Below are 72,089 nucleotides of genomic sequence, written 5' to 3'. Positions count from 1 at the left end.
CACCCCCCAACTACAGCCCCTCCAACAGACCCTCATCCACCAACTTCTGATCCCCAACTACTATCCCTCACATGCCCCTCAACTGCTGACCCCTGCCCCCCCACTAAGAGACCTCAACTCCCCCCCAAACTGACATCCCCTATCCCCAACTACCATCCTCGCTGCCCCCTTACCCACCCCCCACTGCGATACCCCAACTCCCTCCAGATTGGCATTCCCTATCCCCAACTACTGCCCTCTGCCTCCCCACTGACAGATCCCCAACTACTGACCCCACCCACCACTTACACCCCCCCAACTACTATCCCTCACTTCCCCCAACTTCTGATCCCCACCCCCACTGAGAGACCCCAACTCCCCCCAGACTGATATCCCCCTATCCCCAACTACTATCCCCTGCTGCCCTCTGACCTACACCCACTATCCCCCCACTGCCCTCTGACCTACCCCCACTATCCCCCCACTGCCCTCTGACCTACCCCCACTATCCCCCCGCTGCCCTCTGACCTACCCCCACTATCCCCTGCTGCCCTCTGACCTACCCCCACTATCCCCTGCTGCCCTCTGACCTACCCCCACTATCCTCTGACCTACCCCCACTATCCCCCGCTGCCCTCTGACCTACCCCCACTATCCCCCCACTGCCCTCTGACCTACCCCCACTATCCCCCCGCTGCCCTCTGACCTACCCCCACTATCCCCCACTGCCCTCTGACCTACCCCCACTATCCCCCCGCTGCCCTCTGACCTACCCCCACTATCCCCCCGCTGCCCTCTGACCTACCCCCACTATCCCCTGCTGCCCTCTGGCCTACCCCCACTATCCCCTGCTGCCCTCTGACCTACACCCACTATCCCCCCACTGCCCTCTGACCTACCCCCACTATCCCCCCGCTGCCCTCTGACCTACCCCCACTATCCCCCCGATGCCCTCTGGCCTACCCCCACTATCCCCCCGATGCCCTCTGGCCTACCCCCACTATCCCCTGCTGCCCTCTGGCCTACCCCCACTATCCCCCCGCTGCCCTCTGATGTATACCCACTATCTCCTGCTGACCTCTGACCTACACCCACTATCCCCCCACTGCCCTCTGACCTACCCCCACTATCCCCCCGCTGCCCTCTGACCTACCCCCACTATCCCCCCGATGCCCTCTGGCCTACCCCCACTATCCCCCCGATGCCCTCTGGCCTACCCCCACTATCCCCTGCTGCCCTCTGGCCTACCCCCACTATCCCCCCGCTGCCCTCTGATGTATACCCACTATCTCCTGCTGACCTCTGACCTACACCCACTATCCCCCCACTGCCCTCTGACCTACCCCCACTATCCCCCCGCTGCCCTCTGACCTACCCCCACTATCCCCCCGATGCCCTCTGGCCTACCCCCACTATCCCCTGCTGCCCTCTGGCCTACCCCCACTATCCCCCCGCTGCCCTCTGATGTATACCCACTATCACCTGCTGCCCTCTGACCTACCCCACTATCACCTGCTGCTCACCTCCCCCACTGGCAGCTACGGGGTTACGTCTGTGCACTGTGCAGCCTCTGGGCTCCTCCCCCTCCTATGGAGTTCAATGCCTTCACGTCACCTTTCACCTCGAGCTCGGCGCTCGGTTTGTTTTCCTGATCGCTGGTTGCTCTGAGATCAGGACGCGGCGCATGCGCTCATGCAGCGGGGGGAGGTGCCGATTTTCAAAGAGCTGCGCATTTCACCTAATTGCCGGTGTACTTCCGTTACATTATGTGACGGGTAACGGTAATCTGGTATTGTGTGAATTCTCCTCAAAAAGCTTCAGTGTCGCGCAGAGAGGGCGGAAAAGAGCTCCGGGGGACTTCTCCTGAGTCATGTGACCCGGAAGAAGACTTTATAAACAAAACTGTAAGCAGCAATGGACAGCTACTCATCCCCCGACTCCTCACAGCCGCCGCTGCCTTCTCCCGGTGGTATGGCCTCAGTCAGCTCTTCCAGTCAGGATGACACTCCGTCCATGAGTCCTCAGGAGTCCAGCATCCAGCGCTGCATCCAGTCCCTGAGACACGCCTGCCAGTGCTGCCAGGACAACTGCCCTGTGCCCCAATGCCACAAGATGAAAAGGGTTGTGCAACATACAAGAGGATGCGAGAACAATGGAGGCTGTCCAGCGTGTAAGCAGATTATTGCATTATCTGATTACCATGCCAAGCACTGCCAGGAGGACACATGCCCAATCCCTTACTGTCTCCCCATCAAACAGCAGCAGCAGGCACAGCTAGGGCACCCTATGGCCGTTCCACAACAGTCTCTGCCGTCACCAACTTCTGCTACTCCTGGCTTACCAATCCATCAACCCAGCACCTCATATACTCCGCAGCCTGGTATATATCCACAGACTGTGCCATCACCTACTCCTGGTATACCGATGTACCCACCCAGCACCTCACAGACTCCGCAGCCTGGTATATATCCACAGACTGTGCCATCACCTACTCCTGGTATACCGATGTACCCACCCAGCACCTCACAGACTCCGCAGCCTGGTATATATCCACAGACTGTGCCATCACCTACTCCTGGTATACCGATGTACCAACCCAGCACCTCACAGACTCCGCAGCCTGCTCCACAACCTTCTCCAGGGGGCCTGACCTCACCAGACATCTCCATTGTGACTGGGATTCAGTCACAGGGCACGTCCACAAGTTGGCTTCCTGTGGTTCCTCCTGCACAATCCCCACCAGCTCCCTTCGCAGCTGCCCATCAGATAGAGCTGGAGGAAGAGCAAATATATTGGGTTAGGATTGAGGATGAGATCAGCATGCACTCAGGCATGGTGAATTCAATAGAGGGACCTGTGAATCCATTGCTGCAAATAAATATGCATGTGCCACATCCAAGTTCAATCGCTCCTTCTCCTATCATGCAAGGCATGCAACCAGGTTGGTGTTCCACAGCCCATATGCCTAAGCAGAATATCCAACGTCAAGTGATTGAAATGACTGCAGGCCCACAGGCATTGATCAAACCCCAGTTGCAGGGAGTTCCACAGCAGCAGGCTTGTAACAGATCACCCAATGCTCTCCAAGACTTACTGCAAACTCTAAGGGCTCCCAGCTCCACCCAGCAGAAGCAACAGGTGCTAAATATCCTGAAGTCGAACCCTCAGCTAATGGCTGCTTTTATAAAGCAAAGAACTGCTAAATATGTGGCCAACTTTTCTGGTATGCAGCCTCAACAAGCACCACAACAGCCTGGTATGTATGCACAGCCTGTGCCTTCACCTGCCACTCCTGGCATATCTATGCAGCTCCCCAGCACCCCTCAGTTTCTGCAGCCTGCTCCACAACCTTCTCCAAGTGGTATGGCCTCACTAGGCTCCCCCAATGAAGATGAGTCCATAAATCCTCAGGAGTCCCGCCGACTAAGCATCCTGTACCACATCCAGTCACTGGTACATGCCTGCCAGTGCCGCAACTGCTCCCTCCCTTCATGCCAGAAGATGAAAAGGGTTATGCAGCATGTAAATGGATGCCCACGCAAAGCAGTCTGTTCAGTTTGCAGGAACCTTATTACTCTATGCTGTTACCATGCCAAGCGGTGCCAGGAGAACACGTGCCCTGTTCTGTTCTGTCTCAACATCAAACACAAGTTGCGGCAGCAGGAAATCCAGCACCGGCTACAGCAGGCCCAGCTGATGAGGCGACGTATGGCCACCAGGAACACACGTACACAGGGCCGGACCAAGGGATAGGCAGAAGAGGTCACCTTGGGTGCTAAAGGACTTTGTACCAGCCTTTTCACTGAACACATTTTCACTGGACACATGCTTGTCACGTATTTTGGTTTGTTTTTCACCATTTTTTGGGAAATATTTGTTGGTCAGTAATATTACGATTGAACATTTTTTCTTGAGCACTATAAGGTCCATATAGAGTGAACATTCATCTGTTGTTTCATGGTTTGTACTCTTGATATATTTTTTTGGGTATATTTGTGTGATACATTATTTTTACACATTATTATACATGTTTTTATTGAGCACCAAAAGATTCAAATAGAGTGAATATTTACATTTTATTTTTTCACTGTTTTGCACTCTGTGTTATTTTGTTTTTTTCCCCTTAGCTGCAGTACCACATACTAAAAGAGATTACCAAGTATGTACCACATCCAAGATATTGTATAACCCCAGTATCATGACGAATATGTACGGGCTTTACTGGTACAAATAAGACCAGTAAAATTAAAATATTTTATTACATAATTAAAATAATAAATGGACCACCTAGTCCTAGACACATTCATAAATCTCTACCATACCCAAAACCTCCTCCAAAGCTGATTTGCCAAATCACATATACACTCCAAAGAGTGCATAAAATATATAGATTTCACATATTTATATCATAGATGCTCCTAAAGTCAATGCATTTATCATAATGCTTCTTCAACCGAGGATCAGGTAAGGAGAATATGGTAGTAACTAGATATAGCAAACAACTTGTTAATGTACATGCTAAAAAATACTTTTATATTATTAGTAAAAAAAAAAACCACAATCATACCAATTTGAAAAGCAGAAAAAGCATCTCAGGTGGGCAACAATGACAATCCGTGGCAGGGCAGTTCCCTTGGGTGGACTAAGGGATATGGCTAAACCCCACCCGTCACAGACTAATGGCAATATTTTAGTAATAATTATTATCCTCAATGGTTTGGCACTAAACCCTCTTCTCTATGTGAACTCTTCCACAATTATCAAGTTAATTTCTGTATCTGGCTACTACCATCTTTTTACCTTATCCTCAGTTGGTCCCGAAGAAGCTCTATGAGAAACCTATTGACTAGGATCTATGACTATAGAGTTGTGATCTCTATATATTATATGATTTATGCACTGTGGAGTGTATAAGTGATTTGGAAAATCAGCTGATAGGAGGCTTTAGTTATGGTAGAGATTTATGAATGTGTAGGATGTATTTGGTCCATTTATATGTTAATTATGTAATTAAAGAAAAAAAAAATGTATGTCTTCTTATTTGTACCAGTAAAGTCTTCATATTCTGTTGATGCTGGAGTTGCAGTACTACAACAGCCTCTGCCTGCTCTAAACACCTGCCACCCCTTTGCAGAAAACTAGCATCCCATAGACTCCACAGCCTTCTCCAGATGATATGCACACAACTTTTCTCCCTAGTGTTATTGACTCACTTAACCACTTTACCACCGGAGGATTTTGCTGTCTTACGTCTGGGCCACTTTTTGCGATTCGGCACTGTGCGACTTTAACTGACAATTGTGCGGTCCTGCAATGCCGTACCCAAACGAAATTTACGTCCTTTTTTTCCCACAAACGGAGCTTTCTTTTGGTGGTATTTTATCACCTGTGCGATTTTTACTTTTTGCGCTATAAACAAAAAAAGAGCGTAAATTTTGAAAAAATAACAATATTTGTCACATTTTTTTTATATGAAATTCCCCCCCAAAAAAATGTAAAAAATTTTTTTTTAATTTTTGGCCAATTTGTTTTCTGCTACCTATGTTTGGTAAAAAAAATCCCAATAAGCGTATTTTGATTGGTTTGCGCAAAAGTTATTGCGTTTACTAACTAAGGGAAAGATTTCTGTTGTTTTTTGGTGTTGTTTTTTTTTTAACGATTAATGGCGGCGATCTGGGTTTTTTTTTTTTTTTTTTGCGGGACTGCGACATTGCAGCGGACAGATCGGACCCTTGAGTGACATTTTTGACACTTTTGGGGGTACCAGTGACATTACTACAGTAATCAGTGCTATACATATGCACTGTTACTGTAAAAATGACACTGGCAGGGAAGGGGTTAATTTTATTGGAGAGGGAGGGGTTAATGTATGCCTGGTGCTTACTGACGTGTGGGGGGAGGTGATTGAGGGACACAAGGACAGATCGCAGCTTCAGCTATGCTGAACCCTGCAATCTGACCCTGTCTGTCACGTAGGAGATCCGCCCGCTTTGTTTACACAAGCGGGCAGATCTCCAGACTCGATCGCCACTGCTCCTCCCCTGGCCCGACTCCCGCTGTGACTGAATACAGCGGGAGCGAGCCTCCGGCGGTGCCGAGAAAGGGGAGTGTCTGGCGACGTAGGTCTACGTCGCCAGATGATAACGAACCACTTTGCCGCAGTAGAGCTCTAGTGAGCAGTGGCAAAGAGGTTAAGCCCCGTACACACGATCAGATTATCGAACGATCTGTCGTCCGTTTTTTGCTGCATGCTAGTCTCATGTCGAAAGTGAAGAGGTTATTGTCATATGAATTTTCCCGTACGACAGAATTTAACTTCAGAAGTGAGGTCGTGTTGGATTGTTTCGTATGTGTTCCTTCGTCTCTGAGCATGCCTAGTCTTGCGCTTAAGATTTTTTTCAGACCAAAACTGTACTAATTAAGCGAAAATCGGACGTTGTGTTGACGTACGATAAAAATTTTATAGCCTTCATATCCAGTTTTTGACGTTCGATAATCCGTAATCGGTTGTCGAAAGCACTATATTAACAATACGAAAATCGGCAGATCGTTTGTCGGACGAAATTTCCTTTCCAATTTTCGTATCGTGTGTACGGGCCTTTAGAGTCCTCAGGAGTCTTACCATCTGAACATCCAGTGCTGTATCCAATTCATGGTACACTTCCAGTACTCAAGACCAAGGGAGACTGTTCATTCTGCAAGCAGTTTATTGAATTTTTGCTGTTACCATAACAAGCACTGCCAGAACAAGTGCTAGTACCGTTGTATGTTTGTATAAAACAGAAGATGTGGGAACAGATTTATCATTGGCCTTCCCCTTGCCCTACCAGTCCTGGCACACCTACGCAGTAAACCAGCACCCCTTAGATTCTGCAACATGCTCCATAACCTTTTCCAAGTGGCATGACCTCACCATGCTCAAAACATCCCCCCCCCCCCCCCCCACCACCCCCAATATGACTGTGACTCAGCCTCTGCACATGGCTTCACAAAATCAAGCCAACAAGTTTGCTTCCTGTGATTCCTACCCATGGACATTTTAAGCAACCCTTAGATACCCACGGTCAACTGCATCTCTTCATCCTGACTGGAATTAGGGGACAAATCCAGCAGGACTAGTCACAGACATAGCACAATCAAACAACCAGTGGGCATTATGAGTTCAGCATCTTGTCAAGCAGCAGATAGCTTCAGGAACACTCAACAATCCAGCTGCCTTCTATGCATATTGTCTCAGACCAACAAATTTCAGATTTAGCAATTAGGTGCACTCACTTGTACATGTTCATTCACCCTGCCCTTAGTTACAACCTCCACAATCCAGTTTTTCACCCCACAAATATGGCCTCAGTCTTCTTCTCACCAAGTCTCTCCACAGACATATTGGAGTGAGACCATCACCCATTTTGATTGCAATTGATCGCTTGTTCATTATAATACAGCTTCACTTGCACTTTGTCTTTTGTTCAGTTGATAGCCATTAAAAAAAATAAAGTATTTGTAAACTCAAACAATGAATTTCTCCTATTTTTTTTGTCTTTTGGCCTGTTAAATATACTATTGAAGGAGGTTTGCTTATATAAGATCAATAAGTACAGCAATTACCTGTTATCCTGCCAAAAATCCAGACTTGTCCTGTATAGTCTACAGATTTATCAGGAAGTTTGTTAGGACTACAGAACACCTCCCCCACTATGGTATAGTAATGGGGAGAGGAGGATGCTTTCTTTAAGCCGAGGATGCTTTCTTTAAGCCTAATACACTTTCTCTACTAGGGTGACAACACTGCTCTTCCATAGATACAGTTCAGTGAGTGTTGTCACCCTAGTACAGGAAGTGTCAGGATGACCAGTTAAAATTGAAAATGAATGCAGCTATCACATCCAAGCTGCAATATATATATATATATATATATATATATATAATATATATATATATAATTTGTTCAATGTGTACCCCAAGGTAAATCCTAAAATACTCTTTTTACTAAATTTTTATTTAGATAAGGTGGAAAATGCCTGGGTGGTAGTTAGAAAATAACTAGTGGTATAAGGCTAATGGAATGTCTCTGAAGAACAACAGAAGATAACCTGGCAGATTTTTTTTTTTTTTTTTTTCACAAGATGGATGCTAGGTCTCTCCTGCACTATAACAAACTCAACTGCCTATTCACATTCTTCTAATGAATGTAGACTGAGTTGCGCATGCACAGTTCAAAGTACATTTTCAGCACACCGTGGTGATGGGATGAACTGCCATGTGCATAAGTTACGTCAACCTGAGCCAGCCAATCAAGGCAGCCTAAGACCCGGGACCCAGAAAAAGGTGATGAAGATAACATCAGCACTGGTAAGGGAGCTCGCGGAAGTCGCATCACTGGAGTGGAGGGATTTGTGAACTTTTGTTCCGCTTTAAGACAATGCAATTACTCTGGGATAACATCTGGGCCAGTAACACAGGGTGTACAATGACATCTCTGGGCTGGTAACATAATGTATGATCTCATCTCTGGGCCAGTAGCACATGGCATTGGATGCCATCTCTGGGCCAGTAACACATAGTGCACAATATCATCTCTTGGCTGGTAACTCATGGTATAGGATGCCATCTCTGAGCTAGTAACACGGTGTGAATTGCAATCTCGGGGCCAGTAACAAATGGTGTGCAATGCCATCTCTGGACTGATGACAAATGCCATCTCTGGGATGGTAACACATAGTGTCTGATGTCTTTTCTGGGCTGGCATTTTTGTACGCCCGGGAGGTACAGGTGAAATGTCCATACTTACTGCCTGTCAAAGTCTGGGGCAGGCTTAAATACATTGTGGCCTGAGGAAGTGAGTGTTGTACCAAGCTGTGCTCGTGTTTAGGAATAAATGCCCGGAGTGGTGCCAACATTTAGGGCCTTATTTACCTAAGATGAATGCCCACAGCCCAGACTCCATGTACTCTGGGCAATTGTTCCTGGGTGCATATATATTGCCCTAAACGTTAGTACCACTTGGTACACTCCAGCTCCAGCAGCTTTCAGCCTTTCATAGATGTCTACAGGCTGATGGCAGCGCCGGGGATGGAGGGTGCACCTGTGTCTTCCACCTGCAGAAAAACACCTGATCCTCGGGCACAGAGGCTGAATGCCCAGAGTGCATGAGGCCTTAGGTGACATTGCACTGCATAGAATTCAGAATCCCGTAGAGCAAAGCTGGAAATCTTTACTAAACCAATAGACACCATCCTCATACCCTCAACATACCCCCAATTCATGTTTCAGAATGGGGAGTCTCACCGACACGGCACAACCTAAAGAACCATTTTTAATAAAATATAACAGAATATGGGTAGAGAATTAAAACGTTGCCTGAGCCAACCGTAAAGGAGACCTTCAATAAAATAGCCAGAAACTGCAGAGGCAATCAACACTTTATACAACAAAGAAAAAGTCTAATCCATGGAGGCCGCAACTTACAGGATTCAAAGGATCTAGCACTGACAGCTTGGTGCTTTTTTTTTTTTTTTTTTTTTTAGATCAGAGTCTTCTTATAGCAGCATATCTCTGATAAAAGGACCCCTAACTGACATTCTTTACACTTTTGGGGGGGACCAGTGTCATTACTACAGTAATCAGTGCTAACAATGTGCACTGTTACTGTAATAATGACACTGGCAGGGAAGGGGTTAACCCAGGGGGCGATCAACGGGATAAATTTGAGCATAGGGGGTGTGTGTGTGGGGGGCTTGTGAAATCAACACAGTTTCTATATAGGAGGAACACAGGAGCTCTGCATTGTTTTCTGAGAGAACAACAGTCTGCTGTGTTTACAACAGCAGACCGCTGTTCTTTCTTCATGGGGAGCGATCGCGGGTGCCCGGCGGCAATCGTGGCCGCAGGCCCCGTGGATCAGCTTCCCCGCTGGCGAGTGGGCGCGTGCGCCTCCAGGATCTCTCCCGTGAACCGTCGTACAACATGGTCGGCAAGTGGATTAAGGGGACCTGTCATCGAAACATAGAAAAATTATGGCAGAAAAAGAGTGAGTAGTCAATTGAGTCTACCTATTGTTTTTTTTTTTTGGGGGGGGAGAGGGGGGGTTTGTTAACTTTGTTGTCTGACTATAGATCTATGTTTATCCCAAGCATGTCTGAAGCCATTTACTGTTGACTGTCTCACTACCTCTTCTGGTAGTTTATCCCATGCATCAGCTTCCCTTTCTTGCTTATTTCTATTACAAGGGATGTTTACATTCATTGTAATAGGAAAAAAAAGTGATATAAAAATAAAGGGACAGTGTAAAAATATAAAGTAAAATAAAGAAAAAAAAAATGAAAGCGCCCTCATCCCTCCATGCTTGTGCGCAGAAGCGAACACATACTTAGGTCGCGTCCACATATGTAAACATTGTTTAAACCACACATGTGAGGTATCGCCACGATTATTAGAGTGAGAGCAATAATTCTAGTACTAGACCTCCTCTGTAACTCTAAACACGTAACCTGCAAACATTTTTCAAGTGTCACCTATGGAGATTTTTAAGTATTGTAGTTTTTCACCATTCCACAAGCGTGCGCAATTTTTAACCACTTTACCACCGGAGGATTTTGCTGTCTTACGTCCAGGCCACTTTTTGCGATTCGGCACTGAGCGAATTTAACTGACAATTGCACGGTCATGCAACGCCGTACCCAAACGAAATTTACGTCCTTTTTTTCCCACAAACAGAGCTTTCTTTTGGTGGTATTTGATCACCTGTGCGATTTTCATTTTTTGCGATATTAAGTAAAAAATGCGACAATTTTTAAAAAATAATATTTTTCTACTTTGACAGTTAAAAAATATCCAATATATTCAATTTTTGTCATATATTTAGGCCAAAATGTATTTAGCTACATGTCTTTGACAAAAAAAATTCTCAATGAGCGTATTTTTAACCGATTTATGACCGGAAGGTTTTACCCCATTCCTGACCAGGCCATATTTTGCGATTCGGCACTGTGTTACTTTAACTGACAATTGCGCGGTCATGCAACGCTGTACCCAAATTAAATGTATGTCTTTTTTTCCCCACAAATAGAGCTTTCTTTTGGTGGTATTTGATCACCTGTGCGATTTTATACTTTTTGCGCTATAAACAAAAAAATAGCAACAATTTTGAAAAAATAACAATATTTTTCACATTTTTTTTATATGAAATTCCCCCCAAAAAATGTAAAAATCAATTTTTTTTTATCATTTTAGGCCAATTTGTTTTCTGCTACATATTTTTGGTAAAAAAAATCGCAATAAGCATATTTTGATTGGTTTGCGCAAAAGTTATTGCGTTTACTAACTAAGGGAAAGATTTCTGTCATTTTTGGTGTTTTTTTTTTTAACGAGTAATGGCGGCGATCTGCGTTTTTTTTTTTTGCGGGACTGCGACATTGCGGCGGACAGATCGGACCCTTGACTGACATTTTTGACACTTTTGGGGGTACCAGTGAAATTACTACAGTAATCAGTGCTATACATATGCACTGTTACTGTAAAAATGACACTGGCAGGGAAGGGGTTAATTTTTAGTGGTGATCAAGGGGTTAATGTATGCCTGGTGCTTACTAACGTGTGTGTGGGGAGGTGACTGAGTGACACAGGGACAGATCACAGGTTCAGCTATGCTGAACCCTGCAATCTGACCCTGCCTGTCACTTAGGAGATCCGCCCACTTTATTTACACAAGCGGGCGGATTTCCACACAAGATCCCCGACGATCGGGGAAGAGCGACAGTGATCACCGCTGCTCCTCCCCTGGCCCGACTCCCGCTGTAATTGAATACAGCGGGAGCGCCGCAGAGAGAGGGGAATGTCAGGTGACGTAGGTCTACGTCGCCAGACGATAACGAGCCACTTTGCCGCAGTACAGTCAATGTGACTGGTCGGCAAGTGGTTAAAGCATGACATGTTAGGTATCTATTTACTCGGTGTGACATTATCTTTCACATTATACAAAAAAATTGGGCTAACTTTACTGGGGTTTTTTTTTTTAATTATTAAAGTGTATTTTTCCCCAACAAATTGCGTTTGCTGCGCTAATACAGTGTGACATGAAACATTTGCAACGATCTGCAAAAAAAAAAAAAAAAATAATAATCTTTGGGGGTTCTAAGTTATTTTCCAGCAAAAAACACCGATTTGTACTTGTAAACAACAAGGTAAACAACAGATGTAATACCAATGTCTGGTCTTATTGTAGATAATGTGGGGACAGAAGAGTTGGTGCCAATGACAAACATTTCCTGGGACATATCAGAGCTGAATCTGTCCCTGGACATGACTCTACACAGGGACGTCACTCTTTATTCCATGTATACACATTTACTGTCCACCCAAGCAGTCCCCCAGCACCCTGAATGACATTGCTACCCAGTGGGGTCAGACGCTCCCACCCCGCTGACGTCACGGAGGCGCCGAGTCGCTCGGCGCTGACGACAGTCACGTGACCGGCGCACAAGCAACATGGCGGCTGCGGCTTTACTGAGAGGAAACCTAAACCGGGTGCTGAGAGCCTGGGGCCGGCCCGGGGCCCTCGTGTCGGCGCGGAGCCCTAGCGGTGAGTCGGCTGACTTCACGCCCGGCGCTGTCATGACGTTAAATGTCCATTTAAACGACGAGGAGCCGGGCTGGGACACCCACGTGGTGCCCGTGTCCTGTCACCTGGGTGTCCTCTGTGTCAGTCCCAGCATAGCGGGCTGGGAGTTGTAGTTCTACAAGCTGCATGCTGTCATTGGTGGGGGTTTTCCATGGGTGATGACCTTGGGACTCTCCTTGCAATGACTTCTCCACCCTAAAGTGATAGTTCAGGCAGTGTCCATGAGTCTCACTCCTGCTGCTGCAGCTATTGCTGTTTCCAATCATCCGGAGACGTGAAATCTAGGATGATTCAGTGTATCTCAAGTCAGAAATTTGTATTAATTTTGAATAGAGGAGGGTAAAATAGAACTATAGGCTTTTTTTCCATTTTGGAGAGCTTTTTTTTTTGCCATCTGTGTCCCCTTGGGGAGATTTCCCAGCACTTTCTGTCCCAAAGACAAACAGGAAGTGAGAATTTCCCCTAAGGGCCCCTTTCACAGGGCTTTCCGATCATGTCCACCTGTCAGTTTTTCAGGAGGACCCTCCATTCACCGCTATGGAGTGGCAGATGTCAGCGGTGACACCCACCGCTATCCCATCCTGTCTGTGAAATCCAGACAGATGCTGACCCTATTTTCCATCCGTATGGAGGATCGGATTGGATGAAAACGGGCAGGTGGTCGGTTTTCATCAGATCTCCCCATAGAGGAGAGCAGGGATCTGTCATCCACCTGCTCAACGGATCGATCCTCTGCTGAGCAAAGCAGAGCCTGCCGGGCAGAACACCCCCGTGAAAGGACCCAAAGTGAGGGAATCCCTGGTTGTCACCAGAACTAGTGTCCCCATTGGAAGATTTCCCCTCTATTCCTATTCTGGTGACAACCCGAAATGTGGGATTTTTTTGTACTTTCAATGATAATTGGAAACAGGACAAATAGAGAGGGTGAATCTCCCTGATGGGGACACAGACAGCAATAAAAACTGACAGGGGTTCTAATCCAATTCCACTCTATCCAAAACAAAAAATAGTTTGACCTTTAACCACTTTACCACCGGAGGATTTTGCTGTCTTACGTCTGGGCCACTTTTTGCGATTCGGCGCTGTGCGACTTTAACTGACAATTGCGCGGTCGTGCAACGCCGTACCCAAACGAAATTTACGTCCTTTTTTTCCCACAAACAGAGCTTTCTTTTGGTGGTATTTGATCACCTGTGCGATTTTTACTTTTTGCGCTATAAACAAAAAAAGAGCGTTTATTTTGAAAAAACAACAATATTTTTAACATTTTTTTTATATGAAATTCCCCCCCAAAAAAATTTAAAAATCAAATTTTTTTTAAAATGTTTTGGCCAATTTTTCTGCTACCTATGTTTGGTAAAAAAAAATCACAATAAGTGTATTTTGATTGGTTTGCGCAAAAGTTATTGCGTTTACTAACTAAGGGAAAGATTTCTGTCATTTTTGGTGTTTTTTTTTTTTTTACGAGTAATGGCGGCGATCTGCAATTTTTTTTTTTTTTGTGGGACTGCGACATTGCGGCGGACAGATCGGACCCCTGACTGACATTTTCGACATATGCACTGTTACTGTAAAAATGACACTGGCAGGGAAGGGGTTAATTTTATTGGAGAGGGAGGGGTTAATGTATGCCTGGTGCTTACTGACCTGTGTGGGGGAGGTGACTGAGTGATACAGGGACAGATCACATGTTCAGCTATGCTGAACCCTGCAATCTGTCACTGTCTGTCACTTAGGAGATCCACCCGCTTTGTTTACACAAGCGGGCAGATCTCCAGACTCGATTCCCCGACGATCGGGGAAGAGCGGCAGCGATCGCCGCCGCTCCTCCCCTGGCCCGACTCCCGCTGTGACTGAAAACAGCGGGAGCGCACCTACAGGGGGAGGAGTCCAGCGACGTAGGGCTGCAGTCCAGCGACGTAGGGCTACGTCGCTGGACGGAATCGAGCCACTTTGCCGCAGCACAGTCCCAGTGACTGGTCGGCAAGTGGTTAATTACACTTTAACCACTTGACCACTGCTCACTGTGCTGCTACTGCGGCAAAGTGTCTCGTTAAGGTCTGGCGACGTAGGTCTACGTCACCAGACATTCCCCTCTCTCGGCGGCACAGGCGCGCCCTGGAGGTTCGCTGTATTCAGTCACAGCGGGAGTCGGGCCAGGGGAGGAGAGGCGGTGATACCGCCGCTCTTCCCCAACCGTCGGGGATCGAGTGAGGAAATCCGCCCGCTTGTGTAAACAAAGCGGGCGGATCTCCTATGTAACAGGCAGGGTAGATTACAGGATTCAGCATAGCTGAACATGCGATCTGTGTCACATAGTCCCCTCCCCCCACACATGTCAGTAAGCACCAGGCATACATTAACCCCTCCCTCTCCAATAAAATTAACACCTTCCCTGCCAGTGTCATTATTACTGTAAAAGTGCATATTTATAGCACTGATTACTGTAGTAATGTCACTGGTACCCCCAAAAGTGTCAAAAATGTCAGTCAAGGGTCCGATCTGTCCACCGCAATGTCGCAGTCCCGCAAAAAAAATCGCAGATCGCCAACATTACTAGTAAAAAAAAAATAAACAATAAAAATGACAAATCTTTCCCTTAGCTAGTAAACGCGATAACTTTTGCGCAAACCAATCAAAATACGCTTATTGTGATTTTTTTTTTTGCCAAAAATATGTAGCAAATATTTGCCTGTCGACTTGCCAATGCCTAAATAAATCTAAAGATCACTAAACTGATCAAATGGCGGGTCTGTGCTTTACAATTCTTATTTAGTTCAATCATTTTAGCTGCATATAATGATTGATTTTGGGCTCATTTACACAACTTTTATATTGACACTCGCAGAGCACAGTGTGAACCCGCCCTTAGTTATTGGTAACTGATTGATCTTTATGATATGTTTACAATGGTCTTCTGGTGTCAGTGATTTGTGCCAAACTGCCATTAGGCAATTTGTAATGTTTAAGAATTCCTCTCAGCTTATTATTAGGGAGCATCCTGGTGTTTGCTGTTGGACAATTGGACTGAGGGATTGAGCTGGAGGTTGTGTAATCCTGATTTGTTTGTTCTTAGCATTGTAAAAAAAAAAAAGTAAGGTATTTAATCTGTACATATTGCTTCACAGCTGCACGCTGACCCCTGCAGTCAGGACAAGGTCAAAGAGTTACAACATAGTAACTGGCATACTATCTTCCACAGACTGTTTATTGAGGATCTTTCATCATTTCTGCATACCTGCCCTTAACCTCTTCCCGCCCACCTTGGCGCCTTTTAAACAGCTCTGAATATTTGGGGGCAGGAAGGATCGGTGATCGTGGGACCAGTTTCTCAGTGGTCACATGATTAAAAGTCGGTCCAACCAGCTACTGATCTGTAGCCCAGACCGAGAGATGCCTGTAACAGCTCAATCTTTGTGCTAAACAATGGCTGCCCAGCGACGCATATGTTTGGCATGTGGGTTTTAAAGCCCACCCTTTTGCCTCTACACATACAGTGCCTTGGAAAAGTATTCAAACCTCTGTCCACCAGATTATGGTGGACAGAAAGACACCCTGAAGAAAGGCAAACTATGGCTCCCGCCGATTCAGGTATGAGTTACCACAGACATGAGTGCATCTGGATGGGGGACTCATATAGGACAACAGGTCAGACAAGGAAACTGGGAACCGGAAATGTCAGAAGTGTCCTCCAACTTAAGTGAACTGACAACGGTACTGAAAGCGCTTTATGCATTCCAGGAGGCAGTAGAAGGGAAGCATGTACAGATTCGATCAGACAATGTCACTACAGTGACCTACATCAAGGGACAAGGGGGTACCATATCGAGACCCCTTATGAGAACAGCAGATGTTCTTCTCTCATGGGCGGAGGTTCATTTAATATCACTGATGGCAGTACACATCAAGGGTACACACAATGCCCTAGCGGACTTCTTGAGCTGGACCCAGCAGAATGGAAACTAAACCAAAGAATCTTCTCTATACTTGTCTCGAAGTGGGGCCTTCGGGAAGTCGATCAGGAAGACTTGACAAACAACAAGAAGGTGACAAAGTATTTCTCCCTAGAAGAGAGACAGACTCACTGGGGGTAGACTCCCCTGGGTTCCCTTGGAGGTTCAATCTGGGGTACGCCTTTCCCCTGGTACAACTGCTCCCGAGGATGATCAGAAAGACCCGTACAGAGACGGCGAGGGTAATCCTACTAGTACCCTTTTGACCAAAAAGGTCCTGGTTTACGGCGCTAAAAAAGATGGCAGAAGTTGATCCTTGGATGTCACCGAACTAGGACAACCTCCTACTGCAGCCACCCACAACTTCAGACTTTGAAATTGACAGCATGGATCTTGAACAGCGCATCTTACTATATAAAGGGCCTCTCCGCTAAAGTAGTAGAGGGGCTCCTACAGAGCAGAAAACCAATAACAAGAAAGATATATGGGAAAATCTGAAACAAGTATTTAGCAAACATGCTGCCCAAAAACCAAGACTTGCAAGACGTGGGCACGGTACTCGACTTTCTTCTCAAAGGAGCAGAAGCTGGCCTAGCAGTAAGCACTCTCAAAGTACACGCCGCGGCACTTTCAGTTTTTTTAGATACACAGCTTAGAGAGAACGTTCTAGTCAAACGATTCTTCAAGTTCATCTTAGGGAAACGACTGAGCGAAAGCATTAAGGTGGCCCCTTGGTACCTTTCCATGGTTCTCAGGGCTCTAACTCAAGCACCTTTCAAGCCACTTTCGGAAACTTTATTGAAATACGTGACACTCAAATCAGCCTACCTAGTCGCTCTTACATTAGCTAGACGAGTTAGCAAACTTCAGGCCCTCCTCTATAAAATAACCTTTTTTCACAGTCTTTCCAGACAAACTAGTCCTCAGAACAGACCCGCTATTTCTCCCCAAAGTTGCTTCAACATTCCATTGGTCACAAGTGGTCATTTTTGTTGTTTATTTTTTTTGTAACGCGTAATGGTGGCGATCTGCGATTTTTTTTTTTTCGGTACTGCGACATTGCGGCGGACAGATCGGACCCTTGACTGACATTTTTTACACTTTTGGGGTTACCAGTGACATTTCTACAGTAATCAGTGCTATACATATGCACTGTTACTGTAAAATTACACTGGCAATGAAGGGGTTAACTTTTTTTGAGAGGGAGGGGTTGTGTGTGTCCCTAGGGGCGTGATTCTAACTGTGATTGGCTGTGGCTTGATGTGTAGGAACAGTGATCAACGGTCCTACATAGTAGAACCGTATGATCACTGTTCATACACAGGGGAGAATGACAGGCCGCTTGTTTACATTAGCCGCCTGCCTTTCTCCAGCGACGATCGGCGAGTGAGCGGCGGACATCAGTTCCGCCAGTCACAAGCGCGGGTTGGGGGGGGTCCGTGACCGGGCGGGAGCGCACCTCCGGCGGCGCGCGCTCGCTCCCCAGAGCCTCACAGGCTAGTGACGTATATATACGTCACTTTGCCTGTGAGGGGCTGACCGCCGCAGTATATGTACTTGCGGCGGTCGGCAAGTGGTTAACACGTTCACATCAATGAATTTTCAGGCCTCTGCTTTTTTTGGAAAGGGTCAGGGACTTTTTTAAATGCAAAAGCTGCTTTTTTTGAGTTAATAGATTTCAATTATCAGCAGAAAAACATGTAGTGCGTTTCTGCCACAATTTGCGTTTTTAAATTTGCCCAACAACAAATTTCCAAAAAAGAAAAAAAAAACGCCAATGGCGGTAAAATCCCACTGCTGAAACTCTCAATAGCAACCTGCATAGATGTGAATCAAGCCTTACAGTGCTAGGTTTGTCTCTGAGTGCCAGGAATGACTAGCTTTTAAACATGCACAGGAATTAAATCATTCCCCCCCCCCCCCCCCCCCCTCCAGCCAATAAATAGACCCGAAGACCGGCACTTAGAAGAAGATGCTGGCAAGGGCCTGTTGAATGGCACCTTTTTAGCGCCACTCTAAAGCTTTGGTTTAGTTCCGCTTTGAGATCCAATGGTATGCAAATTTTTCATAGGATTATTATTATAAGGATTATTTTATTATTTTCCTTTACTGCTATTGTTTAATATACAAAATAAAAAATAAATAAATGTGATGACTTTTCTTAAAGTGGAACTTTACCTTTATAAACTATCTGCAAACAGGCAGGATTTTTAATGCAGACGAGACATGCTAAAAGTTCTTTCCCTGTCTGTGTGCCCTGTACACTGAGATGCATACGTGCAGCTCAGTGTACAAATTTTGGCAACACCAAGATGAATGAACTCCAGCGCATGCATTGGAGTGGTGTCACCTCGGCTGGGCCAATGCAAATGGCAAAACATTGGTACCCAGAAGTCGATCTGGCCGAAGATTACAGCAACCGATATGGAGCTATGGGACACCACAGTAATGGAGAGAAGTTCCACTTTCAAATGAGGTTCACATGTTGCAAATTCTGCCAGGGCTGTGTAAACTTGTGAGTACAACTGAAGTTACCAGTTAACATTACAGTGGGAAATCTGGTTGATATTTGCTTTGGTTTTTATTGGTTTAACATTTGATAACTGGTCCATTGTAAAGTGTATTTAAACCCAAAAACAAATATTTTCAGTTTACCTACTTTTAGATGTGGTGGCTAAATTATGTTTTTAACCGGTTGCCGACCGCCGCAAGTACATATACTGCGGCGGTCAGCCCCGGCCAGGCAAAGTGACGTACCGGTACGTCACTAGCTTGTGAGCCAATAGCGGGCGAGCGCGCGCCTGCCGAGGCCCGCCCCGGCTCGTTCCATAACAAGTCAGTGCGTGTGACCGGCGGGGAGAAAGGCAGGCGGCTAATGTACACAAAGCCGCCTGTCATTCGTCCCTGTGTAAAAATGGAGATCAGACGGTTCTACTATGAAGGACCGTTGATCTCTGTTCTTACACCAGTAGCATACTTAACCCCTTCTTCCCCAATAAAGTTAACCCCTTCCCTGCCAGTGTCATATTTACAGTAACAGTGCATATGTATAGCACTGATTACTGCAGTAATGTCACTGGTACCCCACAAAAGTGTCAAAAATGTCAGTCAAGGGTCCGATCTGTCCGCCGCCATGTCGCAGTCCCGCAAAAAAAAATCGCAGATCGCCGCCATTACTCGTTAAAAAAAAAAAAAAAACAACAAAAATGACAAAGATCTTTCCCTTAGTTAGTAAACGCCATAACTTTTGCGCAAACCAATCAAAATACGCTTGTGATTTTTTTCTACCAAACATTGGTAGCAGAAAACAAATTGGCCAAAAATGTAAAAAAATTTAGTCGCTCTTTTTTTGATTATAGCGCATGATCAAAAAATCGCACAGGTGATCAAATACCACCAAAAGAAAGCTCTGTTTGTGGGAAAAAAAGGACGTCAAATTTGTTTAGGTACAGCTTCGCACGACTGTGCAATTGTCCGTTAATATCACACAGTGCCGAATCGCAAAATACCCCCTGGTCAGGAAGGGGGTAAAATCTTCCAGGGCTTAAGTGGTTAATTCATGGCCTACCTCTTCGCAGGCTATCCCCTCTTCAGTCTGTCATGAATGCTGCTGCCAGATTTATCCAACTTACCAACCGTTTAGTGTCTGCTACTCCTCTCTGCCAATCCCTTCACTGGCTTTGCCCAAAGAAAAAGATTCAAAACACAACAATAACATACAAAGATATTTACAACTCTGCCCCTAAGCTACATTATTCTTGTCTCCAAATATCACCTAAACCGTCCTCTCCACTCCTCCCAAGATCTCATGCTCTCTAGCTCCCTTGTCTCCTTCTCCCATGCTCATCTCCAGGGCTTCTCCAGAACTCTCTACCCCAATCTGTCCGGCTATCTCCTACTCTGTCCACTTTTAGGCAATCCCTGAAAACTCATCTCCTCAGGAAAGACTATCTTGCCTTCAGCTAATAACCAAATCTTCTATTTCTTCCAACACTTCATCCCTCACAGGTATTAACTTTTGTTCCTGTGATGATCTCTTTGGTTGGGGGCCTGTGAAACCCAGCTTACCTTAGAGAGGTTGAGAAATCCCTCTCTCAGCTCCCTAGGCCCCTTTTATGTGTAGGTCACCCTGTGTCTATTAGGGGCACTGGGTGACCAAGAAAATGATGGACAACTACTTTGTGGACACTGAGAAAGTGGTTTTGATTGCTTCAAATGGGACAGTGATATTTGTCCACAATATCCCTCAAGAAATCTAGAATCCATTAATTCCAGTGTATCAGAATGATAGAACATTGTATGCGCTTTGCCTCATAGATTGTTGTAGACCGTTGCCATGAAGTCTGTGATTTCTGAATGGTCAGGGCGTTGCTTGAATGTGGATTCCAGGTTCTTCAATGTAGGAGACGGACAGTCTGTTACTGGTGGTCTCCTGCTATTGTCTGTTTAACCACTTCAGCTCCGGAAGGTTTTGATCAGGCCATTTTTTTGCGATTAGGAACTGCGTTGCTTTAACTGACAATTGCATGGTCACGCGATGCCGTACCCAAATGCAATTAATGTCCTTTTTTTTCCCCCACAAGTACAGCTTTCTTTTGGTGGTATTTAATCACCTTTGCGATTTTTTGTTCTTGCGCTATAAACAAAAAAATTTGAAAAAAAAAACACCAATATTTTCTACTTTCTGCTCTAAAACATTCCCAATAAAAAAAAAATAAAATCTAATTTTTTTTATCAGTTTAGGTCAGTTTCTATTCTGCTACATATTTTTGGTAAAAAAAATCCCAAAAAGCTTATATTGGTTTGCGCAAACGTTATAGCGTTTACAAACTACTGAATAGATTTATCGACTTTTTTTCAAATCTTTTATTAGTAATGGCGGCGATCAGCGATTTTTATTGGGGCTGCAACATTGCCGCTGACAAATCAGACCCCTAATGGACATTTTTTACACTTTTTGGGGATCAGTGACATTAATACAGTAATCGGTGCTAAATAATATGCACTGTTACTGCATAAATGACACTGGCAGGGAAGGTGTTAACACTGGGGGTGACCAAGGGGTTAAATGTGTTCCCTTTTGTGCTTACTGTGTGGGGGGATGCTTTGGACAGAGGCAGAGAGAGATTGGTGATTCAGCTTAGCTGAATCACACGATCTTTCCCTGCCTCTCTGACAGAAGAGCCCCCTGCTTTGTTTACATAGACAGGCTGCTCTTCTGACATTCTAGCCGAAGATCGTGGGAGGCTGGCGGCGATTGAGCCTGCTCCTCCCGCTGTGTCTAATAAGCCGGAGCGTGCCGCCGAAACTGCGTGCACATAATCACGTAGAGCTATGTGATTATGCGCAGCCGAGCCGCCCTGCCGCAGTAAATTGCGTGGGGCGATCGGCAAGCGGTTATTAAGGTGTTGTGTTTATACTTGGGCTAATGTGTAATGTATTTTGTTATAGCCTTGTAATGCTGAGTTAACATGTTAATTATAACATTGCCTAGATGTGGATTCCCATTCACCTATTGTTTCTGTCCAGATGGCTAGATAATTAGTTCAGGTTAATTATATTTCTGTACACAATTTCATCTGCATAGGATAATGTAATCAGGCACCTGACCTGGTGGGGTGATCTGATCAGGAGTGGGATGTCCTCCTGTGTGGTATATATTGTGTGTGAGTTTGTTCAATAAATGTTCCAGATCTATACAAGCTAAGTCCCGGCTAGTTTTGTATGGGGCGCTGTAATATCTGATATCCAAGTTCAGGACTGAAGGAAGCAGTATTCTGACAGAAGCACACAAGGGCAATGTGGGGTTGTGATTCCGTTACAGTTCCCTATTAGATACTAAGCTCCCAGGAGTAGGGCTCTCCTAACCCTCTTGTATAGAATTATATTGTTGCTGTATTGTCTCGCTTTATATTGCAAAGCGCTGTGCAAACTGTTGGCGCTATATAAATCCTTTATAATAATTCAGGCATTCTTTTCACCTGGTGATCCTGCCAGTAAAACACTTAATCACAATGCTTACTCACTAAACTGTATCTGTGGAAGAGCAGCATTGTCACCCTAGGACAGGATGTGTTAGAACTTTAGAACTCCCCCCTTATCTCCACAAAAAGGTGTAGACCAGAGATAACTGGTACTGAATACTGCACATGTCCCTAACAAAACACTGCGACATGTGCTGTATTGTTGAGATGTATTTAAAGTGGTTGTAAAGTCAGAAGGTTTTATCTTTATGCATTAAGATGATAAGCCTTCTGTGTGCAGCAGCCCCGCTAATACTTACCTGAGCCCATCTCGATCCAGCAATGTTGCAGGAGTATCTCGGCTGCCCAAGACTCTTCCCTCCTCAATGGCTGAGTTGGCAGCACGGCACCATTGACTTCCGCTGTTGTCATTTAAATTCAGGAAGCCAATGAGGAGAGTGAGGGGGCAGGGCTACGGCTCAGTGTCTGAGTGGACACATGGAGCTTTGCTTGGCTCGGCCCCCATAGCAAACTGCTTGCTGTGGGGGCCCCCAACAGGAGGGAGGTGCCAGGAGTGCCGAAGAGAGACCCGAGAAGAGGAAGATCGGGGCTGCTCTGTGCAAAACCATTAAACAGAGCAGGTAAGTATAACATGTTTGTTATTGTCAATAAAAAAAAAAAAAGAGACTTTATTTCAATATCTCTTTTATTATATTTTTTCCACAAAACAAAATAACATAAAGGAAAAGAAAACAATAACAAGATATAAAGCAACAATATTACAATAAATTTGTCAGTTATAACATTATACCTTCAGAAAAATAAAAACAAACAAAAAAAAAAAAGAAAGGAGAGAGAGGAGAGAAAAAAAAAAAAAGAGACAGAAAAAGAAGAGGGACCTTCCTTCCAGTCTAGTTTGATCACCACTCAAGAGATTCCCATATTTAGAATACCCTTTATCTCGAGTCTCTCTTCACTCGGCATCAATTTTGTAATGGGAAGTAAAAATTTCATAATACTCAACAGTTCTTATGTTGACCCAGATACAATATCTCTAATCCAATGTTACTGTGCATCTTAAATTATTTAGCCATGGTTTCCATCTGACTCCAAATATTTTCTTTGTTGAGCTTATAGTAGCCATAATTTTTTCCATCTCACATTGTTGATTTAGTAATTCAACCGCATCAGATGGAGTTGGTACTTCCTGGGAGTTCCATCTTCTAGTAACTAAAAGTTTTGCCGCTAATAAGAGATGTATAAATACTACTCAGAACTTAGGGAGAATCTCATGTGTATTTAAATGAAGGATCGCCATTTCAGGGCTTGGAATTATGTTTTTTTCCACAACTTCTGAGACCAAGGAGAATATTTTGTTCCAGAATGCTCTAATTGATTTACACTCCCAAGTTATATGAAATAACGACCCTTGTTCACCACATTCTCTCCAACATAATGCTGACGTTGAAGAGTAGAATTTGGACAGCTTAATGGGAGTCAAATACCAAAAATTTAAGATTTTTTGGTATAGTTCCCAATGGTTGATACATTTTGATGAGACATATGTGACATCAAAGGCTTTCAACCAGCTAATTTCGGAAAAAGGTTTCCCTAGTACTTTCTCCCATTTCAAGACAGTAGTGGATTTAGAAAAAAAAAAAAGAGACTTTACTATCACTTTAACATACAATTTAATAAACTATTGAAATCATGGCAACAAGTTAACTAAGTAACATTTAATATAATATCATATTGTGCATGAATTAAAATAAGTGTTTGTTTTTCCCCTAGGCTTTATCCACAGATGCCAACCATCTACCTGGTATTCATTGTCCTCCTCCAGAAACAGTCTTTGTTCCCTCAGTGCCACAGCCTGCCGGAGATACAGCACACAGACAGCAGAGAGCAAGGAGGAGGAACCACCTCTACATACCATCATTTCTGACACTGAGAGCGTGCAAGGTGACAAGCCCTATCTCTTGTATAGCCAACTAACTACATTTACAAATGATATTGTGCCTCCGGTATCTGAAGGAAGAACTGACTGATATCTACTAAACAGGAAACACAAAAAGAATTGCTTTGAATTAGAAAAGGGTTCAATAAAGGCATTCCTCTAGACAGGAGGGTTAAAGCAAGATAATAGAGGAAGGAGAGTTGGAGATGTTTCTTTCTCCTAAAGCTTGTTTTTCCCAAAAGAAGTTAGAACTGAAAGTTGCTATAGAACATAACTTCCAAAGCTTCTTACAGTTAATAATATTTGGTCTGTTTTTCATGTAGTCAAGGAGCCACTGAGTAATTTATGCTTAATGATCTCTTTGTCAGGTCTCACTCTCCCCTATAGCTTATTTGTAAGTTCTATAGCTGCTATGCTCCCTCCTTGAGCAGGTCCACTGGCCATGTAACTGCCGCTGTGTAGTTAATGCCTATCTTCAGTGACATAATTATGTTGCCTCTATCTACAATGGGGAGTCCCGGGCTGCTGAGACTCCAAGTCGGTTCCATCATCCATGCCTGTATGAGTTAAATGGACTCCAGAACAGCATCCTCGGAGAAATGGAGAAAAGAATGCCAAACCAAAATCAAATAAAAAAAATAAAGTCAAAGATAATTTTAGGTCAAATAAATCTGTAAAATTACCCAACCGGGATGAGGACTATTTGTCGAGATATGGGTTACTTCCTTTCTCTTTTCATTTTTAGGTCAAATAACTGTTTATTCAGAAAAAATATTCAGTTTATTACCATTAATCGAGTAACATTCTGAAGTATAAAATTTTGTACAATATTACAATATAATCCAGCTAAATGCTAGGGAGAAAAAAAAACAGGCAATAAACAATGAGAAACTTAAATGTACCTGCGGGTAAAGTATGGAAAACACAAGTTCATGTACGTAGTAGTATAATAACTACAAATGTTCATAAGTAACGCACACCAATCGCATACAAAACTGAAGCTAAACTAAAATATCACCAAAGGAAAAACAAATATGCACCTAAGCTGCTATATTTCAAAAACGGTCAACCAATTAAAATATTATGACCAGCTAGCAATAGATATAGTCGGAAAAAAAAAAGGTGGGGGGATTAAGGAAAAAGGAGAATAACCAGGGGGAGAGGGAACTATCCCAGCACTGAGAGAAATCAAAGATCCTCCAGGGAGCATCCAGTTCTTGTAAGCGCCCAAAAGTGAACAAGCAGAATTAAGGAGGGTAGGTATATCTAATTCATTGGGAAACTAATGCCTGGAAGTTGTCGGGATTGCTGTAGGTCTTCCAGAAATTCCATGTAGTATGAACTGACACAGCATGATAATTTTAATTGTTAATATAAAAAGCCAATGCGTTTCGAGCGCAATACCAGTGACAAAAACCAGTGACATAACAGATCTATATTAGAACCAGTATTGAGCTCTCCTTATGCAGGAACAACCTGACAGCAGATGCTGAGCAGCAGTGAGTTGAATGACCGCTCATGAGATCTTTTTAGCCAATTAACGACTGCAGGAACCAGAGTAAACTAAGCTCTTTGTAACAGCCCACCCATAATTCCACCCACAGCTCACCTCCTGTTTGAGTTCAGTTTTAAAATACATAGAATAGCAAAAAAAAAAAAAAAAAATTAACTTCCTCCTTTTGGTTTCCTCCCCGTCCCTACACACACATGCACTCTAAAATGATCCCCCCCCCCCCCCCCCCCAAAAAAAAAAGAAAAAAAGTTGTTTGAACCTCTTCTTCATTTCACCTTCCCATGATCTCTTATAACCAATTAAAGTGTATGTAAACCCTCTCCTTTACCCAGTGAAGTGAACAGCCTCTGATGATAGACAGAGATGAGACAATCTCCCTACATAAGTGTACATCTGCTGTCTTCACCTTTATATATTCTTTTTTTTTTTTTTTTTTAACAGAAAAAAAACTTTCTATATTCTTTAGAAAGTGCACATCGTGTTAGAAATGTTTCTTCCTGTTTCAGCAGTGGGAGGGAAGTCTAGGCATACGCTGTGTGTGAGCTGATTGGAGGAAAGGCACCCCCCCCCCTCCACATAGGCAAAGAAACTTGCAGAGCTGTGAATTGACAAGTTCTATGCTTATCTGTCTCTACGTCACTTCCCCGACACAAATTTTCAGCTGCTTTTATCTTGTGTGTCAGAGAGCTTGTCAGAAGTTATCATGCTGATAACAGAGGAACAGAGCAGCAGAAAGACACGGGACATAGGGCTTTGGGGAGAGATCAGTAAATACTACAGTTATGTGTCCAGGTCAGATTTCATGAATGAGGTTTGCATCCACTTTAAGTGTTTAAAACACACAAGTTCCGGGGAGTATGGCACTGCCAGTCCTACATTGTAGGCTGTTGGAATAGATTAATTCCAGTGAACTGTACCTCCTGGCATAGTATAGGCCAGTGCTATCATGGGAGACGGTCTAGGCTTGTTCTTTACAATTGTTTTGCTTACAAGTAATTACAGAAATGCTGTTGGTTAGCAAAAGGGTATATGTGTGTTTTTTTACTTTGGAAGCTGTTAGAGAACACTCATTTGAAGCAATTCATATGTAACCAAGGCGTGATTTTTTTTTTTTTTTTTCACCAATCACTTAGTGCTAATAAGACTAACAATGACTGATCACCAGTAAAGAAAAGGGACGGGGAGAAACTGTATATTCAAATGCAATAATACATAGGCATGTCTGAGGCCATGTGTTTGCTTTAATTATAGTGATATTGTACTTTTTTTAAATAAAGTTCTAACAGAATATTACAGAAAATTATTAGTTTACTGCATTAAGCCATTGATTGAGTCACTTTGTTGATGTACTGGTGCTATATACTCTAGTAGGGTTGTTGCCAGTGCTTAAAAACCTTAATTTCTACTCTATCATTACAGGTTCTGCCTCTAAACATGAGTTTCAGGCTGAGACTAAGAAACTGTTGGACATTGTTGCACGCTCTTTATACTCTGAAAAAGAGGTAATACTTTTCAACTCTACTTATGCACAGTAATTAAAGGCCAATACCACCCAAAACGGATACCTACATTTTGGGTGGGGTGGGGCAGGGTACCATCCCCTGCAAGATCTTTGCTCATTTAAAGGTTCCCCAGTGGAGATCAGCCTCTACCCATCACTTAAAGTCGAGAGTGTAGATTAATGTTCTAGGGAGAGGATACCCCACAAATGATGTAGGTTGGTGCCCTTTGTCATTAAGGGGTTAAAGGAAGGCATAATGATTATTGGTCAGATTCACAAATGTATGTTTGCAAATTTTCCTAAATTTTTTTTTTTTATATCATTATGCTATTATTTGCCTAAAATATTATTTAATAGCATTTAATACATGGTGCATACATAACTCACTATTTCTGGTAAGAAAATCCAGCACAATGCATAGAACTTACTTAGCGAGACAGCCCTAAAGCCTGGTACACACTACTAGTTTCTTTTTTTTTGTTTTTTTTTGTTTTTTCATTTAACCAAGCGGGCTAAACGATAAAAAAACTGACAGCTCAGGAGGAGCCCCTGTACTAACTATCCTATCCGATGTTAGTACAGTGATCTCCTCTGCTGTGCTATTGTGTTCTGAAAGGAGGACTGCCATTGGCCAAGAGCACTGATTGGGAGCAGATCGGCTGACCTTTTTCGGTCATGCCCCTTCAACAGAGGATGACTGAGCGGCCAGCTTCTGTTGAACTGGCTGATGCCGCCTGACATTCGGCCTGTGTGTACTTAAAGCCTGGTACGCTGAGTTTTTTTTTCGTTCAAACTAGCGCCCCCCAGAACACTTTGAGAAGTGCTTGCCACCATTGTCTGAGAGCGCCGTTTGGGAGCCAGTCGGCTGCTGGTTTTCCAGCATGCTCATCCGAGCTAAACAGCCAGCTTCTGTCGGACAGGGTGGCATACACACGGGCCGAATGTCGGCAGGGTTTTTTTTTCCTTTTGAACCGGCGATGTCTCCTCACATTCGGCTTGTTTATACGGGGCTTTACTCTGGTAGCCTGTATTATCATATCTCTTTGCTGTTCAGGTCAGTTTCACAGAAAAGCTGTGGAAACAGCTTTGTAGTTATTCTAATTGTATGTGGTAGACCTGCTTATGTGCAGGAAAGACTTGCACCAGTGATAGCCAATTATTTAGAACGCTACAGGGATAGTGAAAGTAGTGACTATTACTCCTTTAGTATATCAATCCCCTGACTTGCAATAAAAGCAGCCTGTCTTTCCATTCCAGCCTGCTCTAGCAACAGCTAAAGGGAAAAAGTAGATAGTTGCTAGGAAGGGAAATACAACTTTATAATAGAGGGCCTCATATATGAGGCTTATTATGTTGAAATTGATGAAATCGGTCTCTGGAGCTAGCAATTTAATTCAAATGTAATTCAAATTCATGTTTGTTTATGACTTTATGGCTTTTCCCATGGCAGGTCTTCATCCGGGAACTGATCTCAAATGCCAGTGATGCTCTTGAAAAACTCCGTCACAAGCTCCTATCCCAAGGGAATGCCTTGCCAGAGATGGAGATTCACCTACGGATAGACAGTGAGAAGGGGACCATCACTATCCAGGTACAAGGAATTGGGTAACCGAACTGTAGCATGATACTTAACGATAGCGGTGAAGATGCATTTTGTTATGCAAGTATCTTTAAATTTCAGCTAGCAGTCTTTTGCCCATTGTTGGTAAAGGGGTACAATTTGTGTTGATTCTATGAAACTTTCCTAGAATGTTAAAGTAAACAGCAGCTATAAGCCCCACACTTGGGATAGACATTAAGCACCTCCCCTCAGGGGGCTCTATTCGACTGTACAGAAGAAAAAAGCTACATTTTAGCTTTGTGTTTTTCGTGAATTTTGGATATCTGTTAACTTGGAAGCTTCTTTTTTTTTCACAGCTATGTCTTATTTGTTATTAAACACCCATTAGGATCAATAGGCTTTAAATGCACCCCTGAGAAAAATATTTAAGTGGTTGTAACCTTAAAAAAAAAAAATAAAAAGAGAGATCCTGTTCCCTATATAGCAGGTTAAACAGCACAGTGCTTGTGCTGTCTAACCTGTCCCTTGGTGTGCTGACCACGGTAATCATGGCTGCTGAGCCCTGAATTATATGGTCAGTCTACGTGCCTCCATTATCCGCTGTCCTCCCCTCTCCCCCTCCCTCCCTGTCTGTTAGCTCAATTGTGTGTGTGCGCTGTCTCGCCACCCCCCCCCCCCTCCTGCTGCTATTAGTAGCAAAGTAAACTTAAAAAAATTCACTGCCAGACCCTCTTTTATCTAGCCATAACACACTGTGTACATGCTTGTTGAAAACAATAATTCTAAATACCTATTTTCAGATCTCTTCTGGCCGGTCACCTTTCTCCCAGCTGCTCTCCTCCCCCCATCTAGGGGCTACAGCGGGAGGGGCTGAGCAGCTAGCACAGCGTTTGTGTGACTTACCTGGCTGACGTCAGAGGGAGATCTCGGCCCCTCCTGCTGCAGCCCGTAGATCGGCGTAGGAGAGCGGCCAGGAGTCATGTTACCGGCCAGAAGAGATCTGAATAAAAGGTATTTGGAGGCATTTTTTTCAACAAACCTATACACTGTGTAGGATGGCTGGATAAAACAGGTGCTGGTAGTGAATTTTTTTTTTTTCTAAGGTTACAAACACTTTACCTTCACTCACTGGGTCATAAATCCATGAACAAAATACTATTTCATTGTTTTTATTATTAAAAAATGAATGGTGTTCATCTTTAATTTTTGAAATAATCAATACAGTATATGATTCTGGGATGATACAATTGAGGAAATTAAATAACCTGTATGGTTTCCACCTTGTGTCTCTGGTGAAAATGAATGTAATATATATCTGACCTTGTTCTGCAGGACACTGGAGTGGGGATGACACAGGAGGAGCTGGTCTCCAACCTGGGGACTATCGCTCGTTCTGGATCTAAGGTAGAAGCTCAGCTGACATTGAAAATATGCATGCTGTATGTTTAGGTTTATAACACAGTATGTACAATACGTTTACTGTACTACTTTCTCTTGTAGGCCTTTTTGGAGGCTCTGCAGAATCAGGCTGACAGTTCTGGAAAGATTATAGGCCAGTTTGGTGTTGGTTTCTATTCTGCATTTATGGTTGCGGATAAGGTTGTTGTTTACTCGCAGTCTTCAGAGCCTGGAAGTGCTGGGTATTGCTGGACATCTGATGGGTAAGTGAAGGATGTTTAACCACTCCATGACTGGAATTCACACCTAGCTTAGAGTCTTAGAACGTAGGACAGTTTTAGCTTGCATTTTTTTTTTCCTGCATGTATTATTACTGTCTGCTTTAAATGTAAAAAGAATAGTGCCACAGAACTAGTATACGTTCAGCAGTGACATCATTGTATAAATTGTACATTTAATTGAATCATATTTTCCTTTGTTCTCTATTCATTTTATATGAAGAAAGCATGCCAGTTATCTAATACATTTTTAAAGCAAAGCTGCTAAAGACACAGAAAGACACATTTGAAGTACATGCAGTATATGTCAGCAGGTTTACCCACCAAAGGATTTGAGATTCTGTTTATCCAGTTTTGTTATCTCTGCACTCTTCCACACTGCACAGCCTTGAAGAGGACTCTTGTATTTCCTGCTTCAGCTTTCTGTAGTACCTGTTTTCTCATTGGACAGAGAATCAGAAATGGGATTATGCTGATTTTCCAATAAAAAGTCTGGAAGTAGAAAGACACACAGAAAGCTATACAGTTAAACCAGGAAATAATGGTGCCACTGCCTGCCTGTGCAGTGTGGTATAGAAGATGGTCATTCAATGTAATCAGGAATTGTTAGTGGGGCTAGTGAACCTACGTCAGTCATGCTGTAGTTGGTTTGCTATATGTCTCCATGGTTGCTTCTTAATCCTCAGGTCTGGGGTGTTTGAGCTGGCAGAGGCCAGTGGAGTAAGGCCAGGAACAAAGGTCATCATTCATCTGAAGGACGATTGTAAGGAGTTTGCCAGTGAGGACAGAGTGAAAGGTGAGTTCCTCAGGTTCCTGGTGATTATCTCTTCTTACTTGCAAAAGTTTTTTATTTTGTAAGACAAAAGTAGAACAATGACATACAATCTCAGGGAACAGTGCAAAAGTCAGATTCACAATATGACATAAATGAGGCCCACATGGGAAGGGCCCTCATAAGGAGGCCAATAGAAACATTGCAAAACGTTATAGGCATCCCTACTAAAATAGAATTACCAAAATGTCCGAGGACCAGAACAAAGAACAAAGTCCCGGCCCGCTGACCAAGCATAGAAATACAACACAGAGGACATGTGTGTAAGTGACAAGTGCCCATTGCAAACTAGGGAGGGGAAACCGCCCCACCCTGAAACCTATGAAATGGGATTGCAAATAATTACGCTATGAAGATATAAGTCCTGAGAAAGGTAGATAAACAATTATCTCTTCTTTCTTTTCTGTCTGCTACATCTTGCTATGTATTCTTTTTCTCAGATTACCTTCATGTCACGGTTTTTCATTTAACTCCTACTATTTGTCAGTTTTTAGAGGCTCTCATGGGTGACCTGTGCACACAGGAGCATCTGCCTAGTGCCTACACAGATGTTTATAGACTTTTGGCCTAGCCAACCTAACTCCAGTATCTAGAAAACTATACAGAATTATGTGCCAATGATAAAAGTTCGAGATTTCTTTTAAAATGAAGTAAAAAACTTTTTATATATTATAAATGTAAAACATCAATGACTATACTTTTTCTGTAGGAAATGCACTACTGATTCCTGTAGATCAGTTGACTTTTCTTTTGTTTATTTGCAGAGGTGGTAACAAAATACAGCAACTTTGTCAGCTTCCCCCTTTACCTGAATGGAAAGAGGATTAATACCTTACAGGTAGGATGTGAACAATCATAACACAGCCCTTCTATCCCCCCCTAAAAAAAGTATGGCCAAAGCTTTGGCTATTTTTCTTTTGGGTCACAGGAGGGCTTGTGCTCTCCTACAACCTATAATCAACCAACAGCAGTTAGTAGTAGGTGGGTACATATAGACATATAAACATTGTATAAATTCATGTCTATACATATTGGGAAATATGACAAATCTAATGATAGTAATGTTGAAAACACCTTTTTTCAAATATAATGGGGATGGAGGCATTTAGTGATGTGTACTCTATGCCTCATTTAAAGTCCCAAACCCTTTCTCCTTACAATAGTCTGCTGTCAGCTGATATCACAGAGCTGCTCCATGCTTTGGAAGGATCCTGACCATTTTGTCAGGATCCACCCAGATGCCTGATTAAAAGCACAAAAAATGTTCCCTTTTTCCTGTAAACGACTAATTCCCCCCCCCCTCCCCCCATCCTCCCATGAAGTCCAGCCAAGTGACAATCTTGGCCTCCTACATTGATACAGTGGAGTGAATGTAGCCACCCTAGGACATTGAGCGCTATATACAAGGGATTACTAGATGAAAATAAAGTAAAAAAAGAAAACTAATACAACTATCTTATGCAAGAAGTAGCAAGTTAGAATAATAATAGTTTGAGTTCATTGTTAATAGGTAAGGCTGTTTGGTGACTTCCAGGTTGATGTAGCACTGCAAAAGTTGCATTGGTGGAACATAACTGATTAAAAGGTTGAATATGCTGCGAGAACCTATAACAATTAGATTTCAGCTTCACTACATTTCTGAGAGAGCTTCTGAAGTGTAAATTTGTTTTCCCTTTCCCTGCTTTTCATTTTTAATGCCACTCCATTCAGGCTCTGTGGATGATGGATCCTAAGGAGATTGGAGAGTTTCAGCATGAAGAATTTTACCGTTTTATTGCCCAAGCTTATGACAAGCCACGCTACACGCTCCACTACAAGGCAGACGCACCTCTCAACATCCGCAGCATCTTCTATGTACCAGAGATGGTGAGTTTTTGCATAGCCCTTAAGCCAATCCTATGTGTAAGCAGAAAAGTATTTCGGCTATTCAAAAGGATACAGTCTTTTGAGCCAGTACCATAAGTATAGATGTGATTTTTGCCACTGTGGCTGTGTGTGGCATTGTGTAATTCATGTTCTTATTCATACAGAAACCTTCCATGTTTGATGTGAGTAGGGAGCTGGGATGCAGTGTGGCTCTGTACAGCAGGAAAGTCCTTATCCAGACCAAATCCACAGACATTCTACCCAAGTGGTTGCGTTTCCTACGAGGTGAGCTGTTTTTGTATGACTTAGTTGTGTACACTACAGTGCTTAGCAAGATGGTGTTGGATGTAGACCCAAGGAGGCAAGGAGGAAGAAATGGAGGAATTTGACTCAGTACCAGCCTCTTGCAGTATCCTGCAGTGCTCAGACTAGAAGGAGCCTGCTGATAGGAGAGAGTAGATCAGTCTGCTGTTTCTACTTCACCGACCTGTCACAGGCCGGGGGTGGAACAAGAATTGGTTGTCAGGTCTTCATGCTGCTTCCTAGGGCTTTGTAAATCTCAGGAAAATGATCAGAAATGCAGAACCTTTAAGAGGTTAAAATTGTAAATAAAGAAATTGCAAGCAGGCAGACTATTGTAAAAGAGACATGCCATGTCTCTTCTGCAATACAACAACTTACCTGTTCACAGGCTTCATTAAAACGTACTGCGCAGCTCACGGTACATTCTTGGCACAGTGCCTGTGTGCCCGGATAACTAAACTCCTATGCATGTGTGTGAGTTTTGTTGTCCTGTGCCGGCCAGTCTGATGAAGACCTGCCACCCAGTGGAATCGGGGGAGAAAATGTCTTAATGGGCGAGGGAGCTCACAGACGATGGATCATTGAAACGGTGGTGAAGATTTGCGGCTTTAGTTGCGCTTTATGAATATTTGTTTTGTCCTTTATTGTTTGCAGGAGTTGTGGACAGTGAGGATATACCTCTGAATCTGAGCCGGGAGCTGTTGCAGGAGAGTTCTCTCATTAGGTAAGCTGAGACATGCATATGGTGTCCAGTTTGTTTCTGTTCTCATTGATAAGGAATACAGCTCTGTAGGAATATGTATGACTTGCACAAATACAGTGGACTTTCACTTACACTGAATTGCTTGTCAGGTTTTGCCTAGGAAGAAAACAATGAGATATGCGAAGGTTTACATTTTTTAATTTTTACCTTTTTTTTTTTTTTATTCGTAGGTATTTTTTTCATCACTAAAAGCTTATTTTAGGGACCCTGTTTGTCTAACCATAGTCCCTGCATGTTCTATATCTTCCCTTCTTATTTTGCACACAGCTGTATTGTGAGGGATTAGCTCGGTGGCGGGTGTGGATGACCCCTTGGGGGGTGCGTTTTCCCAGAGAGGTAGCCGACAAGTGCTTGCAAACAAACAGTGTGGTTTATTAAATGGTACTTTCTTCACCAGGCTGTATGCAGCAAAACATCCAAAATAAAATAAAACAGAAAATAAATCCTTGCCTCTGTGGGCGGCTACCTTCTCACAACTGGAACCTGCCTAAGTGTCTGTCTCCAACCTACCGTCGGGCAGACTTCCTTGTCCTCCAGCGGACACTCAATAGTCCTTTTATAATAGCTTCACAGGGCAACACAGTCCTTTGTTTCTTTCACATCAACAGTTCGTCTTCTCACCTTTGAGACGTATTCACCCTTGGTTACCGTCCCGGGCACACATCACTCCGGGGGGTCTTCTCCCAGGCCCACACATCCTGTCGGGAGGCACACGCTGACTGTCCTCCTGCTCCCAGCCCACATGGCTTCAGGATGCAGCTTCTGGAGGCAGCAAACAATAGGAATTTCTCTGAACAAATTATAGAGCCTTAACTCCCTCATTCTGAACAGGTGAAGGCCTTTCAACTTCCTGCTGGCTAGCTCTGTAGCCAACACCCTAAATTAATTAATGGACTTTCTAAATCAGGTAGAAATGTATCTCCTTCCTGTGACTACATTCCCAGATTTAGCTGACTTCCTGTTACATACCCCCCCCTCTTGTTTCAACCCTAGGGTTGGGACACAGATTTCCAGGCACGCATGTGTCAAGCACTGCTGACTCACTGATAAGCCTCCTATTATCCTCAAGCTTCCGGATGAAACTGTTTTGTCATCTTCATTGACGGATTTCTCATAAATGCCACACAGTTTGTCTCTCATCTCATATACACATTCTTCAACTGCATTTTTGGCATCATTTCGCTCCTTCTCGTTTCTGTCATCTTCATTGACAGCTTTCTCATAAATGTCAGACAGCTTGTCCCTCATAACCGTCTGTCCAATCCACCATGGAGGACCGTGATCCATAGGCAACTCAATTGGGCTAGTCTTAATGTCTTCAACATTCTTAAGACGCCTCTCTCTGCAATCAATAAATGTTTTCCACAAAACTTTGAGAACCTTTGCTTCACTAAGCTTTGTTCCAAGTAGGGACTCTTGACATCCCTCTGTGACTTGAGTTGCCTCTCCATACAGCTGTACACAATCATTGACTTTTTGTTGTAAAAGGGAATGATCTTCCTTCTTGAGCTTTGCTTGCTCTAAGATGCTGTGCAGAGGATTTTCCAATTGAGACAACAGGCTGTCACACATTTCTTCAAAGTGACCCCTGTTCCTTTTCCCAGAGATATCAATATCATTCACCAAACATTTCATATTCATAGGCAGATCTGAAGCATTTGCACTCATCAACTTCTTAAACTTTTCGCCCTCCTGAGCGAGTCGCAGTAAAGGCCTACTATTTGATTTGATATTCAGTTTATATTTCTTGCCAAACTCTTCACAGAAGTAGCCAACCAGAACATCATCAACTTTCCTTCCACCAACATAGGGGTCAAAGGCAACAACACAGTTGAACCCAGCGATCTGGGTGGTATCCATTATAGACCTCCTCTCTGCATCAGTGAAGAAGCATGGAACTGCAACACATTCTTTTACAGGTTTCTTCAATGCACTTTCTGCTGAACTATTTGACCGCTCAAGGTCACCTAGTTCTTTTTCTCTATCTGAATTCCACATGGAATGCATCTCAAGATCACGATCAAACTTCTGCCACCCGTCTTTCACCAGTTCCATTTTGGAAACACTCCCTGAAAGGCACTTATTCATTTGCTTCACGTTTTCACCAACAGCCTTAGTTTTCTCCACTAGGTTTTCAGCCTGAACTGAGAAATCACCACATTTCTTACTCAGCTCCTTTGTTTGCTGAAGTTCTAATGATACATTTTCCAATGCTTGAAGTTTTTGAAGGAACGGTTTATTCCAAAGGGGTGATTCAAGCCACATGTCATCACATTTCTGAGGCTCACTCAGGACAGACCCCAAAACACTGATCTTTTTAAAAACTGCATCAGGCACACTATCCCCTCTTTGGGACAGATCCTCTGTTGCCTGGAATTCCTCTTCCAGTTCCTGCAACGGAATCTTCATCTCTTCTACTTGTTGTTCTAAGGCTCGCTTAGACTTTTCTAGCTCCTGAACGCTTTTCTCAACCTCATCCTTGTAGCTGACCACATGTTCCATCTCTGTACATAGCTGCTTGTTAACTCTTTCTAGTTCAGCCTTGGACTCTAGAGCTTCCTCCAAAGAGCGAGCCAAGAACAGGGCTTTGCTCTCGTTATCACGCGCCTCCGCTTCTGCGCGGTCGCGTTCTTCTGCATATTTTGCAGACACAGTCTTCTCTTCACCAAGCATCTGATCAAACTTCTTTTTCACATCTTCAACACACTGTAATGAAGCAACGCTTTCTTCCATGCGTTTTTTCATATCCGCTATCTGAGCTTGCAATGTTGCGACTTGCTCTGATAGGTTTTTCTTTGCTTCCGCCTCCTCTTTTAATTGTTCCAGGAAGCCATTTTTCTCATCTTCCATTTGTTTGAGCTTTGTGCTAAAACTCAGCCTTTGACACCTCTCTTCCTGTAAGAGTTCCTGCGTGTCTTGCAGCTGCGATTCCAAGATAGAAAAATCTTCCGCAATTTCTCTAGATTTGCTGTCTGCTTGAGAAAGCTGATTTGTAACATTGTCCAACTCAACCTGCAGTCGGTTTGCCTTCTCTGACAGCTTAGCACACAATCGGTCACCTTCTGACACCTTGACTTGCGATTCCAGAAGCTGTGCCTCTACTTTTTCCCTCTTATGTTCACAATCTTCTTTTCCCTGCATAAGAGCCTTCACCTCATTGGCTAGCATCTGGGAATAAGAATGTAATTCTGCCACACAGGCTTCTTTCTCCTTTAACTGCTGCTGGAAACGTTGGGCTTCACCTTTCCAACTTTCACAGTCTGCACGTAATTCATCTACCACATTGCTCAAAGTGGTGAGCTCATACACAGTACTCAGTAATTTAGCCTCTCTTTCACTTTTCTCGTTGTCGCTGAGAGACAATGTCGTTTTCAGAGCGACATTCTGTTCCTGCGACTCCTGCAGGTCTATTTTTGTAACTTCCAAAGACTGAAGACTTTTTTCCAGCTGATTACGCAACTCCAACATATCAACCATACTTTGCTTCTGCAAAGTCTGAATTTCACTTTCCTTTTCCATGAGGATGGTATCTTTCTCCTTTATAGTGTCTTGACATTTTTGCAACTCGACCAAAAGAAGAGCAGTGGATTCTTCCCACTGTAACACATGAGACTTGAGTAGTTCATTCATTTCCTGCAAGTTTCTATGCTCCATTTTAAGCAATTCCAAGGCTTGTTCCTTTTCTTCCATTTTCCGTTGCAAGGCATCCAACTCAGCCCTGCACACATACTCGGTTTCCTCCAAACCGATGGCCTCCATTGGCTGCTGGCGTCTCTGTTTCCAGCCTGCCATGCTCTCTTGATGAGCCTTTTGTTGAGCTGCAAAGCTCTGCTGAAAATCCGCATTTGCCTGCTGTTGAGCTGTATTTGCTTGCTGTTGAGCTGCATTTGATATAATCAGATGTTTCAACATCTCCATTTTGAGTTTACTTTTCATCTGAGCACACTGCGTCTCCATAGCGGTTTCATCAGTGTTGCTAGGGACAACAACCTTCCTCTTTAGTAGACTCTCTTTAGGCATGGATGGGGCTGGTTCAGACGGCAACATCCCCTCCATCCATAGAATCCGGTCTCTCATTTCATCTATCTTTGCATTCTTCAGGCGTTTGGACCGCCCCATCTTCAATAACTCCACAAACAAATTTTTCACAGTCCAGCAAACAATTTTCAGACCACTGTCTCTTCAACACATGTAGTTTTTCTCTCTCTTGCAGGATCTCTTTTCCTGCACACACAGTTTGTGCAGTCACTTGCACCAGACACAACAAAGTTCATCAAATAATTTTGAGACCGCTGTCTCTTTAAAACACTTTTTTTTTTTTTTTCTGTCAGGATCTGCTCTCCTGCACACATAGATTGTGCAATCTCATGCACCAGACAAAGTTCATCAAACATATGCACTCCATTGCAGGGATCTCTGCTTATGCCCGCATCCTCCACCATATGTGAGGGATTAGCTCGGTGGCGGGTGTGGATGACCCCTTGGGGGGTGCGTTTTCCCAGAGAGGTAGCCGACAAGTGCTTGCAAACAAACAGTGTGGTTTATTAAATGGTACTTTCTTCACCAGGCTGTATGCAGCAAAACATCCAAAATAAAATAAAACAGAAAATAAATCCTTGCCTCTGTGGGCGGCTACCTTCTCACAACTGGAACCTGCCTAAGTGTCTGTCTCCAACCTACCGTCGGGCAGACTTCCTTGTCCTCCAGCGGACACTCAATAGTCCTTTTATAATAGCTTCACAGGGCAACACAGTCCTTTGTTTCTTTCACATCAACAGTTCGTCTTCTCACCTTTGAGACGTATTCACCCTTGGTTACCGTCCCGGGCACACATCACTCCGGGGGGTCTTCTCCCAGGCCCACACATCCTGTCGGGAGGCACACGCTGACTGTCCTCCTGCTCCCAGCCCACATGGCTTCAGGATGCAGCTTCTGGAGGCAGCAAACAATAGGAATTTCTCTGAACAAATTATAGAGCCTTAACTCCCTCATTCTGAACAGGTGAAGGCCTTTCAACTTCCTGCTGGCTAGCTCTGTAGCCAACACCCTAAATTAATTAATGGACTTTCTAAATCAGGTAGAAATGTATCTCCTTCCTGTGACTACATTCCCAGATTTAGCTGACTTCCTGTTACAGTATATAAACTTTCATTTACTGTTTCATTGCCCCATTTTACAGATAATAGATAGTGAAGTATATACATTTTAGTAAGTGCATTTAATTTTTTTATGTAATGCTTCTGTCAGAAAACTGCGTGAAGTGCTACAGAAACGACTGGTCAAATTCTTCCTGGATCAGTGTAAGAAGGACCCTGAAAAATACAATAAGTTCTTTGAGGATTATGGGCTGTTTATACGGGAAGGGATTGTTACCACCGCAGAACAGGATGTTAAGGTGAGGATTATAGTTCAGTTACACAGAATGACATCAGCATTGTCACTATAGAAAGTGTTCCTTTTAGTAATCATCTGTGTATTCCATAATACAGTCTGCAGTTCCTGCTTAAACACATCTGTCATACGTGAAATATGGAGACTGATTGTTAACCTTTAAAAATGCACATGGCTTGGCTGTCACGCACACCTCTGCCCTTTTAATACTTTGTGTCTCTGACTCAGAATAGGCATGCAGAAGATGAATGACTTCTCTGATTTTTCTAATGCTTGAACTGAATCATGTTGGGGCCAGAGGAGCTGCATAACAGCCAGGCAACTAGCATTTTAACAGAGAGGATCAGCAGTGGCAACCCTGTGTTTTTCTTGTTACAGGTTTCCTTTTAAGAACAGTTGTGCTTTTTTAGAAGCAATGAAACATAGTAATTGTGCACAAAACTTTATACACACACACACAATAGATATATGCAAAAAAAATTGTATATATACACACACATGTGAGACCCTGCAGGGTTACTTGTTGGATTTTTAAAATTTCTATTTATTTATTTTTTCCTTCTTGGACCTTTTTGTAAGTTTTTCGTTTTGTGTAGTTGATAAATATATCCATATTAAAAAAAAAAAAAAAAAAAAAAAATATATATATATATATATATATATATATATAACAGTAGCATGAGCCACATGGATTCGAACCATGTATGGGCAGGCTGAATATACCCAAGTGTATTGATCGATCAGCTTGGGTACAACCACCCAGTTGGATTTTTCATGCGATTATTGCAAGCGTCTATAGTCCCTAGCAAAAATTACTGTGCGTTCTCCCTGCCAAGATAGCTTGTTCCGCCCCCCTGCCCGGAGAACACATTGGCTCAGCGGGAGGGATTCCCCAAACATCACTGACTGTGTTGACAAAGGAAAACCTGGTGTTCCAAGACAACGGACCCTGAAATGGCCCCACAGGGACCGTATGTATAAGCAGGATACACCAAAAATGGGACTTTGAGGGCGGAGTTCACTTGGCATAGGTAGATAAATAATAAGAAACAATGGGATAAAAATACAATAATTGTATTGACAATTATATAACATGAAGTGATAACCAACAATGATGCATGAGCATCAATACAGATATAGGAATTCGTGCAATATAAAACATAAAGAACCGTATCCTAGGGTAACAGGGTCACAAGGTCAACCAGGTCCAACATGTTTCGCCACCTTTAAGGGCTTCTTCAGGGACCAAAAAGTGTTGGTGACCTCCGTATAGGTTCTAGATACAAATAACATATTGTAAGTATCATATATATTATCTTATTCAACATTGCAAAAAAGAATTTCAAGATTAGACATAAATTGGTTTAATAGAGGTGTCATGTCTAAAACTCACCACTATTATAAAATCCGGGGCACAATGAATAAATCAACAACCAATGGCGTGGTCTGCGAGTCTCACCGGGGAGTGCTCACACTCCTGGACAAAGTCCAGATGAATATGTCCTCATAATGTGGTGGACACTGGACCGGACAATGCCAGACAGCGGGAGTCCAGGCAACGATCAGCAATAAAAGATGACAGTTAAATCCCTGCCTCCTTCAAAAGAAAAGAAAAAATTGCCACCAAAAATATACACGTATGGTCTGAGGTGGCACACATAATAAAATAAAAATTTGAGAGAAAAACCAGCGCTGAAACCTCTTTAAAAAGGTGAACCATACATCACAGTAAACAATATTGTAATAAAATGCAGTAATAAAATATAGAGGATATTCCTCAAAGGCTCAATAAAGCAATAAATGGCAAGATCAATGAAGTAATAAATATAAATTGGAAAGGTAAAGTGACAAGTGCAGAAAAAATGTGCCAAGGTGCTAAATTGATATATAAAGTGATCGGAGAACTGAATATCAAGATGATCCGTGTTGTAGAAAAATTTTAGAAAAATAGACTAAATATCTTGTGTGCAGACAATGAGCGATTGTACAGGTTCTATAGACCAAGAACTGGTCAAAAGCTCAGACTGAGGCAATTAATGTACCAAAAAAAATTTAAATAAAACAAATAAATGTGCCCTATGAAGAGTGAGCTGCTAACAGCTTTTCAAAGTGTGCTAAGGCATAAAGCCGTGTAACAGAAGAGCGAATTGCGCAAGTTCTATGAGTAGAAGAACTGGTCAAAGGCTCCAAAATGAATGAAAAAAAGGATAAAGGGAATGTGCCCTATGAAGAGTGAACCAAACAAACAATTCTTCCAAGTGTAGTGAACAAAGTGAAAAAATCAAGGTGGTATAAATGACAGTGAATCAATCCAGAAGTGAGACAAAGAAATATTCTTATAATGATGAATAAACAATGCCCTATAACAGGCAAACCACTGTGAAATCTTCCAAAAATATGAAGGAAAAATATTAATAATAAAAAGTGGTATTTTTCTATTGGCATGAAGACAAGCCACATAGCCATTTTGAAATATGTGGCTTGTCTTCATGCCAATAGAAAAATAACTAGAATTTTTGTATCTAGTGTTTATAAGTACATATTGTCTTTTTGGACGATTATATGCAATTAATTGATTTTGTAAACATAACTTTGGGTAATGTGTTGTTTTCTATCTTCCACAATGGCGTGATGGTCTGCATTGGTTTCACTGGGTTGGATTATGATCTTCTACTATTAGTGGTGAACACTCGGGCGCCAAGCCGGGGTTGGTGAGTTTGAGGCCGTGTTTTTTCATCCTTACAGCCTCCTCCCATGGTTTGTCCCCGAGTCCGCCCTATCTGGGCGGATTAATGGCGAGCCTGTCCCGCTGCCACCCTCTTCCCTTGGCGGATCACGCGGGATAAGATCGCAAAATGGCGCCCGCACCGGAAGTGATCTTCAGAGGTCAGTTATGACCGCATCACTTCCGGTGGGACTGGATATTTATAGCCAGCGGCGGCGCGGTCTAAGCAGGTCACGACTACAGGCGGTGTTACTTGCTGGACCGCGGATGCATGCGTGTTTGGACGTTCTGGTGAGTATTGCCACTGAAATTTTGCCGATCTGGCGGACATTATGGACAAATACTCACATTCTCTTTGGATCTCTGGCTTGCTAAACTTTGGGCACCATTTCTTTCCGGTATGTACATATCTATGGGTTCACTTATCTGCTCTTTCTCATCCTGGGATTACTACATAATCACATAGTTTTCATGGTGGGTGTTTCCATTTAGCCGCTCATGCAATCCTTTGTATCCAGGTACCCTTGGCTGGAAATGCAGGAGTTTAGTTACTGGCACAGGACAACTCTATGGTTATATTTTCTCTCTCTTCACCTGTACCTAATAGGCACAAGCTTTGCTCAAAAGACTCTAGCATGTCTTTCTTTCTTCTTCTACATATTGTCCTATTGATGTCCGCCTCACCGGTCTGAAACTTTGATGATGATGTGTGTCTCTCAAGTGGTGGCTTATTATATTATGTGTGCCACCTCAGACCATACGTGTATATTTTTGGTGGCAATTTTTTCTTTTCTTTTGAATGAGGCAGGGATTTAACTGTCCTCTTTTATTGCTGATCGTTGCATGGACTCCCACTGTCTGGCATTGTCCGGTCCAGTGTCCACCACATTATGAGGACGTATTCATCTGGACTTTGTCCAGGAGTGTGAGCACTCCCCGGTGAGACTCACAGACCACGCCATTGGTTGTTGATTTATTCATTGTGCCCCGGATTTTATAATAGTGGTGAGTTTTTAGACATGACACCTCTATTAAACCAATTTATGTCTAATCTTGATATTCTTTTTTGCAATGTTGAATAAGATAATATATATGATACTTACAATATGTTATTTGTATCTAGAACCTATCTGGAGGTCACCAACCCTTTTTGGTCCCTGAAGAAGCCCTTAAAGGTGGCGAAACATGTTGGAACTGGTTGACCTTGTGACCCTGTTACCCTAGGATACAGTTCTTTATGTTTTATATTGCACGAATTCCTATATCTGTATTGATGCTCATGCATCATTGTTGGTTATCACTTCATGTTATATAATTGTCAATACAATTATTGTATTTTTATCCCATTGTTTCTTATTATTTATCTACCTATGCCAAGTGAACCCCGCCCTCAAAGTCCCATTTTTGGTGTATCTTGCTTATACATACGGTCCCTGTGGGGCCATTTCAGGGTCCGTTGTCTTGGAACACCAGGTTTTCCTTTGTCACTATATATATATCAGGGATGTGGCGAGAGCTCACTTGGCCTATTGACATTTGGAGTCTGGCACTAATAATAGTCTTATCACTGACTGTGTTGATGGGGGAATCTAGCGATTTTCTAGGAAAGAAAATCACTCCATCTATGGCTGGCTTTAGCAATGAATAGAATTTCTTTCAAGTGATAATGGTACATAGGTATGTCCAAGAACAACAGTTTCGGGCATTTCCACCCAAGAACTTGAGGAAGAGTTGCCTACAAAAGCAAACTCTCTTGCGAAGGGACACCTGTGACATACAAGTTGTAAGGTTACTGCAGGATCATGAAGGTTGTAGCTGGGCCCTGTGGACATCCACCAAGTTCTAGGCTCCCACCTAGGTTGCCTTTTATCTAGCTCTGGTTACAACAACCTGAGCAAAATAAATGCAGTAAGTAATGGATAGTCACTACTCTCTAGTATAATTGTATTCATTCATAAAAATGTTTATATTTCAATTTATTACAGGAGGATATTGGCAAGTTGCTGCGGTTTGAGTCCTCAGCTCTGCCCGCAGGCCAGCAGACAAGCCTAACTGACTACTGCAGCCGTATGGAAGCCGGAACCCGCAACATCTACTATCTGTGTGCACCCAACCGTCACCTTGCTGAGCACAGTCCCTACTTTGAAGCCATGAAGAAGAAACAGACCGAGGTGAGGTCCCTGGAAGTTCTGACTTTGTGGATGTTTTGTTTCCTATGCATTCTTGGTCATTGCCCCTTTTACACTCTTCATGGCATCTTTTCCAGGTTTTGTTCTGCTTTGAGCAGTTTGATGAACTGACTCTTTTGCATTTGAGAGAGTTTGATAAGAAAAAGGTAATTTCAGTGGAGACAGACATTGTGGTGGATCACTATAAGGAGGAAACATTTGAGGACAGTAGAGCAGGTATATCCCCATATGCCAAAGCTAGGACAACCTAAAGATTTGTCCAGCCCTAATTTAACCATTATCTTTATTGTTCCTCAGCTTCTGACAAACTATCTGAAAAAGAAGCAGACGATTTGATGGCTTGGATGAGGAATGGCTTGGGGACACGAGTGGCCAATATTAAGGTAAAGAAAAATTAAGTGGAGTATATTTATCAAACAACCTTTCCAGCTTTTACTTGCTGCTCTTTCCTTCAGTGTAGCTGCTATCCTCATACCCATTCAGGATTTAAAGGAGTGACATTTCACTTCCCCCATCATGTGACTGTGCTTAGTCCTAGCAGTTGGCTGCTAGGTCTGAGCACTGCATTTTGGGTGGAGGTCACTGGGCATTCTGAAATGGCAGCCATAAAAGAAGAAAGTGAGCACTGGAGAGGTGAGAAAAAGTGGTGCTCAAGGCGACAGTCTTTTTAACCACGTCTTGACCAACACATATATGTTATATACATCCTCATTAGGAAGTGAATATATCTGGAGCCATGATCTTGGTTTCATGCTCCATCGAGCATGGTAGCAGAGCATCACAACAGCTATTACTAAGTCACAGCAACACCAGTGAGATAAAGTGGAAAGAGCAAGGATCTACACACTGCCTGATGCTATGTTAACTGCTGGGACTGAGAATGACAGAGAAAAGCTGGAGCAGCTGCACTGTAAAGGCACAAACCATCAGCACTGCAGCAGGGACAGCCAGCACACTTGCCTGTGATGAGGGGGGATAGGCAGCAAGTTTCTAGGCTAATATGCCCTTTGTCAAGCCTTCTCTATTCTCTAGCAGTACACAGGCTAGCGCGTTTGTTTTTTTTCTTTTAGAAAATATATAATGTTTGGGGATTCTAAATAATTTTCTAGCAAAAAAATGCATGTGAGAAATGGCTCAATTGGCCTAGTTTTGAAGTGGTTAAGCCACCCACATTGGTCCAGTGAAGGAGCTTATCGTCTAATATCCCAGTCCTACACATGCACTGGGGCAAATTTGGGATGGAAGCTTGCTAACCCTGCAGTATAGTTATTATGTTATGTAGAATGCAGAGCACACAAAGAAACACCCTCAGGCACCTGCAAAACATAAAAACTCAATGCACATAGTGGGTGTTGGGCCCTGGACAAAAGCAATCTAAGTATGCAGTTACTAATTTATTGTGCTGTGCAGGTGTAGGATAAAAGCTTAGTTAGCCAGTCAATTCCATGCCTCTTTAAATCTAGCTGTGTTCCATCTTTGCAGGTTACACCACGTCTTGACACCCACCCGGCTATGATTACTGTACTGGAGATGGGGGCTGCTCGACACTTCCTGCGCACTCAGCAGCTAGCTAAAACTAACGAGGAGCGAGCACAACTCTTGCAGCCTACACTGGAGATAAACACTGGGTGAGCAATTACTTGTAGTAATAAACCATAAGGTTGATTTCTCCATGGCTTAGGGTTGCTATAGGTAGTGAAGCTACTTTCTGGTCATGTAATTTTTATGCACGTGTATGAATAGGACCATTATTACATTCGAGCAAGGTACACTTTAAAAGGGCAATTAAAAATGACTTCACAAAACAAATCGCCCAGCAATTAGTTTTGTCTACCCAGTAAAAAGGTGTAAAAAAAAACCCCAGTAAAATTGCTCAGTAAAGGCTCATTTTGATGTGTGTTCAAGAAAGAGATGTCAACCACTATGGATTCCTCCATACATGCTCCTCCATATACAAAAGTACCAGGCATCTTCTTGAGTTCCCAATATTGAATAGAACATTTTGAGGAGAAAATACATCTAATTATATGCTGGTATTATATGGGGACCTAAAGGGTTTGTTCACCTTTACCAAAAAATTGCCTATGCAGGTAAGGGGTGTCTGTAGATCTAAACAAACTGCAACTCTGACTAAAGTTGAATAATGCCCTTGCTAGAGGTGTAAGCCATTTACGTACCTCATGAAGCCTGACTGAAATACTCCCAGGACATCATCACTAGGGTGTTGCTAGAGGGACTAGTCATTACTGCTCACCTTCATCATCACAGGACTGAGCTCTGCGCAGAATCATGTGTGTGTGTGTGTGTGTGTGTATATATATATATATATATATATATATATATGTATGTATGTATACACACACGGGTGTGATTCCCGCCCACCCGTGCAAGGATTCATCCCAGCACATGCCGATCACTGTGTCGACCAGTGAATAATGATCGACTCTGAGTCTCACTGAACACACATCTGTGAGTGTAAACAGCACAGAGCTGCGTTCAGTGACAGGGGATCTGGCTGATTTTTTATTCCCAAAACAACTAGATACCCAGTAAAAGCATTACACGTTACACACAAACACTTGTATGGCACATATTTAACCCCTTGATTGGCCTAAATATTAACCCTTTTCTGGCCAGTGTTATTTGTATAGTGACAGTGCATATTATTAGCACTGATCACTGTAGTAATGGCACTGGTGATATCAGTGGCAGTTCCCCCCAGCGTCATTAATGTCAGATTGACCGCCGCAGTATCACAGTCCCATTAAAAGTCTTCCAGAGGTCAAGTGGTTAAAGTAAACCTGTTACTTTATCTTAAAGCTATAAAAGCACAGGTTTGTTTTAAGACAGATTTGGGCACTTTTACCCCCTTCCTGCTCAGGCTAATTTTCAGCTTTCAGCGCTATCACACTTTGAATGACGATTGCGCGGTCATGCAACACTGTACCCCTATGACATTTTTATCATTTTTTTTCCCACACAATTAAAGCCTTCTTTTAGTGGTATTTAATCACCATTGGGTGCTAAAAAAAGACTGAATTTTGAAAAACATTTTTAAAAATGTCAGTTTGTTCTAGGTGTTTTTTCTCCTTCACTGATAGGAGGCACTGATTTGCAGCACTGATTGGATGTACTGGTGCAATGTTGGGACTGCACTGATAATCAGTGCCCTGTTTATCAGTGTAGATGTTCCTTTATCACAAGTCGGTTATCGGCTCTCTTCTCTCTCCCTCACGCTGTCAGCGTGAGGAAAGGAAAGCCGATAACCGGCTTGTGCTTACATCCATGTCATTGGACACAGCTGATCACGTTGTAAAGGGCGGCTGTGATTGGTCCTTTACCCCAATCTTTGAATAACTTAGTCCAAAGGACTCAGCGATCACAGAGTGCACCGATCACTACTCGATCACAGGAGGACGTCCATGGACGCCCTCCTGGCAAAGTAAGCCTGCGCTGTAGCTGTCTTTCAGCTATAGCGCCATCTGGAAGGGTAAATAAATTTGAGTTCTTTTTAATCTGTCCAGAGTTTTGCCTGCTTTTAAGAGCTTTCAGTGGCATACCTTTGCCATAATTTGTGGTAGCCACACATTACTATCAAGGTGTCTCTGGAACACGTGCTTGGTCTTTTCAATGAGAGTGCCAGACCTGGCACGTGTACAAAAATGACTAAGAGCAAAGCTTACCACTGTCATTCAGAAAGAGGCAGTTACTAGTGAGACAACCAGAATCAGGGCAGTCATAGGTCTCTCATGGATGCATGCCAAACACTGCAAAGATAGCACGGCTTTACAGCTAGGAAACAAATAGCCCGTAATAGGATGCTGGCCCTTTCCCCGACACTACGTGCCTGAATTACTGAAGTCAATCAAACTCTGCCTTTTAACAAACGTATTTACAAATATTGATGGTGCCCCATTAAATATAATAATCTATGGGACTGCTGGTTGCAGCAACCGAACACTTGTACATATTTGTTGTCTTCATTATATCCTCATAACCTGGAGTAAACAATTCTCACTCCTTATTAAAAGAGAAGATCAGGATCCCCCCCCCCCCCCCAAAAAAAAAATTATACTCCCCTAGGTGGATGCAGCATCGGTCTGAACACTGCTGATCACTTAGTTCTCGGTCTTCAGCCTGCAGAGAGCCAGTGACTGTCAAGCTCTTTGCTCTGCTCTGCCAGCACTCTTTGGAGCTGTGAAGGGGGCTGGAGCAGCTGGTTCAGCTTCCCAGCGGCTTGCTTAGAGACTGGGCAAGCTACCAGTCCATATGGTCAGGAACTTTTCAGAGCCTGGACTGGCACTGTGACGCCAGCCTTAACCCGCTGTCAGGTGAAAATGGGTCACAGGAGCGCAGAACAAAAAATGCCCTCCTGTGATCCATAGAAGTACAGCCAAAACAGCTTTGGCTATATTTCTCCTTTAACCATGGGTCATAGTGTCTGCGGGTTGATACCGGTTGATTAGTCTGTTGTTTTTTCCTTTTATTATACAGATGTGGCTGTTTCTCTACCAGATTGCTAAGTGTCAACACTTTTGTTAATGGTCTGTTATGTACCTTATTGTACTTGGTCTTTGACAATTTCTCAATAAATTCTCAATTCTTTCTAATAACAAAAAACAATGCACATCAAAAGCCAATACTAAGCAATGTGATATCTCTGTCCAGCTATGTTAAAACTTATGTAAATGTTTTTCAGGCATCCTTTAATTAAAAAGTTAGGACATCTGAAAGACACAGACATCGATCTTGCAAAATTACTTATGGAACAGGTAGGTAAACCAGTTGTAGGCATTTGCTCTGTAACATTGGCTCCCAATCATTTATAGAGATTGGGAATTGTCTATAACAGCTCACTCACTGTGCTGGGAGAGCACAGAAACCTTGGCTGCCCACAAACGCATATGTGCAGCGGGGAAGAGAGTGGGCCTCGCTGCCCACACGTTACATTATGGCAAGAGGTTAAATAAAGATACTTTTGTCATTTCATTCGTTCTTCATTATTTTTGGTATATATTTGGGCTGCCATACACATTTACCTAGTTCTTATCTCCTCCAATGTTATCTTCAAAATCTGCCTCATTGGCAGACTTCTTTAGTGCTGTAACTTATAACAACCAAAAATAATTGACTGAAGTCAGAACAGTGCAGGGTGGATTCTGATTGGTTGCAACATGTTACTTTATAAACCATTAAATACATTTTTTATGCATGATCTTTCTGCTAGCAAGAGTCTGCACCCATTGTGCATGTACCCTAACAAGCCTGTATCTCCAGCCATGCCATACTGCTTTACTCTAGGAATCTTGTCAAAGTAAAAACAATGCTGGGGCTAGTTAGGTAGGGCAGTGCATAAGGCTTCATGCAGGTAGTGTGCGTTTGGATATTACGTTTGTGCACATGCGCCACTTTATGCAAGTAGCTGCGTACAGTTGCCTACACCCATTCATACCTTTCAGAGGCTGTATGCAGGACCAGGACATCCATAGGCACCAAAAAACCCATGTGCATGAAGCCAATAGTCATGAGCACTAGGCTTTTTGTGTACTACTTGTGTTTATATTATGGACCTGGAGGAAAAGTTGCTAGTATTTTGGGGTTTTGTGACCACCATGCATTTTCTGTGTATGGCTGGGTATGAGAAATGTCCATACATCTAACTGTTTTTGTAATGGGTGGAAACCAATTCTGCAAATCTAGCAAGTATGAGACTAAAGCTGGCATTGACGGATCAAAATTCCTGCTAAACTGGCCACATTTTGATCCATCTGTGGGCAGGCTGGTTGTACTGAAGTACTGTGTAGTAGAAGGAAAGTCAGCCTAACAGAGTTTAACCTGCTCTCTGGGTAAAATAAAGAAGAATCCAGCTGTGAAAATAATTTTCCCTGTGTATCTCTGCTTAGCAGCTACAGCTGTAATCTGATTGAAAAATCTCTTCCCTGCAATCCCATTCAATAATTATAGGAGAAGTGCGGGATATCCAAAAACATTGTTGCAGCATTGATCCAATGCTTCAGCTGTCCCTTGCTGGATCTAAGACAGAGAACTGGCGATCACATGACCTTTGATTGCTCAGTTGTCGCTCTTCACTTAGCAGAGAGCAGTGACTGTCAGTCAGCTCTCTGCTCTGCCCCTCCAGTGCTCACTGGAGTGCCAGACTGTGTAGAGAGCAGGAGTGACTGACTCAGGCTCTCAGCCGTACATTGAGAGACTGAGGCAGCTGCTGGACCGTCATCTGGGTGGTTGAATCTGGGACACAGTAGTGCAGAAATAAGTGTACTCCAGTGACCCAGAAGAGAAATTTGGTCATGCTTTTCTTTTAAGTATCCATTTAGGATGAACTGACCTTTTTAAAACCAATCCCTACCTGCATGAGAAGCTTCAAAGCTTCAGATGGAAGCAGCCTTTTATTGGAGTCTTGGGCACCATTCTAATTTAAGTATTGAAGCTGAACTTGTTTGGGTTCTCTGTCTGTAGGCTCCATTCACTCAGCTATAATGCATGTGTTTTTTTCCATAACAATTTTTACTTTCAGTTCTTTGCTAAAAGAAAAAAAATGTAGCAGATTATTATAGCTTTGTAAATTGGTCTGCCATAATCATAAATTGTGCTGTGATCTGTAAGATCTGAACCATCTCTGTTACTTCCATACAGATCTACGAGAACGCAATGATTGCAGCCGGACTTAATGACGACCCCCGACCCATGGTAGCACGCCTAAACGAATTGTTAACAAAAGCATTGGAGAAACACTGATCCTTTCCTTCCTTCCCATAATATCTCACTTTAGCCTCCAGTGACTGTGCAATCATCCAGTCCACTAGAGTTCTGACTGTTCATTTCAAGAAGCCGCTGTTATTTCTTTACAGCTGACATGTTTCCTATGGAAAGAGACTTTAAAGACACACAAAGCTTATCACAGAATGTTAGTCTGTGCATCTATGTAGTAAGAACAACACCACTGTCTTGAGGAGAACTGTCTGTGATATGCAGTGTAGCTCTGAGGTGTAATCTAAACTCGCCAATTTGAGCTTGTCCTGTATGAGCAGTGACTTTAACATGCGTTTTAAAGCCACAGATCGAGTAAAAAAAAAAATATCACATTGTGGCTTTTCTGAAAGTTTTTCCTCATTCAGCCAATGTAGCGCATGTGCAATTTATGTTGTGTTCGTAGCATCCTTCTACTGCTGGACCCTGGTCTATACAATGTATGCTTACATCCCTGTTAGTCTCTGGTTTAGGCCTCATCTTCATGTTACTTCATATTAATTCTCCTGCTTCTGAAAATGCACCTATAGTTTCTGTATAGTGGCAGCACTATAACCATTGAGGAAGCTTCTGAAGACCATCCACTGATATGCTCTTCTGTTTTGTTTGCCATTTTCCTTAGAGCGAGCTGGCGATGTATTAGCACTATGGCAACTTGATCTAAAGTGAGACTTTTTTAATGGGCATTTACTAGTGACGGCAGCGGTGGGCAACTGCTACTTTCCAGGAAATGGAGAGCTGCATTTTATACAAGATGGCAACGGCATTAGCTGGCAGCGCGTTTTGGCACCTGAAAGTATTTTCCATGGTAACCAAACTCATCCTTTGTATTTGACAAGTCCTGTCTAGGCTTTGGGAATAAAACTAGAATTTTTAGTTTTCTTGCCTTTTGGAAGGGAGAGTTTAGTTCTGCTTCATGCAAAGAATTGCAAAGAAAAAAAAAGAAAAAAAAATTACAGTAGCATATACAATTGCTATACAAGTCACATTTGTAATTAAATGCTATTAAAATTAACTTTCATTTTCAATCTGCAGTGCTGTAATTTTCTGTAAAATGCAATGCAATATGGCAACCTGGAGACTTTTTGTACACAAATGGTGTATAGAAAACTCCCCCCAGGAATGTCATTTCCTGGTTGTGTGATTGGCTAACTGATTTTCCCAGATGTCTGCATTAAGATCCCCTGCAACAAAACCTACATTTTGGTGAGATACCGCCAAATGAAAATCACGTCTAAAGTGATGCACACCCTGACAATTTCCTCATTAGAGTCCTGCGAGTGCAGCTGCTGATTGATAATTAAAAAAACTACTCCTATTCGATTCGCTTTTCACATGGACACAGACAAACCGCTATTACTTCAGAATACCAAACGGTAGGAATCTGTAACAAAGTTTGTTAAAATCTTTGCAATGTACATAGATCACCGAGAGAGCAGTGTTTTTTTTCTCAACAAAAGGGGAGTTACTTTTTAAAGTAATCCTATCATTGGAGAAATGCTACTATTGCAGACCTTTTTTTTTTTTCCTTGCAAAATTACTTTCACTGATGTGGGACAAGAATGCAGATCAGGAAAGTCAGACAAAGGTTTGAAGTCCTGAGTCTGTGCCATTAAGGTACCATTTTCAGAAGGAGAGGTCCGCGAGCACAACTGCCTAGTTTCTCTAGTGACAAGTTTTCTTTAAATTGAACCATTGTCATAAATGTATCTACTGTTACAATTCAACAAATAAACAGTTTGTACAAATTTCTTGTATTGTGTATTACTTTATAAACTTCGTTATATCCAGCAACTAACAATTTCTGGCTTAGATCTTATGCTAGCACTGCTCTAATAGCCTCCAGAGTGTAGTGCAGTGTGTCTACCATGCATTCAGTTATTTTTCATGGTGGACACAGTTGGGGTTAATTTGGCAGTGCTTTAAATTTAAAGAATAGTTTTACTCCTATCCTCCCTATCCAGTCCTCTTGCCTTTTTTTCCTTCCATCTCTTACTGTCCCTATTTAAATGTCATCACCCTCCGTTTATACCAATTTCTTGTGCCCAAATCTATAAAGGTGTTCCATCCTGGTGCATAAATGGATGGAACAGTGTCTTTTTTCAACCATTCCAGCTATGTAACATATTGAAAATGTAATGGGGGGGCTATTGGGAGGCACAATAGACACCCTCCAAACCCAATAGTACAACCGTCCCAACAGATAATGAATAGATAATTACAGAGGTTGAACTGCAGTTCAAAGACTTTGTAGATAAATATGATTAGATTAAAAAAAATACAAATCTTTATTAATGCACATTAAAGGGTTTAAAAACATCAAGTTAAAAACAAAGTAGCATTACGCTTATCCTCCTACCTTATGGGAAGTGTTAGACTGGACCCAACTACACTACTCCTATGAGCAAGTTTTAGCAATTAGCGCTGGTAAAGCAGAACTTACATCATGTATGTGGAGACCATATGTTGAATGGCGAACGTTTAAATCTTTGTATGTATCTTGTACATGAGATACGCAGCTAGGGTTAACAGTTAGTTTACAGTTTGTTCTTACTTTATTGCAATCAGCAAGGTAAAAATGTTTATTTTCTCCCTCTGTAAAAGTAATCTCTGACGTTTACCTCTCGCTTCTATTATCAACCGGAGTCTACCTTATCCTGATGAACATTATTATTATGACCTGAATATGAGTATCATATGTTCTTGTATTTCTACCCTTTAAGTAAATACCATACTGTGCTTCTTACAATGTATATTTGGAAAGCATTTTCTGTAAAGATGTCAATGATTTTGTAGTCTTAAAATTTTAAACCTAATAAACACTTATTGAAGAACAAAAAAAAAACAATGTAGCATTGTGGAGCAAACTATAGAATGTATTACACCAAAATATGTACAAGTCTTGTTAAATTACAGATTAGGAATCAAGGATGGTATAGGGCTCCAACAATATTTCATATGAAGCTCAACATATTTTGTGAGTTTCGCTTCTTCAGGAGCTATGGTGCTAACACAAAGATGCTATAATAATGTCGACCAATAATGTCCCAGACATATCACGCCACATAGGATCAAAGACCTAGGGTCCATACAAAATAAGGTAAGAATATAATAAATCTACACAAAGTACAGAAAGGCTCTCATAGTCAAACCTTGTTCCAAAACATCCAGCCCAGTAAATCATCTAAACTACGTCACAGTGTGTGTTCTCTGAAAAACACAAATGACTGCACCATAGGGGATAGATGGAAGCAGAAAAAGGTGGCCAAACCAGCCTCAATAAATGCATACACATGCCCACAACTGGGGAGCCACCAAATTGCAACTGCAAATGGACCAAGGATGGGGCCCAAATGCAAAAGCCTGGAAACACGATCAGGGGACACACACTGTGATGTCGCTTAGATAATTTACTGGGCTGGAACCAATTAGACTGCAGATGCACTATGCATTTTTGTTTTTTAGGGTTACAACCACTTTAAATTGTGCAGTAATCTATAGCATGGCAGCAGAAAAATTCCAGCGGTATCTACACTGTATTTACATTTGCTTTGTTTGGACTTTTTTTTTGGACTGGACATCTTAGTTCTTCACAGTATTGGATATACTGTATATACACACGTGGTTATTGGGCTTCATATTTGTGTTCAGGGGAATTCTTGTGTTTGAGATAAATGCATCATTTGTGTGAGAACTATCACGGAGGGGGTGTGTTTAGCACAGGTCTCATCCTTATCCATTCTCTTTCAAAGGCCTCTAGCTTCACTCCCCTTGTGTGAACTCTTCGTCTAGGTTTATCTTGCATTAAGCCCCCCTTGCAGCACCTTGTGGGGGTTATTTACCTAAACTAGAAAGTGCAAAATTTGGTGCAACTGCACAGAAACAAATCGGCTTCCAGGTTTTGTTGCCAAAAGCTTAAAGAGGAAGTGAACACTATGGCATAATTTGTACCTATAGGTAAGCCGCCGCTCTTCCCTGATCGTCGGGGATCTAGTGTGGAGATCCGCCTGCTTGTGTAAACACAAGCGGGCGGATCTCCCAAGTGACAGGCAGGGTCAGATTGCAGGGTTCAGCATTGCAGGGATCTGTCCTTGTGTCACTCAGTCACCTCCCCCTACACACGTCAGTAAGCACCAGGCATACATTAACCCCTCCCTCTCCAATAAAATTAACCCCTTCCCTGCCAGTGTCATTTTTACAGTAACAGTGCATATATATATAGCACTGATTACTGCAGTAATGTCACTGGTACCCCCAAAAATGTCAGTCAAGGGTCCGATCTGTCTGCCGCAATGTCGCAGTACCGTAAAAAAAATTGCAGATCGCCGCCATTACGCGTTAAAAAAAAACAAAAATGACAGAAATCTTTCCCTTTGTTAGTAAACGCAATAACTTTTTGCGCAAACCAATCAAAATACGCTTATTGTGAATTTTTTTACCAAACATAGGTAGCAGAAAACAAATTGGCCAAAAATGTAAAAAAATTTTGATTTTTACATTTTTTTGGGGGGAATTTCATATAAAAAATGTGAAAAATATTGTTGTTTTTTCAAAATAAATGCTCTTTTTTTTTGTTTATAGCGCAAAAAGTAAAAATCGCACAGGTGATCAAATACCACCAAAAGAAAGCTCTGTTTGTGGGAAAAAAAGGACGTGAATTTCGTTTGGGTATGGCATCGCACGACCGCGCAATTGTCAGTTAAAGTCGCACAGCACCGAATCGCAAAAAGTGGCTCAGACGTAAGACAGCAAAATGCTCTAGTGGTAAAGTGGTTAAACCAGGGGTCACATTTATTGTCCTAGAAGTGGGTAGAGTTGTATAGAGTGTGAAAGATTTTTTTCCATGAGGCTGATTGCATTATTTCTTGTTTTGAGTTGAGAAGAGGGAAATGATGGGGATTTCCAGTGTACTGCTATCAACCAGTGTATAGCACACTTTTTGTATACACTAGCCTCAAATGAGGGATGGATAGGTTTGTAATGGAAGAGAATAGAAGACAATTATATGAATTAAGAGTAATAGGAGTACTGGAAATAGTGGAAGCAAATTTTTTGAATTGATGCCAAATGTTGGCTATCTTTCCACATTCCCAGAAGATGTGTGGTAAGGAACCTGGAGAATCGCATCCTCTAAAGCAGTGATGGCGAACCTTGGCACCCCAGATGTTTTGGAACTACATATCCCACGATGCTCATGCATTCTGCAGTGTATTGGAGCATCATGGGAAATGTAGTTCCAAAACATCTGGGGTGCCAAGGTTCGCCGTCACTGCTCTAAAGCAATGCGAAGGAATGGAGGGAAAAATGGCATGTAACTTTGTTGGAGTTAGGTACCATCTTGTAATGAGTTTTGTAGTGGTTTCACGTATTGTGTATTATTACACACACCTTGTTCAACATTTCGCATGTTCACTATATTTATTGGAGTCTCACCACCCACCACCATTTATTTGATTAGCGCAGCTCCATACCACCCTACCTTTATTTATATCCTTTTCAGCTTTGGAAAGGCTGATTGGCAGTTGCAGCTATCATCTGGCTTTGATCATTTTAAAGATAGCACAGGGGTCTCTCTCCTATCAATTCTCCAGAAGGTGGTCTCAACATTCCACCTCAATGAGGATATTGTCTTCCCATCCTTCTGCCCTGTTTCTAAGCATCCGAAGGAAATCTCTTTACATTGCCTGGATGTAGTCAGAGCTGTTAATGTAAACCTTAAGGCTACTGTTCTGATCAGGCAGATGGATACAAAATTTGATTGTAAGAGTGTACAGTCTCGATTTTCTACTGATGCAGCTTTTGGCCGTAAGGTTCTCGCACTGGCTGTCTGAGGTTGGGTCTTCTAACCCTTGTTGGGCATGTTGGCACAGTGTTGCCCACCCTTCCTATTCATTGCTTGGGTATGTTCCAGGGTGTATGAAAAATCTAGCCTGTGTTCTTTACTGTTATTATAAGAGGAATTTTGACTTACCTGTAAAAGCCATATCTTGGAGTACAGTACAGGACACAGGCCGCCCTCCCTTCTATACCTTGGTTTACTCTTCATTGCTTGTTACAAAACCGAGAACTCAAAAAATGTGTTAAAGGAGATGCCCAGGGTGCGTGTCCTCTAAAGCTTTGCCAGTGTCCAATCACCTGAAGGTACAAACCCTATAACCCATTGTGTATGAGTAAGTTGCCTGTGTCCTGTACTGTACTCAATGATATGGAATTTATAGCGCAGTCAAAATTCCTCTTTTTTTCCCCCATCAAGGGTTTCATGTAATGTTCGTGCATGAAAGCTAGATTTTTTTTTTCCAGACAAATCCATAGAGACTATGATTGTGTTGCAGCAGAATAATTGTAGGTGCTTGCAAGAACTGTGCCCCACCTGTTGGCAAATACAGTTACTGCAACTTTTTAAAATCACATTTTACTGGAATTTGTGAAAGTGATGTTAGCTGGCTGAGGTTCCAAAATATTGAGTGGTTCCAGAAAGGTTTGTTGCATGTTCATTTGTGGGAAAGAGGGTAATGTTGCTTTGCAGACCCTTGTAGTAAGGTAATATATCTTTTTTTTTTTAGTTTGGAGTGAAGGGATATACAGTATCCAAATATGATGCAGGTGTAGACTACAACTTAAAGAGAATCTGTTACCATGTCCTGAATGGAAAAAGTGACATTCTCTTTTAAGAACCCCCAACCCACTGTATGACCTTCTACTGAAGGATTCCCTAGCTGCAATCCTGTTTTTCAACATTCAATGGACAATCCAGTTCCTTCAAACCTTTTAATAGGTGATCAACTGCAAGAAGTCTGCCTTTCAGCCTTCCCACCATCTGGAGTATTTGGGACTGATCTTGGACACGACCCAGGCAAAAAATGTTGTTCCCTAGGAAAATATTAATTTTCGGAGTTCCAACCGTCAGACTTCCAAATTAACCAGGCAGCCCACAACTCACTTCTGCATGAGGGTTCAGGACTTTATGGTAGCCTCTTTCAAGGCAACTCCCTTAGAGAGAAACTCAATCTCAACATTGTCACGATATGGGGCAAGCAGTTTCCTTTTCTGTATCGCTCACTAATGCTGTCCAGCCAAGCAAAATTCTCCCTGCTTTGGATTTCCAAATCAGCTCTAGAATCTGGGAAAGCTTTCCTTTCCTCTCCCTGGAAGGTGGTAAGGACAGACGCAAGCCTGTCAGTATAGAGCAGGATCTACAATTCCATAACTGTCTGAAGAACTTGGTCGCCACAGGAGTCATTGCTCCCCATCAACATTCTGTAACAGAGATCCATAGGACCGACTCCCCTATTTTTGATACAACTACTAACGTCTTTACCTACTTTATTCAAAATTTTGCTGTCCTATCTGGTTTATCTGTAAATCTTACTAAAACCTTAGCCATGCCTGTCAATTTACCTGAATTTCCGATTGCCACTTTGAGGTCCTCCTTCCAATTTGGTCATTGGAATCTGTCTCATACCGGAGTATCACGCTGACCCTCATTCTTTATTTTCTAAATTATCTTCCACTTATCTCTAAAATCTGGAGTATGCGCATGTTGTAGAGCTGTTATTTTATTCCTTGGTAGGTTCACAGTCCTTCCAAAGTAGCTGTACCTTTTAAGGGCTCTCCTTATCAGACTTACCAAATCCTTTTTGGATCTCTCCAATGAGAAATGAATTTATTTTTTTATATGGTCCAATTCATGCCCCTGTTTTTCTAAGAATGTTTTGTACCATTCACAATACAAGAGGGCCTTAGCCCTTCCTAATATCCGGTTCTGCTATTTACCTTCTCGCTTAACCCAACTGGCCCAGTGGAACATGTATCAATCCAAGGTTCTCTGGGTTAAATTTGAAAGTAAATCTATCTTCCCCTATTTTCGCATGAGGATACTTTAGTCTAAAGGCATCTATGTAAAGATGCCTTTAGACCCACCACAAGCATCTTTTATTGGTAATCCCAACTTTCCTTCAGGTTTCTCTGGAGACTCAGACTTTTCCTGGTGGATATCTCAAAATGTAATCTTCTGGTCACAATTTCAGGAAAACTCGACATTTGTATAATTTTCATCTCTTCAAACGTTGAAACTGGCTCCCCGACTTGAGCATTTCTAATTTCTAAAGATTTCTAAAGATTATAAACTTTTACTCTACCCATTTACATGGGTTTCGCCCCTACCATATACGAAAAAATCTGTCAGGATACTCCAAGAGGGAAGGGTCTTATTTCTGATCTTTATAACTACAGCCATTGCCTAAAATATTGGCACCCCTGAATTTTTGTCACATAATGCACCACTTCACCCAGAAAATTGTTGCAATTACAAATGTTGTTTAGGCGTTCTCATGTTTTATTTCTTTTTGTTTGTATTGGTATGACACAAAGTGGAGAAACAAAAGTCAAATCTGCCACATTCCACGCAAAACTCCAAAAATGGACTGAACAAAATTGATAACTTCTCAAAATTGTAAGAAGTAAATGCATTGCAAGTTTGTGATGCTCTTGTAGTTTGTAATTAAATTCACCTGGTGCTGACAATAACTGAAAATTTGCTTTCAAATACTTACTGTAATTTTCTTTCCTGATGGACTCCATGGCAGGATACGTTTGGATAGCCCTGCCCTAGCTCCTACTCCATACATTTTCAGGCTGGGCCAGAGGCCACATTCTGTAACTAGCCTACTCATGACTCTGGGAGGGAACTCCTGCTGCCATGGAGTTCATCAGAAAAGGAAAATTAGGGTAAGTATTTGATAGTCTGTTTTGTTTTCCTGACAGACTTCCATGGCAGCATATGTTTGGGAACTAACCAGCTCAAAAAACAAGGGTGAAATGTCGGAAAAGTAGGGTTTCAATCATAGCCAACAAACCATATGGATAGTTATTGACAGCATAAGGAAGTTAGCTACACCCCATAAAGAACCAGAACAGCTTTAATGGAAGATACAGTATGTCATCCTCCAACTATTCCTGGTGCCCTTTCACAGGGAGCCCACGATGCCTACACACTCCTGGATGAGTGTGTGGTGACTGCTTGCATAGGAACCAAGCCCTAAGCAATATAATCCTAATGACTAGCTGCCATGACCCATCCATCAAAAATTCTGGATTACATCTCTGTCCTGCTGATTCTGCTAGAGTGAGTGACAAATACAGTGGGGATCGAAAGTTTGGGCACCCTAGGTAAAAATTAGTATTAATGTGCATAAAGAAGCCAAGGAAAGTTGGAAAAATCTCCAAAAGGCATCAAATTACAGATTAGACATTCTTATAATATCTCAACAAAAGTTTGATTTTATTTCCATCATTTTACACTTTCAAAATAGCAGAAAACAAAAAAATGGCATCTGCAAAAGTTTGGGCACCCTGCAGAGTTAATATCTTGTACTGCCCCCTTTGGCAAGTATTACAGTTTGTAAACGCTTTTTGTAGCCAGCCAAGAGCCTTTCAATTCTTGTTTGAGGTATCTTTGCCCATTCTTCCTTACAAAAGTCTTCCAGTTCTTTGAGATCTCTGGGCTGTCTGTCACGCAATGCTCTTTCAAGGTCTATCCATAGATTTTCAATTATGTTGAGGTCAGGAGATTGTGAAGGCCATGGCAAAACCTTCAGTTTACGCCTCTTGATGTAATCCCCCATGGATTTCGAGGTGTGTTTAGAATCATTATCCATTTGTAGAAGTCATCCTCTCTTTAACTTCAGCTTTTTGATAGATGGCATCAAGTTACCATCCAAAATTTGCTGAAATTTTATTGAATCCATTTTTCCTTCCACTCGTGAGATGTTCCCTGTGCCACTGGCTGCAATACAACCCCAAAGCATGATTGATCCACCCCCATGCTTAACAGTTGGACAGAGGTTCTTTTCATTAAATTCTGTGCCCCTTCTTCTCCAAACGTACCTTTGCTCATTCCGGCCTAAAATTTAAATTTTTACCTCATCGGTCCACAGAACTTGTGTCCAAAATGCATCAGGCTTGTCTATATGTTCATTTGCAAAGTTCAAACGCTGATTTTTGTGGTGAGGACGTAGAAGAGGTTTTCTTCTGATGACTCTTCCATGAAGACCATATTTGTACAAGTATCTCTTTATAGTGTAATTGTGTACCACAACTCCAGTGTCTGCCAGATCTTTCTGGAGGGATCGTACAGTCAAACGTGGATTTTAAATTGTTTTTCTCACAATCCTGCGAGCTGTTCTGTCTGATATTTTTCTTGGTCTTGCAGATTTTGCTTTAACTTCCACTGTTCCTGATGACTGCCATTTCTTAATTACATTCCAAACAGAGGATATTGACATCTGAAAACGCTTTGCTATCTTCTTATAGCCTTCTCCAGCTTTGTGAGCGTCAACTATTTTCAGTTTCAGTTTTCTAGACAACTGCTTAGAAGATCCCATGGTGCTGATTGTTGGGGCAAGGTCAGATGAGTCTGGGCATTTAAAACCTTTGAGATTGACATCACCTGGTCTTCCCAGATGATGATTGAGAACAATCCATGACACTGGCAGGTCTCAGCCTTGCAAAGGGGGCAGTGCATGCTATAAATTCTGCAGGGTGCGCAAACTTTTGCAGACGCCATTTTTTTGTTTACTGTAATTTTGAAAGTGTCAATGATGGAAATGAAATCTAACTTTTGTTGACATATAAGAATTTCTAATCTGTAATTTGATGTCTTTTGGAGATTTTTCCATCTTTCCTTGGCTTCTTTATGCACATTAATACAAATTTTTACCGGGGTGCCCAAACTTTCGATCCCCACTGTATGTCTTAAAACTCAGAGCAAAACAGTACCTTGAGAGCATGCTCGAAAAAATCCCAATATCTATGGCTTGGACCCAGTTATTCTTGGTGGTCCTGCATATGGGAGGAACAAATCCTTTGTTTTCATAGAATGCCAAAGCCATCTCAGATTGCCGCCCAGTATGGATATAAACACTACCCGTACTGGGTAGAAAGCCACAAGGATCCCCCTTGGCACAATGTCCAGATCCTGGCAATCTCCTGACTGAGGAAAAGAACCCATAGAAAGGCTGCCTTCATGACTGAGACTTTACGCAAAACTGAACTGAAAGAGATTTCACCTGGAGCAGCAAGCTGTCAAGAGGCCTTAAGAGCCCTGATTCTGGCCAAGCTTCCTGCTGTGGATGTAGACCTAGAGAGAATGACATCATGGCTCAATCCTTACTCCAACTGGACTGAACAGGATCCCATCTGGAGCTGTAAGTCACCAAAGGATCCTTCCTAGCCTAAAGCTGTGATCTTGGAAAATTTCCTGGCTGAAGAGATAGCCCTTAGAGTGCATGTCTTCATAACTTAGTCTTTACCCAGGCTGAACTGCAAAAAGATCTCATCTGGAGCCAGCAAGGAAGCCCAGAGCAAGAAGTAAACCCTGCCTAGAGAGGCTTGGCTTTTCTTCGAGTTTCAGATGCAACCCCCATCAAAGTATTGGATGAGTAAGGGATAGTCTACCCAGGAGACATTGGATATGACAGGGACTGCAGCGATCTGCCCTCTAAGAGCTTCAATTGAAGTCTGGAATGCACCTGACCAGAGGACTGAAGCAAAGAAAACAGAGCAGTGCAAACTGAACAAGCTCAATTCAATTCCTTTTGTAGGATTTAGAGATATTAGCTTAGATAAACAGGCAAGCTTGATTAGTCTCTTCCTGCCAGGATGAGAAAGTGGAAGAGATTTACAAAGGTGGAATATTGCTCTTTACGATAGAAGATCTCATGTGAGAGAATGGACTTCAATCCGATACCCTGTTATCAAAGGCAGGAACCAATGCCTATTTGGCCAATAGGGGTTTACTGCAAACATTGCCATGGTCTTAGCAACAGACCCCACTAAAAAACTATATATGGATCAAACTTGAAAGCGTATGGCTTGTGAGACCTTTTCTGATCTGACACAGCATCCACACCCAGGGCTTGGCCCAGGCCACTAGGGAAAAGTTTTGCAGCTTGTAACAGTAAGGAGATGGTACCAGATCTAACTCTGAAATCTTGTCTAGAGAGAAAATCCACTTGGAGGGACCTGTATGTAGGAACCACTTATTGCCCAATTGGGCCACAGAATATGTAATCTTCCTAAAAAATCTATGTAGATTTCAAAGAGATAAGGAAGATTCTACTCCACCCAGATCAGTCATCTCTACCTCTTCTCAGTGGACTGACTCTGCACGTTTTTAACCTGCTCCCTGATGTAGGGCACCACTGTGAAGTTGTTCAGCCTCACTGCAGACTAAAAAGCCCTCTGTCAGATGACAAAAGGCAAAGGTAGCATGAAAGAGCTGGCCAAAAAACCAGAGTGTTCAAACAACTTCCCAACCGGGAAGTTCTGTTGGCAAAACAACTTCCTGATAGGAGAGTTCCACTGGCAATAACTCAGCAGCAGAGAAGATTTATTACTGTGCCAGCACCCACAGCTTCATCTGTCTGTTTGCAAGACATGAATCGCTGGGTGCATGATCAACATTGGAAAAAAAAAACACTTTTAGGACAGGAGGTCTTTTCCATTGAGCACACATCAAAATTGGGATGGGAGAGACCATGGTCCTGATCATCAGGTATTGAGAGGCTGACAGGTTGGAACGCTCCAGCGTTTGTTTAGTGAACTGGATATGCAGCTGCAGAATTTCCACTCAGTAGTCGTGCAGAGATGTGTTGAATCACAATATCCAACTCTCCAGACTCATCATTGTGGCCCAGCCTGCCTCAGCATGCAAATATACAGGCACTCAGTTAAGATGTTCCTGGAGTGATAGGTTGTATACGATAGTATAGAGGTGATGTGCTAAAAGGACAGGCGTGAGTAGTGATAGCAATGATAGGCACTCAATAGTAATGTTCAGGAGTGTTTAGCAGATGGTGATAGATAGTATGCAGATAGGTTAGCAATCATGTACAATTAACAGGTGGTAGGGGACAGCAGATGAAGTGTACAGGAATTGCTAACTCAGTGCAAGGATATAGATGGTAGTAGACTCAAGAGCTAGCAATCTATGTAACAGTGCAGATGATAGAAATAGTAATGCATAGATAGCAACAGTCTTTAGTATACAAGAGTAGATAGTGCAAGTTGATAGGAAGGAATCCCCTGCGGGGTACTTATCACTAGTTGGTTTTAGAGAGATGAGGGGTCCGGTAATGAGGAGAAGGATCGGTAGCGAGATACAGGAAATAGCTGGAGGCTTCGGCAGCGTCAGACAAGGCTGTGTAACAAGCGGTTTGCACGAACACCTTGTGAGTGAAAACCGGCGATTGAAATAGCCGCTCAGAGCGGCGCCTAGTGATGACGTCACGAGATTTAAAGGGACAGGTAGCTATATGCGGAATAATTGGGCTGGAAGGGTACCGAAGGTACCAGAATCTTACACAGGTGAAGAGAGAAAAGTCAGGAATACCCAGCATCCTACTACCACTATGCTGTAGTGACAAAAACCATGTATCCTGAACCGTGATGGATTAAGCTCTTAGATACACAAGGATTTGCGTATGAGTAACAAAACCCTTTTTGAAACGTTAGCCAGCCAATCTCTTGTAGGGTTCTGAGAACTCCCTCCGTTTACTTGACAGAAATTCCCATCTAGAAGGGGAGTAGATCGAGAACCCAACCAGCAGACATATATGATGTCCTAATCCATGTGGAAACAGGTATGTCAGAACACAACTCTTGGGAACTGGAAATAAGCATCTCTCTGAGCAACAATAGTTCTCCTCTTAAAATCACATCTGCTGGAATTGGCATTGCCGTCCCTAGAGACTAAGAACCACGTTGGCTAGCAGAACTTGCTTATTGTTGCTGGAGCAAAAGATTCCTCCTAGCACAGTCAGGCAACATGGCCTGAAGTGCTTGACCTAAAGGTCCAACCGTCCAAGACCAAAGCTGTATCTTCCTAGCAGAAACGGAGCAACCAGGTGCCCAAAAGATATGTATGAGTGGCCCAAATATGAAAAAGCCAGTAAGCAACCTCTCCCCCAGAAGTGGAGCTGTTTGCTGACTACTTGATTGAGGACTCTTTCTCTCTTCAATTCTTTCTGGACTCCAGGCCGGAACTGCAGGAGCAAACCTTTTTGGAGTTTGACACGGACTCTTGAACTGAAGTTCTCTTTCATTCAGCAGACATGTACTCTGAGGGAAGCAGACTAAACACAGCTCTTAGCTGTCAAATGAGGCTAGCCCTTGAAGGGAACTGTTTAGAAAAAAATGTCCTACTTGTAGAATTATTCCCAGCTATTTGCTATCAAATGAAGCTAGCCCTTGAAGGAAACTGCTAGACTCTCGCAATGCAGACAAGATTGTCCTACTTGTAGAAATATTCAGAGCGATTTGCTATCAAATGAAGCTAGCCTTTTAAGGGAATTGTTTAGATTCTCGCAATGCAGACAAGAATGTTCTACTTGTAGCATCATCTCTAGCTATTTGCCATCAAGATAAAGCTAGCCCTTGAAGGGGCAGAAAAAACTCTTGCATTGCAAACCAGATTGTCTCATTTGTCATTTTTATTTAGGATAGAATATTCTTCATCCCAACTTCCATTGCATTGGAAGAGAGGCAAGGGTTAAGGCAGGCTCCCAGGCTGCAACTACAGACAGATATACAGAAATACCTTGGATTGCGAGCATAATTGGTTCTGGAAACATGGTTGTAATCCAAAGCACTCTTATATCAAAGCAAATTTCCCCATAAGAAATGGAAACTCAGACGATTTGTTCCACAACCATTTATTCATAAATCCTCCGTATAAAAAGATTATAGCATTGTGATAGGTTGTGTAACCATAAAATGTCCATCCGCAAATGGCAGCCTCCACAAGGGGATTAGAAGCAAAATCTAGCAGGAGCTAAAGAGTATAAAAGAGAAGAGACACACCTCTAAGTGTAGCAATATGGTCACATTTAATTAAGGTACAACATTTAGCAACTCACATGTTTGATGAATAAAAGAGGCAAAAGTATGCAGGCATCTGGGGTAAAGCTGTCCACATAGACCATACTCTGCACTGCTGGATTTCACCGCAGTCAGTCTGCAGTACAGTGATCTGAAAGCGAGGCTTGAAGCGCTTGTGGTGTGCAGCATGGAAGGGATGACGACGATGGTGGTGTGGAGGATGGTCTATGTGGACAGCTTTACCCCAGATGCCTGCATACTTAGATGTGCCCATTTTATCATCAACCCTGTTAGTTGCTAAATATTTGACCTTCATTAAATGTAACCATATTGCTACATATAGAGGCTCCTATCTTTTCTTTTATATTCAGTTGTGACATGACGCTACTTTTATATCAAGATATCACTTGTTTATCAAGTCAAAATGTATTAAAAATTTTTGCTTGTCTTGCAAAAATCTCTCAAACCAAGTTACTCTCAATCCAAAGTTTTACTGTATTCCTTAGGGACAAGTCCAACACAAGGCTATCACCAGAAGATGTTACACCCCACAAGGACACACCTAATCATCCTGATTGAGTATACCCCATGTATACAGCTTAGCTGATGAAAGTCACATCAACCAAACAGGTGACTCAGTATGCTCGAAAACCTCTTCCCTCATAAGTGCCTTAATCTGACATAGTGCAGTGCAGGTAGAAGTGTCCTGGTTGGGTTTTGAACTTGAGCAACCCAGTACTGCAAGGTGCTGACCACTAAGACATTCTGCTGCTCTGTCCTGTTCAATTTGCACCCCTCTTGAAGAATGAGTGTTTTAGAGTGTCTTGACTACCCGTGGCAACCTGATGGTCGCTGTCATCTTGCTCCCTGGATGCCTGAACAAGGCAGGGCATTAATACAGGGTTTTACCAGCCAAGGCATGAGCAGCAAAGGCCGAGTTTATGGTGTGAAAAATAATAGTAGACCTGGAGATGCTTAAGTGTCCATTAGTCAGCTTTTCATACACTAGCTTTAAGACCCGCAGAAGGACTGCCAATCCAGGAACAGCATCAGTAGGGAGACACTGTCCCCCTCCCGCTATAACCTGCATAAAGGAGACAAGGCATAGAGGTATAAGGCAGCAGAGGACTTGATGCAGAAATAATAACAAATCTCAGAAAGTTTTTTTTTTTTAAACTTCGTTTTTATTATAGTATTTTCCAGTCATTTACAGCCACAGTATACAGGAGTCATTGTATACATATGTTATACAGTGTAATGAGAATAAAGAAGGTCTTGCCAGAATCAATTCTTGAACAAACAACTATCAAAAAACATGTGCTGACATATATTTAAGAAAGGATGTATTAACCAGCTATACATAATGCAATAAAATAATGGTCAATTAAACTTTATAAAACTCAAATTAATAGAGTAGTGGTCCAGACGGTGAAGCGCTCCCAGTCGCGGTATGCAAGTCCAGGTATAGGTCACGAGTAAATCTCAGTAAGTTTAAAGGAGAACTCCACATTGGTAAGAAAGGAAATACTATAACATGTACAATTGCTACTCCGGCCATGCAGTAATTTATTAAATAACCTTCCCAATATAAACTGCAGCTGCTGAAGTTTCTTAATCTGTCCAGAGAGACAGTAACAGTTGTTTGTTTGCTACGTGAGAGAAAACCCCTTAGGGGTTTACCACTGCTAAAGGAATACTACCATAGCAGACTTCTCTACACAGGAGATTTAATTAGACAGAGCATTCAACAAGACATCTCCATATGTTTTCATTTTGGTTATTATTTATTTATTTTTCTTTTTTATCACAAGTGGAGTTACTCTATAGCAGCCCGCTGGGCATTTGGTCCCTTCTGCTGACCTCAAGCCAAACATACTCACGTATACTGGACCTTGTCCATAGAGCAATTGATGCATCTGTAGGGCGACCTTGGTCCCAGGAACAGCAGAGCACACCGTCATGCTCGGCACACTTTAGAGGTCACCCACTTTTAGCAGGGCATCCGACCTAGTGGTAGGAGTGAGGGCGGGGCTACCCAAACGTATGCTGCCATGGAAGTCTGTCAGGAAATACAAATCACACCGGCAACCAGTTAAAAAGATGAAAGATTGACTCAACCTTTCTGTTGTGTGTCTCTGTGTGCCACCAGAAATTGAAAAAGTGCATGTGCATAACAAGAAACGGTTATATTAAATAAATACATCAAATTCATAAAAATTCATGAAAATTCCAAAAACTGCTTCACAAAATTCATACAAATAAATCATAGATTTGTGGATACGGCAGCCCAGATAATCCCATAAACTAGCAGACTCTTTACTGCTTGTGAGCACCAACACTCAGAAAGCTGCTTACCAGATTCTTAGATCTCTAAATTTGTAAGCAGGTTTATGAGTGTTGGTGTTCCCAAGCAGTGAAGAGTCTGCTCGTTTATGGGATTATCTGGGCTCCTGTATCCACACACTGTGTTCTTTGGTTATGAACTTTGCATATGGCACTTTATATTTATTTGAAAACTATAATTTATTTGTATGAATTTTGTGAAGCACTTCTTTTACTTTTTGGATTTTTAAGAATTTGATGTATTTAAAGCGGAGCTCCACCCAAAAGGGGACCCTCAGCTTGTCTGCCTACTGCCGGAGGTTTCCCTTAGTGGAAATTGCAGCAGCAGCACCCGATAGCCAATTAAAAAAATAGGCCTGGGTGAGGACACTGCTGGATTTCTGGACAGGTAAGTGTCCTAACATTTCAAGTTAGCAGCAACAGTATTTGTAGCTACTGACTTTTATTTTTTTCTGAAGCATGGAACTCCTCTTCAATATCTCTGTTTATTGTTATGCACATGCACTTTTTCTGTTTTTTGTTGTGCATCACAGTTGAGATAACTACTGCAGGTATTGTATTTCTTATGTGAGGATATAGTGAGTCTGCCACTGAGATATTTACAATTATTCACAAGTAACACTTTAGCTCAAATACTCTTTGTTCAATTCAATTTTTTACTTGATAGTATCTAACGCCGGGGAAGTTACATGCTATCTTCCCAATGGTACCACCTACTTGTTTTAGAAGATATCCCTCTCCTGGATCACTTTCCCACATTTTTTGGTGCTGCGAGAGGGTTCTTCCAATATGGCAAAAGGTGGATGAGTTCTTCTTAACCACTTAAGCCCCGGAGGATTTGGCTGCTAAACGACCAGGGGGTATTTTGCGATTCGGCACTGCGTGACTTTAACGGACAATTGCGCGGTCGTGCGACGCTGTACCTAAACGAATTTGGCGTCCTTTTTTTCCCACAAACAGAGCTTTCTTTTGGCGGTATTTGATCACCTGTGCGATTTTTTGATCACGCGCTATAAACAAAAAAAGAGCGTCAATTTTGCAAAAATAGCAATATTTTTCCCTTTTTTTTATATGAAATTCCCCCAAAAAAAAATTTAAAAATCAAAATTTTTTAACATTTTCGGCCAATTTGTTTTATGCTACCTATGTTTGGTAAAAAAAATCGCAAAAAGCGTATTTTGATTGGTTTGCGCAAAAGTTATTGCGTTTACTAACAAAGGGAAAGATTTTTGTCATTTTTGTTGTTTTTTTTTTTAACGCGTAATGGCGGCGATCTGCGATTTTTTTTGCGGTGCACAGATCGGACCCTTGACTGACATTTTTGACACTTTTGGGGTTACCAGTGACATTTCTACAGTAATCAGTGCTAGGGAGCGCGCGTTCGCTCCCTAGACCCTCACAAGCTAGTGACGTAGCCCTACGTCACTTTGCCTGTGAGGGGCTGACCGCCGACATAGATCGGCGTGCGGCGGTCGGCAAGTGGTTAAAGATAGTGAGTAGATCTCTTAAACTAACTATAGCTAACTGCCTTCTTTTAGCTTCCAACCCAGATATGCCCTATCCCCTAATGAGACTACATTACACAATATGTGTAACTAGCTAGCCAATGGGTTGTTGCTTTGCACTTGCTACATTTTCCAATAATTTGTTCTTCTCTCTCTCTTTTACCTCTTTCTACTGTAAATTTTTCTCCGCATCCATTATAAGATGACTTATGATATATTAGCTGACTCCTTTGATTTTGTCATGATCTATATTGGCATATGTGTTGTACCATTAGGTACTTCTGGATGTTATACATATTTTTTGGGTTTCTGGACTGAATAGCTTGATCGTTTTTGCTTTGTACTATTTAAATTACTGATTTGTATCTACAGTCAAGTCCATAAATATTGGGACATCGACACAATTCTAATCTTTTTGGCTTTATACACCACCACAATGGATTTGAAATGAAACAAATAAGATTGTCAGGGCTAACCTTGTTGGAGTCTGTAACGCAGAGATGTACGCTCACCCTTGCAGATATCCACAATCCAAGGTGACCAGGTAAGAAAGCCACCTGGGATGTGAATCTGTGCACGGGGGCTTGGCAGGGAAGGTGCTCCAATAAGCAGGACCGGCAGGAATACAATAGGAAGGGAAGACCAGGAATAACAGTAGTCATTGGATGACACGAGTCTGGATAAGGATCAGGAGATGAGAGGAAGATGAGGTCGCAGGAACAACATGGAGCGAAGGTAAGGATGGAAGCCGGAGTCAGTCTGGAACACACACTCAGGAAATAGGAACACAGGAGCAAAGTCTGTCAAACAGGAACAATCTGGAACAAAGATCAATGAACTGACCCTGCTCTAAGCGAGAGGCAGTGTTTTATAGCTTGCTTAAATGAGCAATTAGCTTCAGGTGGACAATGAGAGACAGGAGCATACTCAGGTGAAGTCCAGCCCCCTAGTGCTGCAGGCAATACCAGATTAACAAGACAGGATCCATATGAGCTGAAGTGTGCCTCAGAGGCAGGATAACAGGACAGAACATCAAAGTACCCAGGTTCAAATCCCATGTTAGGTACTTAACGGCGGCCACGCCTGGCTGTCTGTAAGGCATGGCGAGAGCCATGACAAAGATGTGCTTTAGCTGCAGACTTTCAGCTTTAATTTGAGGGTATTTACATCCAAATCTGGTGAAAGGTGTAGGAATTACAACAGTTTGTATATGTGCCTCCCACTTTTTAAGGGACCAAAAGTAATGGGACAATTGGCTGCTCAGCTGTTCCATGGTCAGGTGTGTGTTATTCCCTCATCCCATTTACAAGGAGCAGATAAAAGGTCCAGCGTTAATTTCAAGTGTGCTATTTGCATTTGGAATCTGTTGCTGTCAACTTGCAATATGAGATCCAAAGAGCTGTCACTATCAGTGAAGCAAGCCATCATTAGGCTGAAAAAAAAAAAACAAAACCATCAGAGAGATAGCAGAAACATTAGGTGTGGTCAAATCAACTGTTTGGAACATCCTTAAAAAGAAAGAACGCACCGGTGAGCTCAGCAACACCAAAAGACCCGGAAGACCACGGAAAACAACTTTGGTGGATGACTGAAGAATTCTTTCCCTAGTGAAGAAAACACCCTTCACAACATTTGGCCAGATCAAGAACACTCTCCAGGAGGTAGGTGTGTGTGTGTGTGTTTCAAAGTCAAACAATCAAGAGAAGACTTCACCAGAGTGAATACAGAGGGTTCACCACAAGATGTAAACCATTGGTGAGCCTCAAAAACAGGAAGGCCAGATTAGAGTTTGCCAAACAACATCTAAA

At 42.5% G+C, this 72,089-nt stretch overlaps 1 protein-coding gene across 1 annotated transcript; it reads left to right on the top strand.

Annotated features, from left to right (window-relative positions):
- Positions 1-12,429: 12,429 nt before the first annotated feature.
- Positions 12,430-51,765, top strand: TRAP1 (TNF receptor associated protein 1). Its single transcript, XM_082260362.1, has 18 exons — positions 12,430-12,556; positions 24,303-24,473; positions 27,401-27,483; positions 28,933-29,073; positions 30,376-30,447; positions 30,544-30,704; positions 31,406-31,515; positions 32,316-32,389; positions 33,262-33,417; positions 33,582-33,702; positions 34,375-34,444; positions 39,731-39,878; positions 44,585-44,770; positions 44,866-45,004; positions 45,086-45,171; positions 46,271-46,416; positions 49,488-49,560; positions 51,443-51,765. The coding sequence occupies exons 1-18, from the start codon at positions 12,463-12,465 to the stop codon at positions 51,542-51,544; spliced, it is 2,133 nt and encodes a 710-aa protein (XP_082116488.1). The 5' UTR covers positions 12,430-12,462; the 3' UTR covers positions 51,545-51,765.
- Positions 51,766-72,089: the final 20,324 nt, after the last annotated feature.

Source organism: Pelophylax lessonae (genome assembly GCF_965119305.1).
Source record: "Pelophylax lessonae genome assembly, chromosome: 6".
NCBI classification, from domain to species: domain Eukaryota; kingdom Metazoa; phylum Chordata; class Amphibia; order Anura; family Ranidae; genus Pelophylax; species Pelophylax lessonae.
This window is presented reverse-complemented; position numbering and strand designations above follow the sequence as displayed.

Coding starts and splice junctions, on each gene's coding strand:
- TRAP1 (XM_082260362.1), top strand. CDS start 12,463: ATGGCGGCTGCGGCTTTACTGAGAGGAAACCTAAACCGGGTGCTGAGA. Junction 29,074..30,375: donor AGGGGACCATCACTATCCAG/GTACAAGGAATT, acceptor CTTGTTCTGCAG/GACACTGGAGTGGGGATGAC. Junction 39,879..44,584: donor CCGCAGAACAGGATGTTAAG/GTGAGGATTATA, acceptor AATTTATTACAG/GAGGATATTGGCAAGTTGCT.